This window comes from Vigna unguiculata, chromosome 8, assembly GCF_037176805.1.
Source record: "Vigna unguiculata cultivar grain cowpea cultivar isolate G323 ecotype 2 chromosome 8, ASM3717680v1, whole genome shotgun sequence".
Classification (NCBI taxonomy): Eukaryota; Viridiplantae; Streptophyta; class Magnoliopsida; order Fabales; family Fabaceae; genus Vigna; species Vigna unguiculata.
This window is the reverse complement of record NC_140799.1, coordinates 13436736-13508824: the sequence shown is the minus strand read 5'-3', so window position 1 is coordinate 13508824 and position 72089 is coordinate 13436736. Positions and strand designations below refer to the sequence as shown.

At 33.6% G+C, this 72089-nt stretch overlaps 2 protein-coding genes across 3 annotated transcripts; one reads left to right on the top strand and one right to left on the bottom strand.

Annotated features, from left to right (window-relative positions):
- Positions 1–22478: 22478 nt before the first annotated feature.
- On the top strand, positions 22479–41088 carry ALDH3H1 (aldehyde dehydrogenase 3H1). 2 transcript variants are annotated; one of them, XM_085665653.1, is made up of 10 exons: positions 22479–22715; positions 37336–37404; positions 37486–37582; positions 37708–37914; positions 39250–39365; positions 39463–39567; positions 39646–39818; positions 39924–40018; positions 40174–40319; positions 40708–41088. In XM_085665653.1, the coding sequence occupies exons 1-10, from the start codon at positions 22494–22496 to the stop codon at positions 40939–40941; spliced, it is 1464 nt and encodes a 487-aa protein (XP_085521779.1). In that variant the 5' UTR covers positions 22479–22493; the 3' UTR covers positions 40942–41088. The 2 variants fall into 2 exon arrangements, with proteins under 2 accessions (XP_085521779.1, XP_085521778.1); XM_085665652.1 differs by lacking the exon at positions 22479–22715 and adding an exon at positions 35034–35353.
- Positions 41089–59581: 18493 nt separating this feature from the next.
- Positions 59582–61667, bottom strand: LOC146884173 (uncharacterized). Its single transcript, XM_085665881.1, has 5 exons — positions 61213–61667; positions 60832–61122; positions 60033–60243; positions 59817–59927; positions 59582–59734 (listed from the first exon to the last, which is right to left on the bottom strand). The coding sequence occupies exons 1-5, from the start codon at positions 61665–61667 to the stop codon at positions 59582–59584; spliced, it is 1221 nt and encodes a 406-aa protein (XP_085522007.1).
- Positions 61668–72089: the final 10422 nt, after the last annotated feature.

The window sequence follows — 72089 nt, the reverse complement described above, 5'->3', positions numbered from 1 at the left end:
ATACACCGTAACGCCAGGTGGAGTTCCCAAATACGAACATAGTTCGTAACGTCCCAAGACTACCAAACTCGTCAGCTATTTACTGAGGAGGGCAATCTATCTGGACCCCTCCGTACTGGCCACAACCAGCACACTCACACCGGCAACACTCGCCAACCCGAGCTCAACTCAAGGGTTCCTCATGTTCATCCGCCATCTCGAGCTCAACTTGAGGGATGCCATTCCGAGCTCAACTCAAGGAATGCTATATGCTTAATGTAATGTCCTAGCCGGAAATTACTTATTAAAATAAATAAGAAAATAAAACTAAAATAACCACCTCATTTATTAATCATCAATTTCCCAAAAACGTGGGAAAATTTAAATATTAAAGTCCAACGCGCCGATACAGATAAAATAAGTCGCATCAGTACGTGTTACAATTAAAATTGTCTGTAAAATTATTACATATAAAACCATAAATTATCATACTGACTAGTGATAAAATCCCTGAGATATCCCCACTCCGTCTCTAGGCATCTGTCTGCTCACCTGCATCAACATCTGCTCCCATGTAACAAGTTACATGATCATCGCCACACACCCACATATAGGGTGAGCTCATTTAAATAAAACCAAACAATATAATATTAAATACAACATCTACAAATTTAAACCCGGGTTAGTACATTTTCCCCTTTTCTTTTACTTTTTCACTTCTAACACTTGCCTTTAGACGTCTATCATCTTTATACCCTTTAGGTGAGATCAATGATCGATCTTTGCTGTACGAGTGTCTACTCGCCCCTCCGACTACAGGCCACCACCTGATAGTCCACACGTGGGAATAACTTTGCCATAGCATCTCACCGTGACACCAAGTGGAGTTCCCCAAAACAAACCTAAGTTTGTAGTTGTTTCCAGACTACCAAAACTCTATCAGAATCCACTGAAGAGGGCAATCATCTGAAACCTCGCCGTACGGGCCACAACCCACACACTCCACTGGACTTCCTAAACCACCAGGCTACAACCTGGAGTGGTCACGTCTTACCCCAATACAAGATGCACTCGTAACTGGGCCCCCAACCAAAGCATCGCATCATGAACATCCCCTAAAGTCGTGTATAAAACTTTCCTCGCGCACCATCACTGGACCAAAACTGCCTGGTACGCATCTCACGCCGCTAGGCAGAATTCGCTCCAGACCGCCTGGCAGGCATCACACACCGCCAAGCGCCACGCGCCTGCAGTATCCTCACTGTACTGCCACCGCCTGGCGGACACCACCGCGCTGCCAGGCGCCCTGCTCCATCGTCACCGCCTGGCGCAGCCATCACCCGCCGCCAGGCGCCCTGCTCACGCTGTGACCACTATCACTGATTTATTTCCCGTCTGCCTGGCGGCTTGCTCACGCCGCCAGGCACTATACCAGTAGCACAATGCTACTGGTTTTTGAGCCCTTAAACAGATCCCAAAGGATCTCCAAAACATACCAATCACCCAAGTACAGCGCAATTATGATTTTCCAGTCATATATCTATACAAAATTACATCACACTCATTCAGACATGCCAACAAATCAAGTATTGTCATGCATCCATGCTCACCTTCGTTTACTCCTTTTAAATATGCCTCATACGTTCCACATACACCCAGTCATATAATCATACATTCTGAAATTTATATAAATCATGACACCACACTTTGATCAATAATACATATGTACCATAACAACAGTTCACAACCACAAAACATGTCTAGGAAAGATTACACCAACCATACCATTTCATATACACCCATCTCGCTCTTACTATCAAATTAACATACTTCCTAAATCTGACTTACCACATACACCCACACGTTCAAAAATCAATATTATCTATATCATACCTCACATTTTCGTTTATTTCAATCTTCCTTAGTCTGATTTAAATCAAATTTTCCTTACCTGTTAAATTTTCTTTGAATCATACACGTATAATTTGCCTATTAAACCCCCAATGACATGAAGCCCAAATAGAACTGCACAACACCCACTGCACTGCCAGACCGCCTGGCGGCAATTCACACACCGCCAGGCGGTGCATACATATCTAGAAATCTCCAAAATTTTTCCTGCACCGTAACACACCCAAACCTTCCTATCCCAGTTTCCCACCCTTCATACTGACATAATTTTATATCAAGCATCATCCATAATTCATACATCATACATATTAATCTCAATTCTACAAAACCAACCCACCAAGCATTGACATGATTTATGTTGTTTATCACTGTTTTTATCATAATCCTACCCCCCCCCCCCTCCCCAATTTCATATCAAAAGTCATACCTTCCAATATAATCAACATATGCACAGTCTTATCAAAACATCAAAATTCACATTCGAGCATACAGACATCACAGCCACATCACAAATACCCCAAAAATACCAAAAATGGCCAAAAATAGTGTAAGCGTGTTCCTGTCGCCTGGCGGATCATCCTCTGCCGCCAGGCAATTCATATTAAAACCCAGAAAGTGGTTTTGTCACTTGTGTCGCCTGGCGGGTCATGCGTGACCGCCAGGCGGTTTCTGGAAAAATTCCAGAAACCTAATTTCAGCTCTAATTTTCAGATAAAATGCAATCCCAACCCCTCATACATCACGATTCAATCAATAAAAAATCAAGCAATCAATAGGAACTCCCCTAACCTGGATTTTCAGAGCTTTAACTTTGACCCTTACAAACTCTCCATTGATCACCAATGTCCTCCTTGGCCTTCCCTCCAACTCAACTCTTCAAAACCTCACTCAAAACTTATCCAGAACTCACTAATGTGTGCTCTCTTCTGTACCCACTCTGATAACCTCACCAAACCCTTTCTCTTACTCCTAATTAGCTTTTTATTGGGTTCTTAAAATGATTGAATTACACTAAAACAAATTTTTGCAATTAATCTATCATTAACATCACTTAATGGTCTATTACCTTCTGTTTTCCAGCCACCCTTGTTGCCATATACCCTAGGGTTTACGTGCCTCTTCATCTCCATGCTAGAGTAAATTTTAGCAAAAAGAAAGTACTTTGTTCAAACCAAGGTTTGAACCCATCACCACACAATTCAACTTCAAATGCACAACCCATCCAACCAATTTACATTTCATGCCAATAGTTATGCATCTAAAACTATCTAGTTACTCATCACAATCCATACATGTCCTCAAAATTAATAAAATAAATAAATAGCATACAATTGGCATACATAGAACTCGAACCCAAGTCCTCTCACATAACCAAAGTACTCTCAACCATTTGAGCTAGTACTTTTCCACATCATGAATGTCAGCATTTAATACCTTAAAGGCTTCTCTCACTCACATTAATTAAATAATTAATTATTTAATTATTTAAAATTAGCGGGTCTTACACTTAACCCCTATCCCGAGGTCAACTCAAGGGATACGTTCCGAGCTCAACTCAAGGAACCCAACAAGCTCACCTTTGAAGCATCACCAAAAGTCTTGTAGATCACGCCTGCACATCCAACAATTAGAACTTACAGCGGCCAGATCGCCTAGCGGGGGACACGTACCGCTAGGCACTAGCAGCCTCCAAACCGCTTGGCGGGGGACACGTACCGCCAGGCACCAAGCGCCTATGAACCATCAATTTCTGCGACCACTGCCTGGCGGGACTGTCCACACCGCCAGGCAAACGTGCTCCCGGAGGCTACTGTTTCCGTCGCTATCGCCTGGCGGGACCTTCCCCTCCGCCAGGCGCCACCTGCATCAGAACCTCACTATTTTGGCATCTACTGCCTGGCGGAAAGCTCCCTATCGCCAGGTGCCACGAGTGAAGGTTGTCCTCTGTAGCCTAGCTATCGCTTGGCGGCTCACAGACTACTGCCAGGCGCCATACCAGAACTGTACAGTATTGGTTCTAGTTTGAATTCAGGCACCAGTTGTTAACTTCTTTGCTCACTAGTCTCTCCACCAGGTCCATTATTCCTTTTTCGAATTCTATAACAGTGCCCACTATGCTTAGAGTCCATGATATTTAAATTATCACTTTACCTTACTCTATATCATATTATTGTTAATACGCTTACTGCACTACGCCTTAATTTTACCAATCCATTAGCTCTCATGCTAACTGGTCTCAGATCATGTGACAGCAATTTCAACACACACTCAATCAACCCCCTTTCCTACATTCTACAATGGCCACCTGTGACACATCAATTCCCTACCAACTATCACAATTCAATTCATCACAACTAAGCTCATAACCTTTTCTAGCTACCCGCTAATCAACACAATGGAAACAGTTCCCTTTTCAATTAATCTCAAATGTCCCTAACATCCAAAAATACCAAAACAATCACGCATATCCCTCATTAGTTCCCATCTCTTATCCTTCATAATTTATCAACCAACTCTAGAGATCTAGGAGTAGCATTTCCACTTAATTATTCAATATCATTTCATGTCCAGGTTATCAAAGTTTCCAACCGAACCCAGCGCCCCCAAAATTCACAAAACTCTTCTGGGTGTCTCGCTATCGCTTGGCAGTACGCTATAACCCGTCAGGCGGTGTATCATTCCTGGAAAATTCTAGGTTCCTTCACACCAGTTAACAACTTCCTTCATCCTATTTTCGCGTTCCCTACCTAATATCCCCTAGTTCATGCTTTAATTCATTCGTGTGCAGTCCAATGTGCAACCCACACTCAACCCTTACCATTTCCCTTTACAATTTCAGTACCAATTGGTCTAATAGCAAAATCCACATTCTTTCCAACCTTAACATTGTTCCATTCAAATTATTCACCCACTTCATGAAATTCAAAGTTAATTCAACCTCAAATCATCCTTCTACAATTACCATTAGTTTCTCATCCAATTTACGTAATCCCAAAAACCCCAAAATCATCAAAATCGAGTCAACTCGACCCGCGTCGCCTGGCGGGTGTTCATCACCGCCAAGCAGTTCATCTAGAAGCCAGAATTTAAGTTGCACACACACATCGCCTGGCGGTACAGGGCATCACCGCCAGGCGGTTCATCCAATGAACCCAGAAACATTAACACGAGGATGCGTCACCTGGCGGCTACGAATAGCCCGCCAGGCGGTTTCTGGAATTTTCCAGAAACACGAAAAATGATCAAAGCAGAAGGGGATCATACATTCATTTAACACAAAATTTATGCATTTAATCAAAACACATAAAATAATCGTTGTACAGCTCCCCTAACCTGGTTTCCTTTGCTAAACTTGAAAATTCTCACCTCCTCCTTTGATCAAAGTATGGCTTTTCATCCCTCACTCAATTAAGCTCCTGGATGACACTCAATCTCACGTTTTCTCTCCCAAATGTGCAGTACAAGTCTAGGCCAAGAAAACCTTATTTCTCCCTTCAAATTGCCTTTTAATTACGTCTTAATGAAGGTTAATTAGCCAAAAACGAAAATTGGGTTTAATGCTTGTGATAAGTGTCATTCAAGACCATTTTGGGGTTGTTTTTCAACCTCTTGGGCTACCTTCACGCAGCTGCTAGGGTTTCTACCCCTTCCCATCATTGCCAAAACAAAATTTAGCAAAAATAAAGTTTAATTTAGGTTCCCCAAGGCTTGAACCCCTGACCATGCCAATACTAAGACAATGCCAAACCATCATGCTAATTCATGTTTCTTACTAACTAATACAATTCAAACACTATCTCATAATAAACATAATCAATCGTATTATTAAAACAATAATAATTAAATAACACATAAATGGAATACATAAGACTTGAACCCAAGTCCTCTCACATAATTAAAGTACTCACAACCACTTGAGCTAGTACTTATCCACGTCATACTAATCAGAATTTAATGCCATAAAGGCTTCCACTTGAACAATAAGCTTGACAAACTTCTTTTGCTCCACTTGAACCACATCAACTAAAGATCAAAAGGACTTTTCATAAGCTTCTAATGCGGGCAGGGTAAAAAGTAGGATAAAAGAAGGGTTATAAATCCATAAATAAAATAGAAAAGAGGAGCAACGATTAATGAGTTAAAATAAGTAGAAGGCTACCAATTGTGAAGTTAAAATATGATATTCGCTCTTTATTTATCATTTTTTTTCATATTTTCCCTTTTTCATCAATTTTTATTTGTTTTTTCATCAAAACACACATGTTTTCATTTTTTTTCTCTCATTTTGTTTGTGCTGTTTATTTTTCAAAACACTTTTAAGCTCACAATTCATCAAAACCTCTTTGTTAATCTAATCGTAAAAAAGTTGAAGGTAACTTTTCCACACTTATTTTTAACCTATTATTATAACAACTCTAAAGCTCTTCTAATCCCAAAAGGTTGGGCATATCATGGTTTTTTACTTTTAAGGATTTTAATGAGCAAAAAATAAAAACTAACAAAAGAAAATATGCGCACTAAAAGTGTCAAGTTAGTATTTTCATTGGATCCTAAAAGGAGAATGTTCTAAGTAAAAGAGAAAATGAATCATACAGTCAAAGTGTTCAAGAATAAAGACAATTAAAAATTTATTTCAAAACATAAATGTTAACAAAAATTACAATCAAATTAAATACATCATCAAGAATGATAAAATCCTAACAAGTATGTGCATAACTCTCTCTCCTTCTCAAATTTTTAAGAGTGTGTTTACACTTAAAGGTACATAATGAAAGTAAGCATTACCATAAGCTTGACAAACTTCTTTTGCTCCACTTGAACCACGTCAACTAAAGATCAAAAGGATTTTTCATAAGCTCTTAATGCGAGCAGGGTAAAAAGTAGGATAAAAGAAGGGTTACAAATCCATAAATAAAATAGAAAAGAAGAGCAACGAGGAATGAGTTAAAATAAGTAGAAGGCTACCAATTGTGAAGTTAAAATATGATATTCGCTCTTTATTTCTCATTTTTTTTCATATTTTCCCTTTTTCACCCATTTTTATTTTTTTTCATCAAAACACACATGTTTTCATTTTTTTCTCATTTTGTTTGTGCTGTTTATTTTTCAAAACACTTTTAAGCTCACAAATCATCAAAACCTCTTTGTTAATCTAATCATAAAAAAGTTGAAGGTAACTTTTCCACACTTATTTTTAACCTATTATTATAATAACTCTAAAGCTCTTCTAATCCCAAAGGTTGGGCATATCATGGATTTTCACTTTCAAGGATTTTAATGAGCAAAAAATATCAAGAAAAGGTTAATAAGGCTCAAACGGGTATACAAGTGGAATTAATGCAAAGTAGGTCAATTTGGCTATGAAGTTAAAAATCAAAGAAAGGCCTAAATCTTATCAATAGTGCATGTGAACAAGTAGTAAAGAATAGAGTCAAATCAAATTATAAACTAAATATGAAATCTAAGTGAATTATGGTAGAAATAAAGAAAATAGGTTCAAATCTCACCAAGTTATACTCTACCAAAAATGACCCACAACCTAATTATTATGCAAAATTTATTACATTAAAGAAACAAATTTATCATGCTTGAAACTTCTATATAAAAATTATGAAACTAAGATTACTCATGAAAGTTTTAAAAACATAGGAATTCAATGAAAAGTATGATAAAAGCAATAACATAAACCTAGACTAGCAATAATAGTACATTCCCCAAAACTTGATTCAAACATCGTCTTAAAAGTGAGAATGTACCAAGTAAAACGAAACATCACAAATCAAATTAAAAAACCAATAAAAAAAACAAATAAAAGGAAGAAAAGTAAAATATAGAAAACTCAATCATCATCAACTAGGAGATGATCCATCAAAGATATTTCCATCAACTATTCGTAGACCTATCAAATTGGCCCTTGTAATAGAACTTAGCCCTGACCCACATGGGTTGGGGCTAAAAAAGCCCACAGGGCCAAAAAAAGCCTTTTTAAAAAATCCCACATGGCTAAAATATTCACAAAGTCCTACGAGTCAAGGCTAGCCCATGGGCCTTCCTTTTTTAGAAGAAAAAAACATAACAAACTACAAACCTGAAAATAAAGCATTTATACTCTAAACTGGAAATTTAAGATCTTTTTTATGATGACACACATGACAAAATTACAAAATATTGAAGACAGAAAAATGAAACAATAGGAAATTAATGTTTAGAAATGGTTGAAATGCCAAGAAGGGGGGTTGAATTGGCTAGTTAAAACATAGGATGACTTTTAAAAGCCTAAAACAATTTTTAATTGAATCAATTCGATCACCAAGTATGGATGCAAACACTCCTGGATTGGATAGTTTCAACCGATCAAAAAAAAAGTTAGTCGATTGATTTTACTAAATAGATGTAGTACTGATATAATCAATCGATTGAATCACAAAAATAGTCGACTAAAATACTGGAAAAAATGCAGAATGCAAATTTGTAATTTAAACCAAGAGCAATGTGAAAGATCAATCAAGATAGGTTCCAATGAGTTAGAAAAATATGATCAATGCTGCAGATAACACTAGATCTCCCAAGAATGTCAAAAAGATGGTTTAGATCACAATTCTTTAAACGTTAAATTGGAATGTAAGAGAGAAGGGTTAGAGAAAATAACAATGCACAAAATTTTTATACTGGTTCACTCAAACCTAAGCTACATCCAGTTTGTCAAGGCAACTCGAGCCTGACTTTGCACTATTTCAAAAGATTTATAAAGTTTACACCCTCACACTTTCAAAATATGCAAAAACACACAAAAAGACTTTTTAATCACATAAGAATTAAACCAGCACAGCAAGACACCTCTTGCAGACCTGGAAAACCACCAGGCACAACCAAAAAGCTAGAGAAACATCAAATCTTAGTGCTAGCACAACACTGCCTACCACAACCACCTTCTCCAAGCCTCAAACACCTAGCAAAATGCTCTAAGAATGATTCAAGATCAATCTTCACTAGCTGCAATCTGTATGATCACGAAAGAGAGAGAATTCCATAGTTTCCAAAATGATTTCGCACTCAAAAATGATCTTGGTACCTCTCTTTCACAAAATACAACTCTTATAGTCAAACTGTTATGAAATTCAATACGTTGATTTTCAAATCAATCGGTTGATTTTTAAATCAATCGGTTGATTTCACTTAACTTAAGTGAAATCAGTCTATTAAAAAATAAATCAACTAATTGAATAAGTCAGTTAAGACTAACGCAGTTAACCTTTTAATATGTTAAAAATCCATTCAACAGATTAATAGACATCATTCAACCTATTAAAAAATATTTCAACATATTAAAAGACACAACTAAGACCATATACATCTAACTAATGCTAAATGGTCTACAATATGAATTACAATCTTCAAGCTTGTTTTCCCCATGATTGATCTAGATAGAGAGCACGCATACAAGGCTTGATCAACACGTGAAAGATCAAATTTCCATATCTTCATCAATGTAAGCATGGTTCCAAGGCAATGGTTTCAACATCAAAGCTTCATCAAATCTTCAAGTACCAAATAATACAGGATACTTATGTCAACAATTAACACAATGTTTTACATTGCAAAATATAATTAACACAAAAATAAATCTCGCAGCCTTCCAACTCTTCTACATAGCTCCATAGGAAAAAATAGCCTAAAATAGTTTATCCACTACTTCCAATTTAGCCTCACTGTTTTTGTATACTTGTCTAAGAATTAAATTGTGATAATATGAAAACAGTGCAATTTTATGTCGACACTGGACACATTTCACACAGTACAAATAAGTTTATCTCAAAGAATTAAACACCAAGGATTTAAAAAGTAAAAGTTTATCTCAAAGAATTAAACACCAAGAATTTGTCTTTTTAAGACAATTAAACACCAAATATATTGAGATAATGGACTAAGCATATAAGAGAACCTGAAGAAGTGTCATTGTTGGTGACTTTCAACATCTTCAAGAAGTTTAGACTCATCAATGATTCCCTCATGGTCAAAAAATATCTTCAACAACTTCATCTATCACATAACCAATTGATACAATCAAATCCCTAGTCTAGAGTTAATTATTTAATGTAAAGTGATTTTAAAACTAACAACATATAGACTTACCACTAGGAATTTAAGAAAATCCATGTAATCAATTTTGAGTACAAATCAACATTTTCACATGATCAAGAAGAATGAAGCTTCTATATTTAGACAATAGACGCCTACATTTACTAAAAGTTGACTTTAATGCCACTATAGTAATGGGAATACTAAGCACATCTCTATCCATTATACACAATATAGGAAAATGTTTCTCATTAGTCTTCCAATATTTGAGCAAATCAAAATCTTCACCGTCTTCATCATCATCTATTACTGGTTCATCTAAATAACCATCTATCTCGTTCTTGCCAACGATAGATTTTGATTCATTCTGATACATTTTAAAATCCTACAATGCATTATATATTGATTATCAAAACGAAACTAAAAAAAATGAAAACAATGAACACTAGGTATAAAAAGCTTACAAAAATGATCTTTCTACCTTCGGTATTGGATTGAGACGTTGAGATGGATTTAGTAGGTGATTGGGAAAGAGAAACACCAGGAATATACAAGTTGTTTACACTTTCTTTGATTTCTCTCCTAGGTTAAAGGATCCAATTTTTTTATAACAATACGTTATAAAATCAACCTTTAGTTGTGGGTCAAGAATAGCTCCAAAAGTTAACCCTATACTATACTCCTTCCAATACTTTTGAAACTTACCTTTCATATTGAAAATTAAGGTGATATCTTCATTCAACAAATTCTCTTCAATGACTAACTGAATTTTCAAAATTTGTATAAAATACAAGTTTGAAGTGGGACAAGATGAACTGGACATCATGTTTGTGATCTCATAAAATGGTTTTAAGAATTAACACATTTTCTCTCCCATATCCCATTCCTAAAAAGATGAACAATTTTTATAATTTCTATCAACCACTTTGAGAATTTCAAAAGCTTTCTTGTACTTGATTGCACTTTCAGGCATCAAATAAATTGAATTCCATCTTGTAGTTACATCTAATCTCAAACCAATGCTCATATTTATGCCAACATCACTAATACATTCTTTAAATTTGAGAGTTCTTCCATTCGATGATTTAACATAGTTAACACTCTCTCTAATACTATGAAGTGCTTTGTCAACAACCTTTAAACCATCTTGAACTATCAAAAATTAAGGGTGTGAGCATAACATCATATATGGAAAAACTCACCATTACATAATAAATTTCTACAAACACAAAGATGGCCTTTCAAAATGTCTTGCAAGATATAATTAGTAGAAGCATTGTCCAAGGTAATTGAGAAAATTTTATTTTCAATACCCCATTACTTTAGGCAATTAAACACAACACTTTCTAGTTCAACACCCATGTGTGGTGGTTTCAATCGATAAAAGTTAAGAATCTTACTTGTCAATTTCCACTTTTCATAGATAAAGTGTGCAGTTAGGCAAATATAGCTCTCAAAAGTATCTGCAGTCCAAACATTAAAAGTTAAACAAATTTTATTAGGAATTCTAGACATGCTTTGCTTAACCTTATCCATTTCTTCCATGTATTCCTTTTCAACATCTAAAATAGTAGTCTTCCTACATTTTATGTCAACATTAGGTTTAATGTATTTTATCCATTCTCTAATTCCTTCATATTCAATAAAATTATAAGGAAGACTATGTTTAATTATGGCTCTCGCAAGCAACTTACAATGAATCATTTGATTGATTCTTCGTGTCCCAAACTTTCCTTCTTGATAAAGATTCATATCCATATCTAAGTTTGGAATACTTCTACACATAGTGACATGCCAACTTAGATGTGAAGTCCCATAATTGTTTTTAGTAATAGGGTTTTTTTCCAACTTTATAGTTATTGCCACAATAATTACAACCAACATTTTCAATGCCATCCTTATTTTTTCCTACTTTTGTGAAAAAATTCCAAACATTTGAGACTTCCTTTCTATTTGTGGTTGCACTTTTAGATGGTTCGGGAGTTCCAGATGCAAGATCATCAACCAAAACTAAAGGGTTACTCTTAAGGTGGTCTATATTTAAAACTCTTCAACCCACTGTTTAAAACTCAAATAAAAATTGAAACGTGAGATCACACAGGAAATGTAACATGTAGCTTAGCATCTGAAAGAATAAAAAAAATTATCATTATCTTTTGTAATGTTTCTTCAACAATACACCTAAAAGATCAATAACATTTAGTAATGTTTCAATTGATCATGCAGACCGAATGGAAATCATTTTAAGAGTAAGTAGGGAAACAAGACAAAGTAGATAATTGTACATTATCAAATATCAATAATAACAACTTAATACAGCCTGGTTAGATTTGAAATGCATACATGAAGACAAATTAAAAGAATACAATATGCTAGAAGTGTCATTAACTACCACTGCAAAATAAATTGATTTTTGAGCAGAGAAAGTCTAGCTATAGTCTTAAATAAACAAAAGAACAATAGAAGAGCTAGCATGGTTAAAAATAGTTGGGAAAAATATTGCTTCAAGATTACAACAATAAATTAGTCTTAAATGCGATTGGGCAGATAATAAAGATTTGGGATGCTTCGTTCAACATTTTTATCACTTCACAATGGAAATATGTATGCCGTATTTTATTTCTGTCGCACTCACCCCTCACAATGGAAATTCAGCTAATAAATTGTGACCATGAACTTAATATAAAATTTTAAAAATATGAAATGTCTAATGATCACATAATTATTTAGAAGAAATTACTTGGCTATATCAGTGTCTTCAATCACAAGCTACAAAGCACGTTTTATGTGACCCAATTGCTTTTTTACTTCTAAAAGAATCATAAGCACAATAAGAGTTAATTATTAAATGACAAATACATAACCCATCTAAATTTGCAACTAAACACCTAGCATATTGTACCTAGAGAATTTGCAAATGGGAATAACATTATAGGTTAGGGATTCCCATTAATCTACAAATGTAACAAACTGAAGAAAAAAAATAGGACAAGGTATCAATGAAGCATGAAAGTTTGCCTAAAGTAGTCAAAGTACTTCTTTGGCAACCCATAATTAGGAATATAAAATAGGATTAGAAGGCGTAAAACTGTTGTCAAAGGCTCCTGCTTATGGATCAGTTCTTCAATATAATCAAAGCATCTACATGGGTGATGACAAAAGTTTCATATTATAAAAAACATTTAGTTATGTGCATGCATTTGTAAACTGTAATGCCTCAATAGTAATCAATTGCAGGCACTAAACAAGTTGAATTGCTCCTTGACAAAGGAGGTGAATAACAAAGGAGGTGAATAACCTAGCCACTTTCATCTCACCCTGTTTAATACCAACTCCTTTCCAAAATGAAGATAAGAAAAGGCCTTATCCTCATCTTTTTCTTTTCTAGAAAAGAAAATTTAAAAGAGGAAAAGAAAAATCATTGTCTCATTTCTCCAATCTTTTCACAACAACCCCCATTAATTGATTTTCCCAATCAAAGTATATATGACTTTCCCAATCATTTTCAAAAGTTATAAAAATTAATGAGGAACATAACAAAAAAAATATTTCTTAAACTGCATAATAGGATAAATTAATGCAATTCCAACTAGAGTAACAAACGGCCACTAGTATAGGATAAGCAAACAACTAAAAAGTATTTATTGTAGTGGGCATTTACACCAAATACTAAGGTTAGAAATTACTAATTAGATGTATACAATTTTGAAGGAGGTTGAGGATGTGATGTTTAGAGCCATTGACCAACTGTCGGAAAAAAGTAATGAATTGCAGCTTGTTCAATCCCACACCATCCCTCTCTGCCATGATTGTGAATCATATCTAGATAAGTTATCTGAAAATTACTGCTAACTTAACATGTGTACATAGGGGTGTCAAGCCAACACTGTCAGATGATTCCAATCATTTTCAAAAGTTCTAAAAATTAATCAGGAACAAAATTAACAAAATATTTCTTAAACTATAACCAAACATTGCCATGTTTGCAAGTACCAAAAATATATCCAAGCCAATTAAAAGTTATGATTTCTCTCAGCCAACACCCCTAGAAGAAAATTCATCGAAAAAAATTGCCTACTATAATAATAAAAGTTTAAATCTGATAAGATAACATAAGAAGAGATTTTGCATGTTGATAAAAAGAAACAAGCTGGGGTAGAATTCGACGAACCCAAATAGGCAAGAATTAGATGAATTGGGGCAATAGGTTAAGGAGAAAATGTCGTTAAGGTCAACCTTGCACTCTCTGGAAGCACATGTCACAACTTGAAGATGATGGACAAAAGAAGAAAAGGGAGTATGCAACACTCGAAGATGGTAGAGGAGGTGAGCCCCTTCGCCCCATCGTGGAGAGAGAACGATGAAACTTAGACGAGTGAGTTCTGATTCAAGAAGAATTGAGTTTAGATTGAAAGAAGTGGAAGAGAGAACAAATTAATTTAGTGATAATTATTCCACTATAATTGTATGTGTTCATTATTTCTTAATTACTCCAGATGATTATTGAGTGAGAAATACTATTAGGTTACTGAAATGGTCGAGGAGTTAGGGAACCAAATTATCACAGTAGAGGGGAATGAAAATATACCCAAGTCACGCACTTTTTTTATTTCTACAAGTGATGGTGAAGGAATAGTAGAAAGCGAAACAGATAAAGTCGTTCAAGACAGCAGTAGTAACACAAAAGCAAACCAACATCAAATCGTAGGAGGAGAACACAACCATATGAAACTCATCAAAAGAATGACAATCAACCTAGAATCATTGATTCAGAGAACTAATCTGACGAAGGGGGAGACAAGCTATAGAATGACAACTAATCAAAATATTTCAATGGCCAATAGCTTGGAATCTAATCCTCGATAGAGGAGTGAGTAATTATTTATCTAATATAGACATTTATAATTGCAATAAATTGTTTTGGATGAGGAATAACTCTGTAGAAGCTCTTAATCTATGGAAATTAGGGAAAGATATAGGTTTCACACATGTAGGGGAGTAAGATAACATAATAAAGCGAATTAAAGAGATGGAAGTGAGGGACAATAGTATTAAAAAAAACAGAGGAAGGGGATAAAGTTAAGACCCAATGAGGATCATAAGTTTTAATACTAGAGGCTTAGGAGGGGTTGAGAAAAGTAGATACTTAAGAGACATTATTAGAAAGGAGGAGGTAGATGTGGCATGTATCCAAGAGACTAAAATGACTATTATAACCAGAGAGAACTGTTAGCCAATTTGAGGAGATATTAATATAGATTGGTTGCACAATGGTGAAGAAAATGGAACTTATCAAGAGTAGGGGGATGATGAAAATCAAGTATGGTGCATGATTGGAAACTTTAATGCAGTTAGGAACCCGAATGAAAGAAAAGGAATATCTCAAGTAGGTACTAGTAGAAAAGAAATAGAGGAGTTTAATAATTTCATTGAATATATGGATCTTTTGGAAATACCTATGGCAGGGAGATCTTTTACATGTTATAAAACAAACGGGACTACAAAAAGAAAATTGGATAGAGCTTTAGTTTCACAAGATTTGTTGGACTTGTGGCCTAAAAGTAAGTAGTATGTTATGGACATATTTGTCTCTGATCATTGTGCCTTAGTAGTAAAACTTTCTAGTACTGATTGGGGTCCCAAAACTTTTCGATATATAGATGCTTGCCATACAGATAGGGGTTTCTCAGATTTTGTTAAAAAATCATGGGATAAGCATAACGTAGAAGGAAATGAAATTTGGAGTTTAAAGGAAAAACTCAAATCATTAAAACGGGAGTTAAGAATGTGGAACAAGGAGATTTTTGGACATGTTGGTAGTACTAAGGAAACGATCATGTTAACCATAAGTGAGCTTGACAAAAAGGATGAAGAGTTGGTCTTAGACGAAAAAGAACGAATAAAAAGAAAACATCTTTTTTCCCAATTGAAGTTGATGAATTTTAGACAAGAGATGATAGAAAAACAAAAATCAAGGTCAAAGTGGGCTGCAAGAAGTGGATCTAAATACAAAGATTTTCAAAGGTTAATCAATTGGAGGAGAATGCAAAATATGATCAAAGGCACTAAGATAGGAGGTGTATGGAATGAGGTTCTAGTTAAAGTTAAGAAAGAAGTAAAAAATTTCTACAAAAATAGGTTTATAGAAAAAAGGGATATCAAAGTTAGGATGGTCAATATTGACTTCTCATCGATTAGCAGGGAGGATAATGTTCTACTAATAAAGAGATTTTCAGAGGATGAGATCAAGGCAGCAATTTGGGATTGTGAAAGTAGTAAAAGCCCATGGCCAGATGATTTTAATTTTAACTTTGTTAGACAATTTTGGGATACCATTAAAGTAGACATAATAAAGGCAACTAATCATTTTCATAGTTGTGGGAGGTGACCAAAAGGATGTAATGCATCTTTCATCACTTTAATACCTAAAGTACAAAATCCACAAGGGTTGGAAGAATACATGCCTATATCTTTAGTGGGGTTGGTGTATAAGATAATATCAAAAATTCTAACTAAGAGACTGTTGCAAGTTTTACACAAAGTAATTCATAATAAACAAGTTGCTTTTAAAGGGGAGGGGTTTATTAGATAGTGTGGTGGTAGCAAATGAAGTTGTTGAAGAGGTGAGGAGGAAAAAAGGAAGATGCATTATAGTAAAAGCAGACTTTGAGAAAGTATATGATTTAGTCAACTGGGACTTCCATTATATACATGCTAGAAAGATTAGGTTTTTGTTCCGTATGGAATAAATGAATTAGGGCATGCTTAGAATCGTCTTCTATCTCAATTTTAGTTAATGGTAGCCCAACATACCAGTTTGTACCTAGCAAAGGATTAAGGTAAGGGGATCCCCTAACTCCTTTTTTGTTTCTCATAGTAGAAGAAGGATTAGCAAGGGCAATTAGACAAGCTGAAAGTAAAGGTATATTAGAAGGTATTAGCGTGGTAAACAAAATTATTGTGGTGAGTATGATCCAGTTTGCTGATGACACTATTTTTGTTTGCAACGATGAAACTAGAAAAATAGTGGCTATCAAGAGTGTTCTCAGGTGTTTTGAACTAGCATCTAGACTTAAAGTGAATTTTTACAAAAGTAAGCTAGGGAGTATAGGAGTTTCTCTTGTCATGGTTAAAAGATTTTTTTGTAGTTCTTAAATGTAGAACTATGAACATAGCATTTACATACTTGGGCTTACCAGTAGGTGCAAATCATAGGAAGAAAGAGTTTTGGATGGGCATGATCATAAGAATTAGGAAGAGACTGGCAAGAAGGAAAGGAAGATATATATTGTTTGCAAGGAGGGTTACATTAATAAAATCGGTGATATCTTCTATTTTGTTGTATTATATGTCTTTATTCAAGATGCCAATGAGTGTGAACAATATTATTACAAGAATACAAAGAGAGTTTTTATCGGGTTAGGGCCACGAAGGAAGGAGGATTGCATGGGTTAAGTGGGAAAATATATGTAAAACCAAGGAAGAAGGTGGGTTAGGTACAAAAGATTTAAGAATGTTTAACATGGCTTTATTGGGAAAATGGAAGTGGAGGTTAGGAAGAGATGAACCAGGATTATGGAAAGAAGTATTATTATCAAAATATGGTTCATGGAGAGCACTAGATAGAGGAATAGATGGAAACTATGATTCATGGTGGTGGAGAGATATTGGAAAAATATGTGGGGGAAGACAAATAACAAGTTGGTTTGATAGGAACATAATATGGAAAACGAGAATAGGAAATAAAATAAAGTTTTGGGAAGATAGGTGGGCTGATGAAACCCCTCTTAGAGATAGTTTTCCTAGGATGTACACAAATTCTATTCTAAAGGAAGCTACTATGGAGGAAATGGGTGTTTGGAATGGTGATTAATGGATTTGGAAACTTCTACGAAGAAGAGAGTGGTTTGAATGGGAAAAACCTATGGTCACTACCTTGTTGCATAATATACAAAGGAATAGTCCGTGTAAAGAGAGGGAGGATGAGTGGTTTTGGAAAGGAGAAGATAAGCAAATGTATAGTGTGAAGTTAGCATATAAGACTTTGCAAAATGGAGATATAAGGCAGGAGAATGCAATGTTTGGTCTTTTCTGGAAAGTTAAAGCCTTGCTTATAGCCCAATTCTTTGCATGGCGAGTTATCTCTAATAGAGTGGCAACATATGACAATTTACAAAGAAAGGGTGTACTTTTGAGTAACAATACCTGTGTGATGTGTGGAATTAATGTAGAATATGTTAGCCATTTGTTCTTTAGTGGTAAGGTGGTTGCACATGTTTGGAAGATGTGTGACTTATGGGTGGGACTGTCATCTGTACATCATAATATAGTAGTTTCACACTTCATTCGATTTGAACTCCAAGGTATGAATAAAAATTGCAACAAATTATGGCGGTGTATATGGGTGGCCATTATATGGTGCATTTGGAATCAAAGAAACAATATCATTTTTAGAAATGCTAGGGTTGATGTTGATGAAGTGTTCACTCTAGCCTAACTTAAATCATGGTCTTGGATAGTGTACAAAAATCCTAAAGCATTATTTTCATACTCTGATTGGTGTTTGTGCCCAACCATGTGTTTAATCTTTGTGCCTTTAGTAGATATTAGGATCTTCTGTTTAGGTTGGTGGTGGACTCATTTCTTATCCCTGTATTAGTAGATTTTTATATTATCTGATGGGGTGGAGACGTGAAGGTAATGTTCTAATGGAGCTTGGTGGAGACATGAAGCTCCAAGTGCAGTGAAAATGATGGAGGAAGCATGGAAGAGTGGAAGGCAAGTTTGTAGGCTCTTGCTTGCAATGGATAGGTGAAAGGATGAATGATTTAGAGGTGGTTCTAGCCTAGGAAGGGGATTAGAGGTAAAGAGAGTAAGCTCTCTAAAAGATGACTCTCAAGTGACAATAGTGAGGAGTGTTCTCAACTCAAAGTGTTTATTGCACAAAAATTCAAGAGTGATACAAATGAGTGAATTTTTGGCTTTTATATGAAGCCATTTGCACATGAGAAAGGAGAGCCATTGGATGGAGTGGGCCTTGATCTTGGACGTTGATGAAGGCTTGGAGAAGGAGGTAATGTCACGCCCCTTGGATCTTGGCTTGAAGAACAAGAAGGGTTCTTGGCCTTTGGATGTGATGACCAACCTTAGTCAAACCATGAAGCAAAGGAGCCTCCTTGTATTGCCTTGATAGTCTCAGCCATGCATGAAGAGGAATGGGCCGAGCCCAATTTGCACCCCATCCTATGTTCCTTTCATGTCTTATGTATTATTGGAAAGCAAAGCCTAAACATTGTCCCAAAATAAATTCTATTCTACTGCAATTACATGTAATCCTTCATATCTTGGTGATTTCCTTAACCCATGTGAATAATGTGTGGAACTTTGGTCTTGATGGTCATTTAGAGGAATACCCATTTGAATCTTTCTCATCATAGACCTTGTTGTTGGGCCTCTCAATGGGCTTCCACTGGATGTTGGGCTTGAAGGATCATGTATGCTTGGTGGGATCACATCATGTTCTTTGTTTACAATAGGTTAAGAATGAAATTCTATGTGTACGATGTTCTGTTGCTTAAGTCTTGTTTGGTTTTTGCATAGTAAGAACCTACCAGGATAGCAAGAATAATTATATTGACATGACTTGTTTTTTTCTAGTATTGGAATCTATACTGGTGTGTGTTGTTATGCTTATGATTCTATGCAGGATCCATACTAGCATTAATAGTGGTAGATCAAATTCATGTTCTAGTCTCCTTTTTTATTATACTTTTTTCTTGTAATTTGGTAGGTAACAATTATGGGAGAGAAAGATATATGGTTTAGATTTGTTCTTGTTATTTTTGTTTCTTCCTTCTTTGTTTTTTGTATTTGGGTTGGGACAACCCTACTACCCCTATTAATATATTTGTTATTGCTTATTAAAAGAAAACAACTTAAATAAGCTAACTTTTAATTATGAAAGATCTGCATTTAATCATCAATGTGAATCTTTATCTTTATGTCATTTTTGCTTAAAGAAACAATTAAATAAATATTTGCTAACATCACAATTTATTGAAGTTAAACATAACCACATAAGTTCTTTTGTTTCTTTTATTGAAGTTAAACATAACCACATAAGTTCTTTTGTTTCTTGAAATAGATAAACATATGACCGTTTTTTCATAAAAACGATTTAAACATAAACAACATATCCATTGATAGAATCATTTAAAATATTCAACTTTATCTAGAAAATAATATTTAATTATTACCTTTATATTAAGAAAGTATAAGAACCATTAGACAAGGTTCAATATAACATCGATTTTTAGACTGTTTGTACCAAGATGAAAAAAACTATTGTATGGTACATAATTTACTTCAAATGTAATAAAAATATACATTAAAATGTTCAAGTACTACTAAGCACATTCAAACATAACTCTTAAAGTGTTTGTTATCACTAAAACTTTTGGATGCTCTACTAGAGCTGGATCGTCTACCGAGTTTCTAAAGATTAGATTATTTATGGTTTCAACATTCTCTATAGCTATAGCATGGTGAATTAGAATAAATGTTTGCTAATACCATCTAGGTGAAGCTTCTCCTCATATGCAAGGCCATTGTGTTAGCCCTAACATCATAATATAATATAATATAATATAATATAATATAATATAATATAATATAATATAATATAATATAATATAATATAATATATATATATATATATATATATATATATGCAAAAGTAAAAGTACAAATAGATATAATACTTCTAAGATAATATGATTAGCTTGTAATAAATATTGTAATAAATATTGCAATGATCTTGATTTAAATAAAATTGGACAAGCTAGTCAAAGTAAAATGAATTAATCTATGTGAGAACGAGGTCCCAAAGCGCATTAATTTTTTTTCTTTCCTTTCTTATTTTTCTCTTTCAATTTTTATTTTTTCTTTTTCTTTTTCATGCTTTTTAATTTTATGTTTTCTTTTTATTTCACACTACACTATCCTCTAACTTCTGTCTTCAATTATGATTTTATTTCTCATATATTTTTCAAGTAAGAGATCCTACCAACTATAAGGTTAATTAAGTATAGAGGATTCTTATCCAATCATAATTCAATTTAAAGTTCTATTTCTTCTCTAAAATCTCCTTACTCTTAATTATTTAGCTCTACATGTTAGTATTTTAAGGTTTTCGTGGTCTTATCTATTAAAAAATATTATTCTTTCAACTCGTTTATCCTTTAATTTGTATTCTGATTATTTTGACGATATTTCACTAGGTCTTTAATTTTTTGTGTTTTTTAACTCTTTATTCTCGGGACTCAAGCGATTGGTTGGTAAGGAAACTATTTTGTAATGACATCGTCGTCGTCTTGTATGTAACTTTTTTCATATAATTTTAATGGATATGTAAACAATCAATAGTACAAGTTTAAGAGGTAGTTTTAGATACATTTATACATCTTATTTATAAATTCTTAGAATATTTACTTAATATCTTTTTTATTGAAATTAATTTTTAAGAAATTTTTCAATTTCAGAAATATCTTTCATATAAAGATAAAAATATATTTAATGATTATTTAGATTTAAGAAATCAAAATTAAAATATTATAAATATTTGCATTTTGATTTATAAAATAAAATAAAATAGCAAGATAATTCATATAATATATCTTTTATATTTTCAAAACTCTTAATAATCTCAACGTATCTTTTAGAAAAGTTTTAGTTATGTAAACCTTTTTTATTTTCATTTATTATTTTAAATAGTAGAATTCTATTATTGGGTTGTAGTTTATTATTCGAGTGTTACAAAGACAAATAAGCTTACTCCCAAGAAAAATAATACAGAACATATTTTTGAATAAGAAAATTATAAATGTGAAAATATTAAAATTGAAACAGTTGACAAAGATTAACGAAAAAAATAACACATAAAATTAAACAATAATCCATATTTGTTAACCTTTCGTTTAAATAACTTAACTAATAAATTTGTGTCTTGTCCTACACTTATGTTGGTTTCCATAAATGATTTTGTTTACACATATCTCAACCAATAATGAATGTGTTTGTTAAATTTCTATTACACAAATATTATTTTAACATTACATGAATTTGTGTCTATGTGTGCCTAAAAAAATTTGTTAACATAATATTTTTAAGTTAAATTACGATTAAGAAGCTACATCATGAATATATTTTTACGATATTGTTAATTATAAATCGTGCATTCCACTTAAAAATAAAAATAAAAAATATAATATATTGAACAAATATAATTCCAGTAATTAAGAAAATCTGGAGTAAAGAAGACAATAGAAACCCGTGGCTTCCTCCGTCGGACCACACTATAATATATAATGTGAATAATGACAATACTACAATTATAAGAACAAGACACTAATAAGGACAAACTATATGAGTATAAGACGCTAATAAACATTGCCATGACATATATGTTAGTGATTTGTGAAACCTAGAAAACATTTGTGTATGTTTCAAATTCATCATCGTACAACATGGCGTCGAACACCAAGAACAAAGTGTTTGGTTCAGAAGAAGCTTCAGCGATGGTTGAGGAACTGAGAGCAGCGTTTGATTGTGGCAAGACACGTGGCTGCGAATGGAGAAGTTCCCAGTTGAAGGCTCTCATCAAGTTGAGTGAAGAACATGAGAAAGAGATTGTTCAAGCTCTTCACTCAGATCTCTCTAAGTCTGAAACTGAAGCCTTTGTGCAAGAGGTACTAATCTTCTTTCTCCAAACTATAATTTATTTTATTGCTTCTAGAAATTTATGTGCCTTTAGGTTTTCGGTTTCTATTATTTTGTGCTCTAGAATTTTAGATTGAAAATATAATAGTTTTATATTTTTTATTATAATCACTAGTGCATACCTTAATGATTTATGTACAAAATTATCGTTTATATCTTTTCATAGACGATATTTTTTCTAAAACCTATCGTCTATTAAATATTCATAATTAATAGTTCTTGCTAAAAATCATCGTTTATAAAAATATATAGATGACTGTTTTTGTTAACCATTACAATAGTCTTAAAATGAAATTTTCTTACAATAGCTTGATAGACAACATTTTTTAACTATCAATGGTGTCCTAATATAATCATCGTGTATAGTCTTTGTTTCACCGATGAATGTTCCCCAATTTCAAGTTTGTTATGATAATATGTTTATAATCAATTGTCACATATTAGGTATTGTTCGCTTAAAACTTAAAGCTTTTGATTCTTAAAATATGTCTTAAGGAGTTAAAAAAATGAGGTGTATTTAAATTATATTTAACTTTAAATTTTAAATGATGTAATTTTATTTGGCAAAATAATTTTTAAGAATATCTTAAGCATATTAAATATCTTTATGATATTTTAAACAAATATGATTATGATTCATGTAAATCAAGGTCAAGAAAACATATATTGATGCATATAGAATTTATAAATTGAATTGGTATGGTAAATTTGTACAACATTTTTAAAAATTAAAAGGGGTGTAAATTAAAATAGGTGATGTGATGAAAGGACAAACAATACTATAAAAGCATTACAAGAACAATATTATAACCCTTTTTTCTAATTCAAATATTTATTATCTGCATCCTGCGATATATTCCTAGGAAGGAAGATGACATTGAAAAAAGACCAAATTCATTATAGAAATGAAAGAGAAAAAAAATGAACTGATTGACATTAATTAACAAATATTTTAACATTGATGGAGAGAAGAGATTGTGATTTTCTTTCAACAACATCATAGTATCGAATATTATATTTTATTAGTGTTATTGTTTCTGACGATTATAATTTTAATATTAAAAAGAAATATTAAATTTTTATTAACACATCTAATATTAAATATTTTAGGAGACACAATTAATACTTTTTAAGAGAGAGAAATGTATTTATTGTTATTATTTCTTTTTTAGGTACTTTTATATTCTTGTTGGTATCCTAAGTACCGACAAAATGTCAAGTGATGAATGGTTTTAGGGACCATTCCTTTGTTATCCTCTAGGGCCTTACACTTGAATTTTATTTTATTTTTTTTTGGTGGAAATTCGATTATATCAAGAAAACTTACTACTACTTAACTTTCTGGAAATTAAATATTTTTTTCTTAAACAACAAGAAAAATAAAGAAATTTGCCAATATAATGGCTCCATATATTTTCTCCTAAATGACTACAATTACTAATGCGAGTAAAATATTTACTAGTTTTCCTACACCTGTGAGTCTCAATTGATACTCATGGATATTTCTAAAATATACATATATTTTACTCTTTTTAAAATAAAATTATCTAAAAATACTCTAAAAGTATAAACTTGAGTACACTATAATCTAAAAATACAAATCTAAAAAAAATTACATTATAAAATATAAGTTTAAATAAAAATAATATCTCTAAATAAATTTTAACGGGAAAGCCTAAATAAAAATGCACAATTTAATAAAATCATAATGTTTTTCGTAACAATTTCGCTTTGGGTAAGGATGCCAACAGAGCGAGTAGGGTGCGAGTATGTGTAGTAGTTCTTTCGTACCCTACCTATTGGATAAATATCCGTCACGTACCCGTACTTATGCTTGTGTGGGTATCCGTTATGCGAGTACTCGTATATTTTCTTATTTATAGTACACGAGTACCTGCAAGTATTTACAAAAAGAAAAATTAAAATTTAATAAAACAATTTAACTATAAATTCAAAAAAAAAATTACAATGCATAACCTTTAAAAATCTCAAACAAAGTGGAAATAACTCATTTAAATAGTGTTGAATGACAATTTACAAATAAAGGAAGATTTTCTAAAACCAATTGATAAAAAATAACTCATTCAACAATGTTTTAATAATTTTTTTTAATTTAAATTAGAGTATAGCGGTACGGATATCCATAGATACAAATACTATTATACTTGTACATGTCCCGTTAACATGCGAGTATCCATACCCGATATCCGCAGATATCCATTTTCAATATTCATTTCTACCAATTGCAGGTTTTATATGCATATATATATATATATATATATATATATATATATATATATATATGTGTGTGTGCGCGCGCGTGCGGTTACGGATTTTTTTCAGCTTTAAGTAACTAATCCTTGAATAAATAATATATAAGCAAAACTTGTAAACAACTTATATAGAAATTAATGATAAAATAATAAGAATGAAATAAGTTACTAACATTATCATTCATTATTTCTTTTAATATTATATATTAAGTCTACTTCAAATTTTGATGAGTCTGAAAATAAAAATTAATCCATGAAATGTAAGAATTAATTTATACTAATACGAATATTTAATTTATAGTGTTATATTACTATTTTTCTTTTATTTAGCTCATGTTCGATTTTGGACATACATAAAAGTTTTTAAAGTATTTGGACGTAGAATTGGATATTGATCTCAAGAGACATAAATTGTAAAAATATTTAGATTTGAATTTTTCATTTGATATTGTCAAAAAAATCCGTACCCGTGAATATTCGCGGATAAAATCTATAACGAGTAGGAAATGGATACCCGTGAATAACGGGTATCGGTATTTTTTATATATGCATGTTAACGGAGCGGGTACGGGTATTATAGTATTTGTACCTATGGATACTCGCACCCGCTATACTCTAATTTAAATTTAAAAAAAAAACATGATTAAAACATTAACACGTCAATTTTAAATGAGTTATTTTTTATCAATTAGTTTTAAAAAATCTCTATTTCTTTTGTAAATGGTCATTCAACACTGTTTAAATGGGTTATTCAAACTTTGTTTGAAATTTATGAATATTATGCATTGTATTTTTATTTGAATTTATGGTTAAAATATGTTGTTAAATATTACATTTTTTCTTTATAAATACCCACGGGTACCCGTGAATATTAAAAGAAAATGTGGATACCCGTTTAACGGATACCTACATGAATATGGGTACGAGTACGAGATGAATATTTATCCAACGGGTAGGGTACGGGAGAACTACTACTCGTACCCTACCCACCCCGTTTACATCGCTAATCTTACCCTTCATTTCATTTCATACTCTCTTACTAAGTGTCAATAAATAATATTCACCCACCCCTTTAAATTTTACAATTATTTATCTCCATATATTTTAAGGAGAGAAAATAATACCTACAACCTTCACTTTATTATTCACACCCCAAATACTTTTCAGAATTTTATATCATAGATGTAGTCATTTGATTATTGACAAAAGTGCAATATTCGAGTCACTCCATTAAAGCCAACGTAGTTTCACATACTTTTAAAAACATAAAAAGTTCAGTAAAAATTCAACAAACCCATTAATTTAATATTGATTATATGATTAATAACAAAGTATAAAAAATAATTTTATAAATATTGGTCTCATCGAACACAATGTCCATTTTGTCGAACAAATGCAAGCTTATAGATTCGTTGAACTGAACAACATAAGCTTATATATGCAAACAAACACAAGCAGTTTGGAATATATGCTTCATTTGAGTTTTTGCTCGGACAGATGACAAGTATACTTCATTTGATAAGATTTTTATACTTGGATATATGCAAGTGTGCTCACTTTGTTTAATAAGTTTTTGCTTGGACAAACAAAGTTGATATGTATTCTAGTCAGAGCATTCATAGTACACATTGAAAATGTATACATTCTTATTCTATATGTGCGAGGATTGCTCGTTTCTTTGTTCCTTTCAAGAGAATCTCACAATAAAGTATCCACATCAAGATCTCTTGACATTTTTAAAGTTTCTCCACACAAATTTTTTTTTTTGAAAATATGTTTTACACATAAAAGGAAAAAATTTACTCATCCTTGCCTTGATAAGTCATGCTATGTATCAAAAGAGTTGCATAAAGAAACTACACACATTTGATGCACACATGGAGAACATATAATATGTCTACACACTTGAACTTCGTTAGACTAAAAACAAAGAAGATGAATTTATACAATTCTATCCAGGAAAGAGTACGATCGTTTATGAATTTGAATCTTCCAACGACACAACAAAAATAAATCAGAGAAGAGCACGTAATAAGACAAGGATGGAAGACGTCACAATCTAGTAGATCGATAAGTCAAGTGACGATTCACCACCAAGATGTTAATCTTTGATAAGAACCTGAAGCCTAAGCCAAGAACAAAGAGAACCATCTCTTTAATGAAATAAAATTCAATATATGACTAAAAGTGTCCACATTATTTTTTGGTACTTCTATATATAGGTACACAAGTTTAAGAAAACCTAAAACTCTAAAAGAAAGCAAAAAGCCCAAAAACATAGAAACATAAATTAACTTTTCTAAAAAATATTTTTCAAATGTGCTCATGATCTTCATGTTCTTTAAGTTTCCTTCTTCATGGCAATTATAAGCTTCAAGGAGACATGTTTTGATCTTCAACTTTGTCATAGATCTTTGAATAACAAATGTTCTTCCTCAAGTTCTTCTTATAGATGTTTATGAGATAATCCTTTATCATACCCTCCTTCTTGAAGATAATTTGTCCTCAAATTTGTACCACTTGAAGTTTAAGAGATAGTTCTTTATCATGAATGATGCACAATCGTACAACAGATCCAAAAGGATTTGCAATGAATCTTATTTTCTCATCTCTCTCTCTCTCTATATATATATATATATGTATGTATGTATGTATGTATATGTATATATGTATATATACATATATACATATACATATACATACATACATACATATATATATATATATATACATATACATACATATATATATATATATACATAGAAGAAAGGTTTTCAATGATGCTTACAAAAAATATCTTAACATTCTCGTGTTTCCAAGCTATCATTAGCTCCAATTTGTGAGAAAGAACATTATTTATGTCCATAACTTTCTAGAAAAGTTTTCTTAAACTTTTATTCATATTAGGATGATAACTCTTTCTTTATGAGCAAAATATGTGATCATTTAATCACAACATTTTTTTTATCAAGTTGTTCTTGCTAGGAGTAATTAGGTCCAAAGAATATTCATGCTTAGCCAAAAATGGTTGTTTTCAAGCAATGACATTTAACTTTTGAAAAAATTCAATAAACATCTTAGGTCCCATGCAAATAGTATCATGTAAAAAAAAGATGTCAATAAAAAAGGAATACATGATGCCTTTTAAAGTACTTTAACTTTGGTTAATTGAACTTTAAAAGGCTTAGACACAAAAAGTCTTTATGAATATGTTTTCCTTTATTGTAAACATTCACCGTAAAAATAGGTAAATTATATGGAAAGTATTTTCAATGATGTAGAATAACGTTATAAATACACAAAATATGAGTCATCAAAAGGTTTTGCTTTAAAAGGTGGATACATAAATTAGGTCTTGTAGAGACAGAATGGAAAGCTTGCAAATAGGTATAGATGGATCCCTTGTACAGAAAAGTGTCTACCTAACTTAAAGGTGATATACCCTAAATGGGGGCTTCTCTTATGGTTCCAATTCACTATAGATGGGCTTAGACCAAGCATTTCTTTAGAGAACTTTATGATCCTATAAAATACATTCATTTTCATGATCCTCCCATATGGCATTGACCTTTACTTTGAAGGGTTTAGAGGAGCATGCATGAATGAAAGTTGTGGGGGTATCATCATCTTCCATCATGATCTCCTTACCTTATAAGAAGGAGAGAAAGGTAGGAAACTAGCTTGTCCAAATTAAAAAACAAAAAAGGTAGTGCTAGGAGTAAGACTCTTAGACTGATGACCTACATACATAAACATATATACATATTACGAAAATCTTTTAATTTTTCTCAACATCTAACTATACATACTAATATGCTATTACTACATAATCATTCTCAAGGTGTTATGGTTAATCTCAACCTTGTAAAGTTGATGGTTGAAGATTTGTTGTTCACCTAAGGAAGGAGAAGTTATAGATGGTTTGATAGCCTAACAAACTCTCTCAAACTAAGAGGAGTAATATGAATTAGACACTTACCTTAGGAGTGTCTAAAAAACATTTTCCTTATTGTAAAAATAAACATTTATCTCTCTTTTTCTGTCCATGATCTTAGGAGTAATTAGAGTTGTCAATTTCGCTCACTCCACAAGGTTTGACCCTAACTCACATGGGTTGTGATAAAAAAAACTCATATGGTCAAATCTCAACCTTCAACTTAGGCTGGTCCATCTCGATATTCAGCCTAGGTAGGCCTGATTTGACCTTCAGCATGAGTGGGGCCGACCAGTCTCGACCTTTGCCTTGGGTCACACCAGTCTTGACCTTCAGCACTAGCTAACCGTCTTCACCTTTAGCCGGGCCGACCTTCTCAACCATCGACCTGATTTGGCCCAAACCTCTGATTAACAATGACATCGAATTTGGGTTAAGGCTGACTTGGTCAAATTTGGCCAAATTTTTGTTGTGGCCAACTCACCCGAATTCGACGAGATTTTGGCATGGCTAACTCGGTTGAATTTAACCAAATTTCTGTCAGGGCTGACTTAGCCAAAATTTGGTTCGGTTCGACTCGGTCTAATACGGTCGAGGTAAACTTAGTCGAATTTGACCAAATTTTGATTAGGGTAAACTCGACCGAATTTCAATTGAGGCTCTTCCATCGAATTCGATCAAATTTCGGTTGGGTCCCTTTCGTCGAATTCAACTAAATTTTGATGAGGACAGATTCAGCCAAATTCGATCAAGTTTTAGTTAGGATTGACTTGGTCAAATTTAACGAAATTTCGATCAGAATCAACTCGACCAAATTTGATTAAATTTTTGTCATGATCAACTCGTCTTAATTATGTCAAATTTCATCCTAGAGAACTAAACCAAGTTCGATCGAATTTTCGTCAGAATCGACTAGAAACCAAAATTTAGTTGGGACAATTTCGATCAAATTTAACCGTTGAACAAAGCTAAATCAAATTTAATCCTGATATAAGAGTTTATATAATTTAATATATTAAAGCTGCCTGTATAATAACTACGGTCTAAAATAAAGACATCCAACATTAGTGTGAGATGATGATTCATAGCCATATTTGACCATCAAATAGTGTTTATATATTTCTAGTTTTAAATATTTACTTTTATATTTTTTTCTGAATAAAAAATATTTATAAAAAAATAAAAATAAAAGAACTATATCTACAGTAAACAGATCTAATTCAGGAACTAAAATGTATGTAAATCTAGTGCTAGTAATAAAGATGAAGCAGGAAAAAAAAATTCTTAATATATTATTAAATGATGTAACATCCCACCAAATATTGGTGCGAAATTTGGGCTTTTCAAATCTAAAAAGGACACAAGTAGTTTAACCAGAAAAGAAAGAGAAAGGTTGTAATCATAGTTTTTTCTTATAATTAGGAATGACTTCTGTACATGGCTTCTCATCCAAGCTTGCTTATTGACTTTCAGAGCTCAGTGTTTTCTTTACTTTTTGATATATATATTTATATATACAAAGATTATAAAATACGTTACGATAACTAATAAATTAGAGTTGCCAGACACGTAAGTATAGATGATATCGAAATAAGAAAATTTAATATGAAGTTTATGTAACACATTTACGATAACTAATACATTTTTTAAAATGAAAATAAATATTAAATAGTGTAAAATCACGGATGGAAATTAATATACAAAGAAAATCTTACTATCAATAACAGAAAATCTGATTTATATAGTTTGTTACATTTTAAACGTAAAACGTAATATGAGTTGAAATTGTAATTCCAAAAAAGCCATCGATAGTAAAAAAGAAGTCTTAGTGAAAAATTGTAATTCCAAAATTATATTTTGAATATATCTTATATTATTGAGGGGTCTTTCTAGGAGACGTAATATAGAGATTGAATGACGATCAGATCCGAATTAAAGAGATTAACATTACTTTTAATCTCATTATTTTAAGAAAATGTGTTACCGTCTTTTTCCGTTATATATATATATATATATATATATATATATATATATATATATATATATATATATATATATATTTTTTTTTTTTTTTTGTTTAGAGATGTAAAAATGGGTTTCAACCCGTGAGCCAATCCGGCTCACCACGGGTTTGAGTTAGGTTGGGTTGAGAAAAATTCAACTTTTGTAAAGTGGGTTGAACTCAACCCGGTTCACTTAACCTACGGGTTAAACGGGTTCGAGCCGGGTTGAAGGTGGGTTGACCCACTTAACCCACCAACATTTTTTTATAATTTTTTATAATTTTTTTAAAATATTTTTTTAATTTTTTTTAATTTTTTTAATAATTATTTACTACTCCTATTATATTTGTTCACAATTTCATATTTTTAAATGCTAGAATTTAATTATATTTGAATAGTTTGAATGTTTAATTAATTTGATTGTCAAATTATATATGTTGATACTTTAATCTTTAACTATAATATGTACAGTAAATTACTGAAGTAACTGCCTTATAAACATTTTTTTCTAAATTAGTATGAAAAAAAATGTATAATTTTTTTATTTATATTTTGTTGAATAGCATGACAGAAAATTTGTAATATTAACCATGCTTTCTTAGACTATATGGATACTTCATTAATGACCTTTATTATTATATTGTCACTTATGAAGATTATGTTTGCCTAGAAGTCTATTAAAAATAGAGAAAAATATGTTTTTGGAGTTTGATCCAAATTTGAAAACAGTCCCTGGTCGAAACTTAGTCACTGATTGATCTCTGTATTTTTAAAATCATTATTTTTAGTCTCTATTTTTGGACGATATTAAAAATAGCAAAAGGAGTGCCACATATTATTAAAAATACCGTTGAATATATAGATCATACTGTATTGGTTTATTATAAACCGATGAGTACATGCTTGAACTGTTAACCACGGTTAACAAAAACAAATGTTACTTAAAATAAATAAAAAAAATATAAAAGAGACCTATTATTTAGAAAAAATATATTCAAACAGCTATAGTATTAATTAAGTTTTAATTAATGAGTGAATTAAAATTAAATAATTGAAATATTTAAAAATTCAATTGATGAAATTAAAATGTTACATCTAAAATTATCGATCGAACCAATTAAACTATAAAAAAAATGAAGTCTTACTATTTCAATATAAATTGATAAAAAAATTCCATTTAAACCTAAAGTAATAGAAAACTAAGGAATTCCTAATCGATAACCAAACTTTTGTAAGATTCAACTCCCCCAAATGATCGAAACCAAACAAAACGTATGCAATGAACATTGCAGAAACAACTTCTAAAGGGACCACCAACTTCTTTGTCCTTTGCGCGCTTCCATCATGGTGTGGCCATACTCTTATCAAATAATTTTTATGAATTTTATTAAATAAATAGTAGAAACACGTGAGTTTGTCTAATTTTTTACTATCATAACAAAGAATTTATTATTATAATAAATATTAAAATAAAAAATGTTATTAAACTATAAAATCATTTTAAAAGTAAATAATTTCCAATAGTAAAATTATTTACTTTTAAAATTATTTTATTGTGTAGATGATCTTTTTATCAAAAGTAGTTTTCTGAATTTAAAATAATAATTAATAAATAAAATTAAAAAATTATATAAATCAAACGACAGATTTTTTTTAATAGTATAGATAATTATAGAAATAAAAATATTATTAATTTATAAAATAATTTTATTACAAGTAATTGTTTTATTGTATTGATTTTTTTTTATTATGATAATCATTTAAATTTTAAAAAATTGATAATAAAATTAAAAAAAATTGTGTGAGAGAATTCACCTTATTAATAATATAGATAAATAATCATTTTAAAGTAATTAAAATATAAATAAAATAAGTTTTTTTTTTTACATGTATAAGTTTATGTTATGATTAAAATTAAAGCATATTTATTCTGTTTTAATTAAATTTTGCAATTATAAATTTTATGAATAATTTATGATGTGATGTAAAATTATTTTAAACTCTAAAAACAATATTTAAAGAAATAAATAAAAGAAGATTGATTAAAGTTAATGAATATTTAAGAAGATAAGTGAAGATAAGGTATGATTGATTGCTTGATAATACTTTTAGAAAATAATACTATGTGAAATCACGTCTTAGGATGAAATGTTGAATGTGAGAGCAAGTAATAATTTTACTCTTTTAGTTTTTCTTATTTAAAAATTGTTGTAAAATAAAGTTGTTTAGATTTATTTAAAATTTATATTTAATTTCAATTTAGAAGTATATAGTTACCAATTATTCACTGTTACAATTTTTAATTGTAATTAATTGTCCTAAAAATATGTTAAAACCTATTCATATCATTAATTAAAATTAATAAATGTTAAATGAATTAAATACAATTTAATAACGTCTATAGAAAACATTAAATATATTTAAAATCAACATGTCTAGTGAACATAATTAAAAGGTTAAATTACTCTTTTGGTCCCTTTATTTGTCATGAAATCTCATTTTGGTTCTTAAGTTTTTCGTTGTCTCAATTTGGTATTCATTTTCTTAAAAATGACTCAATTTGGTCCTTACCGTTAACTTTGACTAAACGGTGTTAAAGTCAACGCCATATGTCAATTTATGTTTTTTTTTTTTTAATTTTTTTTAATTTTTTTTTAAATTTTTGACACGTCACTTCGCAGTTGTGCCACGTGTCAAAGTGACTCAATTTGATCTCTATATTTGTTTTTAGTTTCAATTTAGTCCCAATTTTTATAAAAATGAAGCAATATTTTCCTTCCTTGACACTAAATTTACTTTTTTATAAATTTTATGGTGATATTCTTACTAAAATTAATGTTTTTATTAAATATTTTTATAAATATTTTAAATTAACTTTAAATTCTACATAAAACATTAGACTTTGATTTTGTTTTGAACTTGAAATTTAGTTCCTAAACTTATGTGTGACAAGTTATTTGATTTTTAATTTTTACTAAGTTTGTATAATATGATACACTTGATGCCTTTATATATAATGAAAAAATTGTTAACTTTTGAAATTAAGTTTGGGGTTTAACTTTGTTTAATAATAAAACTAAAAAAAAAACTTATTTAAAAATATTTCTACAAATATTTAATAAAAACGTCAATTTTATTAAGAATATCATCATAAGTTGTATACAAAGATTAGATTGAGTCTCAATCTAAGGAGGATAATATTGCATCATTTTTACAAAAATTGGGACTAAATTGAAACTAAAAACAAATATAAGGACCAAATTGAGTCACTTTGAGACGTGACACAACTGTGAAGTGACACGTGTCAAAAATAAAAAAATTCAAAAAAAAAAAAACAGAAATTGACACGTGGCGTTAACTTAACACCGTCTGGTCAAAGTTAACGGTGAAGACTAAATTGAGTCATTTTTAAGAAAATGAGGATCAAATTGAGACAACAAAAAAACTTGAGGACCAAAATAAAATTTTATAATAAATAGAGGAAAAAAAAATTTAACCTAATTAAAATTAAAAGAAAAAGTGCGGTCTACGCTCGAATACTTCTAAATAAACCTAACCAATGTGATTAATATTGTAAAATATTTAAAAACTGAAATAAAGTATGCTATTGATTTACAGTTATTATTCGCCTGAATTCTTCAAATCTGTCTTAATTAACATATCAAATAGTCATTATGTTTTAAGAATATGGGTAAAGCATAAACTGTAGTCTTATCATTATTTTATATTAATCAATAAAAAAGGCATATCAACAAAATAAGAAAGCATACAATAATAGTATCCTTGTTAACCATGATAAGTTGACAACATAGCATATAGCATATCATAGTAAATTAGTAAAGAAAGATATTTCCGCTTTAAGAAACATATATCACATATTTTATGATTAATTAATGCTAAGATAAATATAAATATAAAAATTCAAATTTTCATTTTATTAATATATTAATGTTTTATTAATCATAGTGATATTACCTTTTTGTGAAAAGCTTGGAAACCAAATAAGTTAAAAAATCTTGAAGGTAGTAAACCAGTTCTTTGTTTGTATTGTGTAAGCTATAAAATTGGATATCCTAACTCAACACTCCTCCACATCGTGTTTTTTTTTCTTCTTCCTTTTTTGTGGCGTCGTTTTGTCCGCAACACGCACAGCAGCAATGTCGTTTCAGGACTCAGACGAAACGACGTCCAAGGAGAGTGCGTTCGACGCGCCGGCGGCGTGGCGGCTCGTGATGGAGTTGCGTGGAGCCTTTGCTTCGGGCAAAACTCGCAGTTACGACTGGCGAGTGACGCAGCTCAAAGCGCTCGAGAAACTCGTCACCAATCACGAGCCGGAGATCGTCGACGCGCTCCGAAAAGACCTCGCGAAGCCGCCGCTGGAAACCGTCGCTTACGAGGTGCTGTTGGTTATTCCACTCTCGTTGTTACTCTCTGCGTTTTACTTTCTCTGTATTTCTGGTGCGTGTCACCTCGGTAGTGGAAGAGGAATGTTTCGAAAATTGTTCTTCACAGGTGGATTTCGTGATAGAGATTTTGTGCGGTTCATTTATTACGGTGACTGAGTGATGCCGTGTGTCACGACCTCCGATTCTTTTTTTTTTCTTTTTTCTGAGCAATGCTTTTTGTGTGCAGTGTTGACGTGTTGCATAGAGTTTTTTTGGGGATATTTCTATTTATTTATTTTAGTTTTTTTGGAAGGGGTATAATTGAATTTATCGGTTGGTTACTTGTCTTTGTGATTGCGGTTCGCCTTTCTTTGTGGTGGTGGAAACGTTGCCGTTTGGGACTGGGTGGTTTGGTGTGAGCATTAATGGTGCACTCTTTTGCATTCCACTTTTAGGACGAGTCAATATGTGGGCCTCGGAGTTTTTTTGTGAGTCTAATACAGGTCGTTTTGGCTGTTTTAATTCATGGATTTTGTTAATGCCAGTACTTGTGGCTTAATCTAGACAACTAGAAACTGTGAATTGATCAAAAATAACTTTTTCTTATGCTTTTTTTTTTCAATTTGTTATAATAAAAAAATCAACCCATATACATATAGCGGTATGTGATTGGATGAGGAGATATTTATTCACAAGGGTAAATGAACCTTTATCATTTTTAGTTGGTTAAATGACTGAATTTGTTGCCACTACCGTTTAATGTAGAGCAGTCAAAGTGTTTACTTAAACTACTGTCACTGGATACGTTGTTGCAGGCCACTCTGTCCTTGGTCTATTCTGGTTTCTGATTTTATTTTTTTTTAATTAAATTGCGCGTTTGTGGTTTGTTGCTTCAAAACTGTTTACATACACAGTATTTTTGGGGTATGTGGATGAAGGGAAAAAGTTGGGAGAGAAGCTGATGATGTGATAATAATGTTAAGGGAAATGAAAAGGGTGATAGAGGATGAAAAGGGAGATAGGAAGAAAAATGATTGACAGCAAATTGTAAGAGAAGTTGAATGTATGAACACAATAACTTGTTCGGAAGCACTTTTATTCTTTCATGCGGTTGACAAAAGGGATTTCAGTTTAGTTGAGATACCTCTGGTTATAAAGTTACTAAATGGCGCATGCCCACATCATTTGATACTACTTTTTAAGTAAAAAACAATTCACACATGGTGTGCTTGTTGTGTGCTTGTTTAAGCAGGACAGTATGTGCCAATCAGGGTTAGCTAAACCGGTAGGATTGAGAAGTCATAAATGTAAACTGTTCAATGAAGTGCCTATATAAGCTTTCGTCTGAGACCTGTGGCTTGCCTGACATCCTTTATCTTAAAGTGGTGCATCCTCTCCTTTCACATTTGTTACCAAAAAATAGAAAATCTTTGCGTTTGGAGGAGATCCCGGGTGTGTTGGTGTATGACATCGTTATCTTTTTTAGTAACGGCAGACAATACTAATTACAGCTCTTGAAATTGCAATGATAATTTCATTGAGTATGGGCATATTAAATTGGCTCTTCCTATTTTTAAAATTTTGGACTTTGATATCTTAGGCTGCTCAATCCTTGCTATCATGTTTTTCAAACTTTCTCCACTTGATTTTGAATAAGGTTTTTAGGTTGATAATGTGTACGTTGATTTGAGATCTCCGATGATGTGCAATCAGGGTCCCGTGTATATCCAGTTATTAATACCCCTTAGATAGGAAAGAGACTAAATCTATTTTATCCAAGGAATACTGAATTTTTTTACAAATTAAGAAATAATATTTGCTAATTATTACTAACCAAACATTTTGGAGCCTTCAATAAGGACATGAATCTGAAAATGTAGAATGAAACCTAGTTTCCAGACTACTGCTTATTAAGTTGTTTCGATATTTTCTACAACGGTGTTAAGTATGATATTTTCCAACTTCTGGTGACTGGGGGTAGGTTTGTGTTGCAGATTGCTATGTTGAAAAACTCATGTAAAGTTGCGCTCAAAGAATTGAAATATTGGATATCTCCCGAAAAGGTATATTTATGTCAATTTCTTTGCTGATACTGTTCGACACAATTCTTTTTTATTTATCACATGAATTTCCCTTTATTGCAGGTCAAAACATCACTCGCAGCTTTTCCTTCTTCAGCTGAAATAGTATCTGAACCACTGGGGGTTGTGCTAGTCATCTCGGCATGGAACTACCCTTTTCGTATGTTAATATTTTGATGACCTTGTTTCATTTGCTTTTGAGCCGACTTCTCACATTTTTTCTTTCTTTTAAGCTCTTCAAAGTCTATAGTGGTGATAATATTACATTTCCATCTATCTTTCCAGTTTTGTCACTTGATCCAGTCATTGGAGCTATAGCAGCTGGTAATGCTGTGGTTTTAAAACCATCAGAAATTGCTCCAGCCACATCATCACTGATGGCAAAACTGCTGGGAGACTACATGGATAACTCATGTATTAGAGTTGTTGAGGGAGCAGTTGATGAAACATCCGCATTGCTAGAGCAAAAGTGGGACAAAATTTTCTATACAGGTTCTTGTTTGCAAGTCTTCTGTTTTCTTGACGGTTTATTAGAATCCTGAAATGACATTGTTTGTCTCATTGATAATTTAGCGACATACCGTAACTAACTTTTTTCAACTGTTTATTATTTGACGAAATCTGTGAGTCCCTCCAAATGACGTGGCCACGTAGATTTTACTCTATTATTATTATGAAAATGTTTTCGAATGAGGCATTTGCAAGCATTTTTCTTTTATTATACATAATACAAATTTTGATACTCCTTTTGGATAATTCAACAGGTGCATTCAGAAAAGAAAAAAAGAACATTATAATTTTTTTTTTTGGTTTTAGTTGCAAAAGATCAGTTTGAGCATAACATTTGTTCTTTAAGCTCCTAAAAATTCACATGCATGCTACGAAAACATCAATGTGGATTTTTTTTTTTCTTTAGCCGATGGATAGTTTGATGCATGCTATTATCAGCGATCATACATATCCAATATTGCTTGTTTCTATTACTTTAACAAGTCTGATAACAATGAAAGTTTATATTCCTTTAGTTTGGTGGATAACAACGGAAGTATTTCATTTCTTAATTGTGTTTTAGGCTTCATAGGAGAGGCATCTACTCTATAAACTTTTATATAGCTGTTCTTGAAATTCTTCTTTCATTTCTATCATTTAGAAAGGGAAAACATATCATTCTCAACAGTGATTGGCAATGTTGTTATGGTTTAACGATTGCTGTAAAGATTGGAATACATATAGATAGTACTGTTATTGGTCTTGGTGATAGTTCAGATAACAATTTTGAGCAGTATCCCTGCTTATTGAAATATGCTCTGAAGCATATAGCCATATACCTTGTTGAATCGCATGATTTACATCAATTCTCAAGTTTAGGTCATATATCCTTTGGAAAACAGGATGGGAATTTGTTGACCAACATATTGAAGGCGTCTCAGTGATGGATAAGATAAATTTAAGTACAAACTTTGAAAAGCTGTATCTAATTGATACGCAACAGGAAATTTGTGTAAAATAATAGCTTATAGGTAGTATGGCACTTGATATAGCTCTAAACAATATATGGATAATTGATGATAAAGATAGTTTAGTTTTGACGCTCTTTGCTCTTGAGCATTATTCTACTTTCAATGGTTGAGTTGTGACCAAGTCCCCTTGTACTTCTTTTAAAATTTCGGATGCATTGACTGTGTTTGTAACCTGTAACATATTGTTAGACTATTAGTGTCAGTCTATTCAAGAAATCCAGTTTTGATTGTTTTTCTAGGATCTGATCCTGGATTTTCTGTTTACAAGGTTATTACAATGTGTCACGTGTAATTGTTGGATTTTTAGGTAATGGACGAGTGGCACGTGTTGTGATGGCTGCTGCTGCAAAACACCTTACACCGGTCGTGCTGGAGCTCGGAGGAAAATCTCCAGTTGTAGTCGATTCAAACATCAATTTAAAGGTATACCTTGTCATGTTTTATTTTTATCTGTTACTTGCCATCATTCTGACCTCTTTGCATTTTTTGATCTAAATTAATTTTATTTTGAATTGTCCAGGTAGCAACAAGACGAATAATTGCCGGAAAGTGGGGTTGTAATAATGGACAAGCCTGTATTTCTCCAGATTATATTATAACAACAAAAGAATATGCTCCCAAGTTGGTAATAAGTTTTTCCTGATTGTAATTTGAGAATTTTTAGTTTTCTGTTTGTTTAGTGCTGGTTGTCTCCTATTTCTAGGTGGATGCGCTAAAGACTGAATTGGAGAAATTTTATGGGAAGAACCCATTGGAATCAGAAGATTTGTCTCGTATTGTGAACTCCAATCACTTCAATCGCTTGAAAAAGCTCTTGGATGATGATAAGGTTTCTGATAAGATTGTTCATGGAGGTGAAAAGGATGAAAGCAAATTGTAAGTTCTGCATATGCTTTTCGGGGTTCTTTATGGAAAAACTCTTGGTTTAGTGAAACAGAATTGATATTGACTCTAGCATTTCTTCTTTTCTCAACATTTCAGGAAGATTAGCCCCACTCTTCTCTTGGATGTCCCACGGGATTCTTTGATTATGAGTGAGGAGATATTTGGTCCTTTACTTCCCATACTCACGGTAGGTGTTAAGACACCATTACGCCACACTGATTGTTTTGTGACATTTTCGTAAAAATCTTTTTAGTTTCTTTGGTTTCTTGCTTTTACCGTAGTGAGTAGTCTAATGAAAACAAATATGCAGAGTTTTTCAAATGGCTCTTTTTCTTGAAACAGGTAGACAAACTGGAAGAAAGCTTTGTTGTGATCAATTCAGGACCAAAGCCTCTCGCTGCATATATATTTACAAATAACAAGAAGCTCAAGGAGCTATTTGTTAGGAATATTTCAGCTGGCGGCTTGGTTGTTAATGACACTACATTACATGTAATTGTTTTATTGTTTTTACATTCTACCCTTGATACTTCCGATTCTTATGTGCAATCAGAACAGCAGTATAAGTTATCTCTTAAATCTTCTTCAAGACTAAATAAAGACTGGAGGCAATGCGGTAAATTGTATTACTGTAGAAGATTAAAAGAAAATAACTTCAAAATATTATCATAAATTCTTTTCGGATTTCATTATATGCACTAGGAGGTTCTTTAAATAGAATTTGTTGTTTCCAACCCATGCATTTGCTTTTTTTGGTTCATCATGAAATGAGTTTCTTCATATTAAATGTGGTTTTTCCGTTTACAGATACTCACATTTTATTTATTGTTCTAAAATATTATTGATTCTGTTTTCCTTTTGGGTTTTTTACCTGATGCAGCTTGCGGTTCATACTTTGCCATTTGGAGGAGTTGGTGAGAGTGGAGTGGGGGCATACCACGGGAAATTCTCCTTTGATGCATTTAGCCACAAAAAGGCAGTTCTGTATCGCAGTTTTATTGGTGATGCATCAGTTAGGTATCCACCATACACAAGTACAAAGCAAAGATTGCTAAAAGCTCTCATTGGTGGTGGCATACTTGGTATTATTCGTGCCCTGTTTGGTTTGTCCTAGGCTTTAATTTTTAGTATATTGGTATCTCTATGCTATTAATACTGCTTTCATTATGTCTTCCTTGTATTTTAAACTCCAGTAGACTTTACTCATCAACCATGAGTTGTGGATTAAAAGTAAATTTTATGTATATATTGCAATTCTTCATATCATTTGTTTTAAGACGCCTTGTGGTTATCATGTTCTATCACCTTCCATAGTAATAAACACTGATATTGGTATCTCTGTAGCAAGTTCTATAACGTCTTTTAATAACAGTGTCCCGTAATTAAAACTAAGTATGCTATTTAATTACAGCATCTTATTATACCGAATTGTTAATCTGGGTTACGTGCAAAGGATTCATCGTGTAGTAAGATACGGAATTGCGTAAAGCTTGATACTTTTTGTATACAATCCTCTGAATTTTTATCATAAGCTGCCAGTGAAAAGTTGATTTCAAAATGTATTTTTCTTTCAATGCGTATATAGGAAATTTCTTACAGATTAGTTATATGATTTCAAATATAAAAATCCAAGTTGCTCTTACGGGAATTGTGATATTTATTGTGCCAAATTGTTAATGGTCCACGTAAGCTAAGTGGAAGGCTCATTAAGATTTTATTATTTATTAGAAGTGTTTTGGGCTTTTCTATTTTAATTATAATGAGTTGCTTGTTGGATTTTTTCTTATAAATCTTAGTTGGTCTTATTTTGTTACTACTATGATCATATCTAGGATAAATGTATCACTTTCCTGTAATCATAAAGACAATGAATAATTTTATCCTTTCTTTGTGCTGCGCTTTTCTAGATTAGTAGTAGTCGCTTATCATTTTTTGTGCTTTCATTTTTACCTACCATGCTTCCCAAACCCTTTTCAAAAGATGTTGATGAATTATTTGAGACCATTTATGATCTCCTCACCTCCATGCAAGCTCACATGCAATCCTAGCATACTAGTTGTCAACTTCTCTAGCAAACCATGGATACTAAATATGGCACTTTGAATGCATGTATTGAAGCTTTAATCTTTTAACCCTTTCTACTTCCACTATTGCTTCCCCTACTTCTAGGGCATTTCTTGCCCCCTTTTCGATCTCCATTCCTCATTCACAATTTCCCTTCCTTTAACCACCAACCCTCCTTATAGTATGTCGTATTCTTTCATGGTAACACCTCCCTACCACCACCTGTTATATCTCATCACGCCACCTCTACCACTATACCATTTCATCCTTCTTTTAATACCATCCTCACAACCACCCCTTAAAACACCACCTCGCTAACCTTCTCACAATTCCTTTCCCCCACCCTATGTCTTTTCTCCTTCACCCCTATATTACTCCCCACCTTCTCCACAATTTTGCCCATTTAAACCACACCTAGTCTCATTTGATGGATCTAAGCCCCTGAATTGACTTTTCCAAGTCGAACAATATTTTACATTATATTTTACATTATATCTATCTTCCTTTTACATGAAAGGAGATGCCCTATGTTGGTATAAGTGGATGTCTCAAAATGCTCAATTTACTAGTTGGGTTACAAAAGCTCTAAAGACATGTATATGGCCATTAACATACAAAAATCACTAGGCATAATTATTTAAGCTCCACCAATACAACTATATGGCTGATTACCAAGCCAACTTTGAAAAACTATGTAATAGGATTTTAGGCCTCTCACCTAAAATGATTCTCAATTACTTTATATCTGGTCTTAACCCTAACATTTGACATGAATTAGCCATCCAAAAACCTACCACAATCTCCCAAGCCATCGGTTTAGCAAACTCATTGAAGCCAACTTGACAAATACCAAACCTCATTTTTCTAAAAACCTATCCTTACCAATACACAACCCCCTTCACCTTCCTTCCTAACCTAACCCACCAAAGGCCAATACCTCACCTCACCTTACTAACCAACCCCCTTTGCCCATCAAACGCCTCACATAAGCCCAACTTCAAGAGTGTTGAGCCTTAGGATTATGTTACAACTATGATGTGAAATTTGTCTAGGGCCACAAATGTGCAACCTCGCATTTTCTTCTCTTATTAGTAGATCAAGATGCCAACAATATCATTGAAGAGGAAATTTCTAGTGGAGAGACCTATGTTGAACCACTCTATCATTTCCAACTACCTCCTTAAGCATTAACAGGACAACACTCACCACAAACCTTGAAATTTCAAGGTTCTATACATAATTTACCAGTGGCAATTCTAGTGGATTCGTGAAGCTCTAATAATATCATATAATGTTGCTTAGCCCACCACTTGCAACTACCCATCATCACTATATCTCCGTTCTCTTTCATGGTGGGCAATGGGTAAAGAATCCCTTGTGATGACCTCTTCTCCCAAATTGATATTTATCTTTGATCTATCTTGTTTCAAATTCCTTTTTACCTTCTTCCCATTGAAGGTGTTGATGTTGTTTTGGGAATAGAATGGTTATGCACATTGGGCTTACAACAAATTTTGCTATTCCGGGTATTTCCTTTATCCATTCGAATTCAGTCATTACACTCTTGGGAAACTCTTCCTTAAAACGTCAATCCACATCCTATAACCAACTTTGTCACTTATTCCACCCAAACTCCATAGCATCTTTCCCCCTTTTAACTTTTAGCTCAATCACTCCCAAACATTTGTTACCTTCAACAATAGAACAACCATTATACCAAACCGAAGAATAAACTTCTACCAACCTTTCCCCACCTATAAAAACACCCATTAACCAATACTCAAATGTTTTCTTCAAACTTCAGGTTTTGCTGCCTCCTTAAGCCCACGACCATCACATTACTTCCTTATACCTCACCCACCACTATTCAATCTTATCCCTATCAACATTTTCAAAAAGTTATTATATCCAAATTGATCCAGGACATACTTCAAAAGGGCATTATCTCCCTAAGTAAAAGCCTATTCTCCTCCCTTATTTATCTAATTAAAATAAAAGATGGCAATGGAGACTTGATAAGTGTCTAATATTAGTTAAATTTCAGGTCATTTAGACACTTGCATTTATTCAATGTAAAAATCATTAAAATAACCCTAATTGCATATAAATGAAGAATGATGAGAGTTTAAATCATAAAAAGTGAAATTTAATATGTTTATATTGTTTTTGCATGTAAAATGAAGGAAATTTAGAAGTTGGTGCTAAGCCCCAAAAGTTGCAGCTCTACCAAAAAGATGAACTGAGATAATTCAAATTACAAGCCTGCGACTGAACAACGATATTGGCGGGAATTTAAAACTTTATTACACTGAAAAAACCAAATCCAATCCAAATATTTATTAAACACAATACATTATCAACTCAGTCTCATTTTAAAGCCAAGTTCTGTAATTCAAATGATTACAGAAAAATCCTTAAAACTCATAAAAATGATAAAATGCTGCCATAAAGTTTCCCAACTAGCCCACGCTCCGGCTCTACACTCCACCAGTACCACTTGCAACATCATCTGCTCCCTATACCGCGTACATGATCATAGCCAAACACATACAGATAGGGTGAGCTAAAGGAATATAAACATATACAACAATTTATATAACAAAACACACACATTAAAGGAACTCCATCCTTTGGTCTCATCACACATGGCCACCACCATGTAATCCATGTTCTACGTCTTTGGTTGATAATCTCAAGCTATCATTGTTGTCCAACCTACAAGCCACCACTTGTAGAACACATACGGGAACACTCGCTATTCCGATCCACAACTCAAAGAATGCTCGTATTACCCTCCATCCTGAGCCATAACTCCAGGAATACTCCAGCATCTAACCCTTGAGATATCGCCCAAAGTCTCGTAGACCACGCACATCCAAAGCAAGCAAAACACAATGTCTACTTCATCAAAAATCGTTTGGCGCTCCACACGAGTCGCCAGGCGCAAAAGGCTTCTAGACCGCCTAGTGGGGGACATGTGCCGCCAGGCGCCAAGCGCCTCTGATGTAACTATTTCTACAAGGATCGCCTGGCGGGACAACCCTTATCGCCAAATGCTACATGCTTCAATTCTCTACTGGTTTTGTAGCCATCGCTTGACGGTCAAAACAAGTAAAAACAGTCCATTCACATTTCATATATATATATATATATATATATATATATATATATATATATATATATATATATATTCCCCCTTTTAAACCATGCTAGCATTCAATTCTAACTTATGAATAATGCATGCTCAAACAAATATAAGCAGCAACACTCTAACAATTTAAGCACATGATCCCATGCACCAATGCAAATTAATATTGACACAGATTCATTCACCAATAATCAATTCTCAACATGTGACTAACCCAAAGAGACATTCAAATTGATAGAGACTTACCACATAACTCAATCATGCTTCATTATAAGTTACTTGAAATTATCAATAACTTATTCATGTATTCTAAAGACTCAGAAATCAGCAATATTGAGTAACGTATATCTCTAGCTACTGACTTCCAAATCAAATCTCCACCGTTCAAAGTGAAGAACTACATGTTATGGACCACCTGTCAACGAACCGAGAAATGCATGTTTACGAAAACTGCGCAAACAAAAAAAAAATGGTGGCGCATGGCGCCTAGAAGTGAGGAAGGTGGTGCCTGGCAGGACTAAACTACCGCCCGACGGTTCCTATTGCGCAAAAAGTACAAAAAACAATGTTTTTTGTGAACAAATCACCACGCACCTCTGGTATGGCGCCTGGCGGCCAATTGGGTGCCGCTAGGCAGTTCCTGCTGTTCCAAGAACCCAAAAACTTCCTCCGCACTTGCAAACCTTATCCAATCCCTTACAATTCTTCTTCCACTCGATTTATGATCCAATAAGCTGCATTCACGTGTTTACATTCACTATTCCTTCATAAGACTCCTTCATATACGAAATTCCACTAACCTTACCACTTAAGTTAGTGTGACTAAGAAATCCCCAATTCATCAACCCAAAAATTTATATTCTTGCAATTTTCACCCAATCGAACCTTCAATTTTATATATTTCAGTGAGTTCGGGCTTCCAATCATTTCCAAACAGTTGGCACCATCTTTTCCCCCAAACATAATCAACCCAGAAACCCCAAAACACTAAAATCGAGCCAAATTGACTCGTGTCGCTTGACGGGTAATCATCACCACTAGGCAGTTCATCAAAAACCCAAAAACTGGGTTGGCGCACATGTGTCACGTAGCGGTCAGGCTCGTACCGCCAGGCGGTTCCTCATTTGGAACCCAGAAAACAAGCAAAATTGTATGTGCCGCCAGGCGGCTCTTTCAAAGCCGCCAGGCGATTTCTGGAATTTTCCAGAAATCCAGAATTCAAGATATTTGGCAACCAGAAACAATGCACAGTCATTTCATACATCCATTATTAACCAATTACAAATAAGTTACGAGTTCAGCACCCATAACCTGGTTTCTTTGCTTAAGTCTTGGAATTTATTCAAGTCTTTGTGCACCAAAAATCCAGCCCTTGACTCCTTCCAACTTGCTTATAATCTTCTGAAATTGTTCTCCAATTCACTCTCAATCTCCACTTTTTGGTGCAGTAGAGTTATGTCTCCTTAGAGTCCTCCTTTCTCACTAAATTTCCCTTTACCCCCCAGTTTCAAGCCTAGTTTTAATTGCCATAATGATTAAAACGAAATTTGCCATTAAGCTAGGCATAATTATCATTCAATGGTTGTTTTACACTTCTTTTCTCAGCCTCCTTAGTTTCTCTCACACAACTAGGGTTCTTTTGTTCCTTCAATTTCATGCCAAAAATAAATTTGGCAAAAAGAAAGTTTAATTTGATTCTACCAATAATTGAACCCCTAACCATGCCAATGCCAAATCCATGCATAACCATCAAACCGATTCATGTTTCTTGATAATTTATATAATTCTATGATTATATTATCATTCATCATGATCCAGTACATATTTAAAATAATAATAAATTAAATAGCACATAAATGGCATACATAAGATTTGTACCCAAGTCCTCTCACACAATCAAGTACTCTCACACAATCAAGTACTCTCAACCATTTGAGCAAGTACTTTTCCACATCATACATGTCAGAATTAACTACCATAAAGGCTCCACTACCCGTATTTATTAAATAATTATTTATTTATTTATTTAAATTTCACGGGTCTTACATTCCCCCCACCTTATAAAATTTTCGTCCTCGAAAATTGAGCTCACCCAGGAAAAATGCAGATAGGACTGCCTCAACTTCCTTTATCTAGAAATTCTCCCTTCTTGGTCCCTACCCTTTTATTTCAGCCTTCACCTCATATGTTTCCCCACTTTTCCTTACGACCTTAGCCCTATATTAAGTTGTAGTATCAATTTAACTCTTCCACTCTACGGCACACACCTGTGCTGACACATCTCCTTGTTCTAACTTTTAAATTTAATTCCTCTTACCAAACTTGTAGTGTTAGCCCCAAGAACTTATCCTTGAAAATCCCTCCTTCAAACGCGTTGATTCTGAGTTTTGACTTCACTTCTTAGTCTCAAACAACCAACTTATCTTTCCTTGCCCACATAGATATCCTTATGCGTACTCGCATCTTCGATCAAGAGATTTTCTCAAAGGTCCTACCCAACCCTTGCAAAACAACATATCAAGTTTGACATTGATTCTGTAGTCAGCCACTACAAAAACACACATATCACAAAACAAACGAAAACCTAACAAGAAAGGTATAGGAGACAAACTCAACCTATCACTTTTCTCTCTTTTACCAAAACTTTTTGAATTAAGAAAGGAAACTATCTCAGATATAGTCATGAGTGTGTACCCTCATCACTTTACCAAGACATTTTTTGTTCTTAATACTTCCAGATCACAAGTTCCTTTCCCTGCGCACCAACGCTTCTTGGAAAGAACCTCTCCCCTTGTGCACTAACACATCGGGAAAGACAAGTAATACCCCTTACCTGCTCGCCAAAACCCAATAAAACCATTACTTTTCTTATGTCTTATAAGAAACTATCCTTGCCTGCTCACCAAAACCCAACAAGAGTACCACCCTTACCTGCTCACCAAAACCCAATAAGAGCATTACTTCTACTAAGACCAGTAAGAAAAAACTCTTGCCTACTCATCAAAACCCAGCAAGAGTATCACCCTTACCTGCTCACCAAAACCCGGTAAGAGCGTTGCCTACCCTGAGACACACAAACAACAACCCTTGCCTGCTCACCAAAACCTGGTAAGAGCCAGCCCCTTACCTGCTCACCAAAACCCGGTAAGAGTGTTGTTTTCCCTGAGCCTCACAAACATAACTCTTGTCTGTTCAATAAAACCCGACAAGAATCCCACCCTTACCTGTTCACCAAAATCCGGTAAGAGCATTACTTCCCTGAGACTTACAAACAACAACTCTTGTATGCTCAACAAAACCTGACAAGAGCCCACCCCTTACCTATTCACCAAAACTCGGTAAGAGTGTTGCTTCTCCTAAGCCTCACAAACAGGACTCTTGTCTATTAAACAAAACCCAACAAGAGCCCAACCCTTACCTGTTCACCAAAACCTGGTAAAAGCACTACTTTTCCTTAGGTCTTACGTGCAACCACCCTTGCATGTTCACCAAAACCCAACAAAAGTACCACCCTTACCTGCTCACCAAAACCCGATAAGAGCGCTGCTTCCACTAAGACTCGTAAGCATAAACTCTTTCTTGCTCACCAAAACCTAGCAAGAGTATCACCCTTACCTGCTCACCAAAACCCGGTAAGGACGTTGCTTATCCTGAGACTCACAACAACCACCCTTGCCTACTCATCAAAACCCAACAAGAGCCCACCACTTACTTGTTCACTAAAACCCAGTAAGAGTGTTGCTTCCCCTGAGTTTTACAAACACAACTCTCGTCTGTTCAACAAAACCCGACAAGAGTCCCACCCTTACCTATTCACCAAAACCCTGTAAAAGCATAACTTTTCCTAAGCCTTCCAAGCAACATTCTTTTCTTGCTCAACAAAACCCAGCAAGGACATTGTTACTAAGCTTAGATCAAAGTCTTATAGTAACCCAAAATTCCATTTTACCCGACTCTCCAAAGTCCTAAGGTTAAAATAACAACTCCTTTTACTCGACTCTCCCTAGTCTTCTGAGTAAAAGTGCAACTTGGTTTTAAAGGGATGAACGAACTTTGAGCATACATCACACAACTAACATAACATGGTTCACTATCCCAAAAGAAAAAAAAATCAATTCAGACTTTACCTTGTGATGAGTCCATCTTCAATAGTAAGGAAGCCAAGGAAAAGCCATGCGGAATTGAGGAAGCTTCCATGGAGAAGAATGAAGGTGCAGAAGTTAGAAGATGAGAGGAGAAGTGGTGTGGCAATAGTGTTTGGAGAAGCTCTCAAGTGAGGTTGGGCCAACACTCAAGAAAGGGGGCTAGAGGAAACCAAGAAGGAGAACTCTAGCCTAAGTTGATTCACAAAAAGAGAGGAGTCTGGAGTCATCTTAACAGAGTTTCTCTACTATATTAATGAATGAAAATACAAGGGTCCTAAGCTCTCTATTTATAGTAGAAAAGGAGAGCCAAGTGGTCCAAAAAAATGGAGGGAAAAAGGATCTAGAATGTGGTATTTGGAGCCAAAAAGAGAGCATGAGGCAAAAAAAGAGAGCATGAGGCAAGTCACAAGGGATTTGCTTCTAGGCGCATAAGAGAAGCTTGGTGACCAAGCTTGGAGCAAGAAGGATCTAGATCCTCTCACAAATGCGCTCTCTCTCTTGTTGGGCCAATTTCAAGCCCAACTCTTCTTTGGTCCAATTCTCTTCAAAGCCCCAAAACCCTCCAAGGCCCAATACATGGCCCAAACAAAAACCCCATTCTACAAAGCCCAAAATACAAGGCCCAAAAATAATCCCTATTCTAATATTTACAAACAAAGAGTTTTAGGCTAGGTCTTCACATCTTCCTTGGCCCATGTAAAGTTCATCTTGGGCCTTGTATGTGCATTGGAGGCCCATTCCTCTTGTATCCTCCTGGCCATTGCTCTTGTTGTGGGTCCCTTAGTTAGAGGCATCTCATCATCCCCTCCCTCTTGAGAAGGATTTGTCCTCAAATCTGAAATTTCTGCCTCATCATCTGTACCACCTGCAAAAGGTATTAAGTCAACAACATTAAAGGTGGCATGTACATCATTTTCCCTAGGCAACTCTAGCCTATATGCATTATCATTGACTCTTTTCAACACTTTAAAGGGACCATTACCTCGAGGGCTAAGTTTAGACTTTCTTTTCTTAGGAAATCTATCTTTTCTAAGGTGTAGCCACACCCAATCCCCTTCTTCAAAAATTATTTCCCTCTTACCCTTATTGTTGTACTTAGCATACCTCTCAGTTTGTTGTTGAATTTGTCTTTTAATCCTCTCATGCATTTTCTTAACAAAATCAGATTTTGCCACCCCTTCTTTATGAATGAAATCAAAAGATGTAGGAAGTGGTAACAAATCCATAGGAGTGAGAGGATTAAAGCCATAAATAACTTCAAATGGAGAGATTTTAGTAGTCCTATGAACTACTCTATTGTAGGCAAACTCAATATGGGGAAGGTATTCATCCCAAGATTTGTGGTTTCCTTTCAAAATTGCCCTTAGCATAGTAGACAAAGATCTATTAACAACTTCAGTTTGCCCATCAATTTGTGGGTGAAATGAAGTAGAGAAATTAAGTTTAGTTCCTAGCCTTGACCAAATACTTTTCCAAAAATGGCTAAGGAACTTAATATCTTTATCAAAAACTATGGTGCGGGGTATACCATGAAGCTTGACCACATTTCTAAAGAAAAGCCGAGCAATGTTGCTAGCATCATCCACTTTGTGGCAGGGTATAAAGTGTGTCATTTTGCTAAAATGATCTACCACCACAAAAATGGAATCAAAACCCCTTTGTGTTCTTGGAAGTCCTAAGACAAAATCCATACTTATATCTTCCCAAGGGGCTGAAGCAACAGGCAAGGGGGTGTATAATCCATGAGACATTGTTTTAGACTTAGATTGTAAGCATGAGATACATCTATTACAATGCCTTTGGACATCCTTCCTCATATGGGGCCAAAAGAATTTCTCTTTTAAAAGACCTAGGGTTTTTTCTACCCCAAAATGACCCATTAATCCCCCTTCATGTGTTTCTTGAATAAGGAGTTTTCTTTGTGAACCTTGGGGAATACAAATTTTTCCTTCTTTAAACAAATACCCCTCATTCACATAGAAACCTCCTTGAGGTCTTTCCATACACTCAGCATAAGTAGAGGAAAACTCAGAATCTTGATTATACATTTTTGAAATGTGATCAAATCCAAGAATTTGGGCTCCCAATTTTGAAAACAAAGTGTGCCTTCTAGACAAGGCATCAGCCACCACATTACTTTTGCCCTTCTTGTATTTTATCACATAAGGAAATTGTTTCAAGAATTCCATCCACTTAGCATGTCTTTTATTCAGCTTGTGTTGGCCCTTCAAATATTTTAGCGACTCATGATCACTATGAATGACAAACTCTTTGGACACAAGGTAGTGTTCCCAAGTTTGTAGGGCCCTAACTAAGGCATATAATTCCTTATCATAGGTGGGATAGTTGAGGGAGGCACCATGAAGTTTTTTACTGAAATAGGCAATTGGATGCCTTCCTTGCAACAACACAACACCTGTTCCTACACCGGATGCATCACACTCTAGCTCAAAGGTTTTTGAAAAGTTTGGTAAAGCTAGAATGGGTGCATTGGTGAGCTTTTCCTTGAGTTGCTGAAAAACAGACTCTTGTTTTTCACCCCAATTAAAAGATACATATTTCTTGACAAGTTCATAATGGGTGAAGCCAAAGTAGAGAAGTTAGGAACAAACCTTCTATAAAAGCTTGCCAAACCATGGAAGCTCTTAACCTCTCCAACATTTTTAGGAGTGGGCCATTCTTGGATGGCCTTTATTTTTGTAGGGTCAACATGGACCCCATTTTTATTTAGTACAAAACCTAAGAAAATAACACTATCTACACAAAAAGTGCATTTCTCTTTATTTGCAGACAAACTATTTACCCTAAGGATGGTAAGGACAGACCTCAGATGGTCTATGTGCTCATGTAAGCTCTTGCTATAGATCAAAATGTCATTAAAGTAGACAACCACAAACTTTCCTATGCACTCTCTAAGAACGTGATTCATTAGCCTCATTAATGTGCTAGGTGCATTAGTAAGCCCAAAGGGCATCACCAACCACTCATATAATCCAAATTTGGTCTTAAAAGCGGTTTTCCACTCATCACCTTCTTTGATTCTTATTTGGTGATAAACACTCTTTAGATCAATTTTAGAAAACATGATGGACCCATGCAATTCATCAAGCATGTCATCAAGCCTAGGAATGGGATGCCTATATTTAATGGTGATGTTATTTATGGCTCTACAATCACAACACATTCTCCATTTCCCATCCTTTTTAGGTACTAACAAAACAGGCACAACACAAGGGCTAAGGCTCTTTTGAACCCAACCCTTCTCCAACAACTCTTGGACTTGAGACTCTATCTCCTTTGTTTCTTGAGGATTTGTCTTATAGGCTGGTCTATTTGGTAGACTAGCCCCAGACACTAAATCTATTTGATGTTCAATTCCTCTAAAGGGAGGAAGCCCAATAGGCCCTTCCTTAGGGAATATATCCTCAAACTCTTTCAAAAGATTTTCAATTTTAGGAGGTAGATTCTTAAGCTCAAGAACTGTGGCAGTACATGTGAGTGTTCCTTTACATAGCAGGAGGCATGAAGGTTGTTCAACATTGAGAACTTGATTTAAAGATTTCATAGTTAAAATGTTCTCATTTTGAATGACCTTGGGAGAAGGAACACCAATCTCTCCTGCCTCAGATTCATCTTTATTCAAGTCTTTGTGCACCAAAAATCCAGCCCTTGACTCCTTCCAACTTGCTTCTAATCTTCTGAAATTGTTCTCCAATTCACTCTCAATCTCCACTTTTCGGTGCAGCAGAGTTATGGCTCCTTAGAGTCCTCATTTCTCACTAAATTTGCCTTTACCCCCAGTTTCAAGCCTAGTTTTATTTGCCATAATGACTAAAACGAAATTTGCCATTAAGCTAGGCATAATTATCATTCAATGGTTGTTTTACACTTCTTTTCTCAGCCTCCTTAGTTTCTCTCACACAGCTAGGGTTCTTTTGTCCCTTCAATTTCATGCCAAAAATAAATTTGGCAAAGGGAAAGTTTAATTTGGTTCTACCAAGGATCGGACCCCTAACCATGCCATTGCCAAATCCGATTCATGTTTCTTGATAATTTATATAATTCTATGATTATATTATCACTCATCATGATCCAGTACATATTTAAAATAATAATAAATTAAATAGCACATAAATGGCATACATAGGATTTGAACCAAAGTCCTCTCACACAATCAAGTACTCTCAACCATTTGAGCTAGTACTTTTCCACATCATACATGTCAGAATAAATTGCCATAAAAGCTCCACTACCCGTATTTATTAAATAATTAATTATTTATTTATTTAAATTTCACGGGTCTTACAACTTTTGTACATCTTTGTAAAGCTATGGAAGGAGGTAGGCTACTCTATGCTCTTATTGTATAATCATCATGAGCAGCTAAGTTCTTCTCTAGTTGGGATTGAATGTAACCTTTAAACTCTCTCTACACTACACTTGATTATATATTTATTGTGTTCTTGTTCTATGTGTTAGTTTCTTGATTTGTATTGATTGCTTTGGTGGCTTGGCCAATCATCCTACCTCATCAGCACTTGATGTAGAGACATCTGGTCTAATGTTTAGATCCAAATAGATATCCTAATGCTTGGCATATACCAGACATGGATATGCGACTTTAGTTGGTTTAAAGAGTCGTGTTCTTAATGCAAGGGTTCCTCCACCTAAATGGGGACATCATGTGTCTGACACCCTTAGATTCTAATGCTCAAACATGAGGTTAGATCTACACGTAAGCGTGCTTCCAAGACCACTAAAATAAAGAACATAATTTATTGATAATCAAGAGTAGTACAGTTGAGTTAAGAAGTCAAGTTCAATTCCAACACCTTAATCAACATCACTTCTCTCAAATTTAGTTTTAATATATTTGCAACAATACCAAACCAATACTTTGATTACTATTTCATTGTCAAAGTTAAAGTAGATTATAGATTATTGATTTCTCTACCAAATCTATGTGGATATGACCTTGTTGTGCTACAATTGACTTAGTGCACTTGCTGGACTAATTCACAAACCCTCATCTTGGTTTGAACAAGATTATGTGTTGATTACTGAGCCTAAATTGCTATCACTATTAAAGATTGTTTCCCTATCCCCACTATTGATGAACTCCTTGATGAATTAAGCGTTGTTATTATTTTTTCTAAGATTGATTTGCACTTAGGGTATCAATAGATTTATGTCCATCCAATAGATACTCACAAAATTTCTTTTAGAACCCATGATGCCCCTATGAGTTCTTAGTTATGCCTTTTGGGCTAAGTAATACACCATCTACATTTCAATCAATGAACAACTTACTTAGACCTCATTTAAGACAATTCGTTCTAGTTTCTCTTATGACATTCTCATTTATAGTCTCAACTTTGATTCTCATATCAATCATTTAAAATTGTTTTATAACTCCTATCCTTTAACCAACTTTATGTTAAATTTTCCAAGTGAATTTTTGTTGTCAGCTCTATTACGTAGTTGGGTCACATTATTTCACATGTAGGTGTCTTGCCAGACCATGACAAGGTACAAGCTATTTTTGAATGGCTTGTATCACAATCTCTCATAACTTTTCAGATTCCTCGGTCTCACTAGTTTCTATAAATGCTTTGTCAAAAAATACGCCTCTATTACTACTCCTCTCACTTATTTACTTCGTTCCACTAAGTTTACTTGGAATACAAAGGCCACTAGGGAATTTACAGCATTGAAGCTACACATGGCTAAGCTTCCTACACTAGTTTTACCAAATTTTACAAATTCGTTTGACATTGAAAAAGATGCTTCTAGTATGGCTATTGGCGCTATCCTAAGCCAAGAAGGTCACCCCCTTGAAAATATGTCCATGAATTCATAATTATTTAGTATATGTACGAGAGATGTTTGTCATCATGAAAGCTATTAGAAAATGGAGACAATATTTGTTAGGTCAACCCTTCAAAATTTTTATAGATCAGATAAGTTTAAATGCTTTGATGACGCAAACAATACAAACTTCACAACAACAAAAATGGACTGCAAAGTTTCAAGGATTCCAATTTGAAATTTTTTACAAACTTGGCCGAGTGAACATGGTTGTTGATGCTTGTCAAAATGGATCCATAAACCTTTGTTTGCATCCTTTCCTCTTCGATTCTTTTTCAAAAACTCATGAAAATTTTACAAGGACCATCAAAAAGGGCAAGAGTTAATTTTCAAGACTCAAAATCCAAACTTTCATTTCAATAGAAAGTTATTATATTATCAAGACCCTATTTCCATACCTGATTTTGAAAATTTCCGCAAGCTTTTGTTAACACAGTTCCACTCTAGCCCTTTAGGAGGTCATTTCGACGCCAAACCAATTGTAGCTAGGATTTTACCTTCCATCTTTTAGCTAAGACTCCACCGTGACACCAAGTGGTATGTCCTACAATGTCTCATATGCCAGCAAAATAAATATGTGTCCAAAGACCAAATACATCAAATTAATGCAACAAGGTCTACAATATGAATTACAAACTTCAAATCCACTTTCTTAATGATGTAACCATGTGGAGTGCATACGTTCCAGCCTTGATCAACATGAATACCATCAAATCTCCTTATCTTTATCAATTTAGTCTTCATTCCAATGGTAATGGCTTCAAGGTAGTTCAAAAGGGCTTCATCAAATCTTCATCAAATCTTCAAGAGACATACCACCTTAGCTTCACATGTCAACATTCTCCCTCTAATTTGATGAAGCCAACCTCTATCTTCTTCTATCTTCCAATTGCAAATTGCTTCTATTGGTATGTCTCTTGAAGATTTGATGAAGCCCTTTTAAACTACCTTGAAGCCATTACCATTGGAATGAAGCCTACATTGATAAACATAAGGAGATTTAATGGTGATCATGTTGATCAAGGCTGGAACGTATGCTCTCCAAATGGTTACATCATTAAGAAAGTGTATTTGAAGTTTGTAATTCATATTGTAGACCTTGTAGCATTAGTTTGATGTATTTGGTCTTATGTGTGTCTTTTAATCTGTTGAATGGTTTTCCAACAAGTTAAAGTGTCTCTTTTAATCCGTTGAATGGTTTTTCAACAGGTTAAGAGGTGGCTGCAATAGTCTTAAACTGCAAGTAATTCAATCAGTTGATTTATTTTTTAATTGACTGATTTCACTGAAGTCAAGTGAAATGAACCGATTGATTTAGAAATCAACTTACTGTAAATGTTTTTCAGGTTCACAATTTTTAAGCTTATATGTCACTTCATCAACTTAATGTTATCCAGCCAATGGAAGCAATTTGCAATGGAAGATAGAAGAAGATAAAGGTTGGCTACGTCAAATCAGGGGGAGAATGTTGACATGTGAAGCCAAGGTGGTATGTCTCTTGAAGATTTGATGAAACTTTTTGAACTACTTAGAAGCCATTACCATTTGAATGAAGCCTACATTGATGAAGATAAGGAGATTTGATGGTATTCATGTTAATCAAGGCTGGAACGTGTGCTCTCCACATGGTTACACCTTTAAGAAAGTGTATTTGAAGTTTGTAATTCATATTGGAGACCTTGTAGCATTAATTTGATGTATTTGGTCTTTGGTGTGTCTTTTAATCTGTTGAATGGTTTTTCAACAGGTTAAAATGTATCTTTTAATCTGTTGAATGATTTTTCAACAGGTTAAAAGGTTGGTTGCAGTAGTCTTAAACTGCAACTAATTCAATCAGTTGATTTATTTTTTAATCGACTTATTTCACTTAAGTCAAGTGAAATCAACCGATTGATTTTCATGACATCTACAACATTGAGCATGTTTGCATAATCAATTAGAACCTGTCTTGCTCATTCTTGTGCACTATTCCTAGTTTAAAACTCGAATCTGCATTTCTGCATTTTTCCCAGTATTTCAGTTGACAATTTTTTTGTTTCAATTGGTTGATTATACCATAACAGAGTCTGTTTAGTAAAATCAATCAATTAACTATGTTTTTGACCGACTGAAAGTATACTGTCCAGTAGCTTTTGCATACTAACTTGGTGATCAAATTGATTCAATTAAAGGTGGGTTTGAGCTTTCAAAGATAGCCTAAATTTTTAACTAGCCAATTCAACTCCCCCTTCTTGGCATTTCAACCATTTCAAAACTAACAATTGGTATCAGAGCGTGTGAGCTGCATGCACATTGGAATTGTACACAACAACATGCTTTTTGGTCAAACAAATCAGTAAAAGCAACACATGGCTGATGAAATAATTGTTAGGAGCAGATAGTACTTGACAAAAAGATGCTTTCTTTGACTGGGTCAACTTTGCAATTTAAATCGTTAGTAAATGCATAATTTAAGTAAAATCAACACATTGAAAAGCGGAATCAGTCGATTAAAACAACATCAGAGCATCAGAGATTAAAACCAGAATCTGGTTAAGTGAAATCAGCTAACTGATTTTAAAAATCAATCGATTGAAAATCGTAAAATTGAACTTTATTTTTCCAGATTCAATTTTAATGAAATCAACATACTGAATTGTGAAATCAACAGATTAAAAACCATAACAGATCAAATTTTCATCATTCAGTAGCAATTTAAGTAAAATAAACACATTGAAAAGCAGAATCAACAGACTAAAAGATATGACAAATCATGATTTTTGCAAACAGAGGCAGATTTAAGTGAAATCAACACGTTGAAATTAAAAATCAACAGGTTAAATATGACAATTTTCAATTTTTGCATACAACACCTAATTTTTATGAAACCAATGCATGAATACATAAGATTAACATGCTAAAAATACATCAGACCACATTCTTCATGTCTAATATGCCTAGTTCAGTTCTTTGCTTGTTAAACCTATCTCTAGGCAATGGTTTTGTAAACAAATTAGCCAATTGATTTTCAGTTTTAGCAAATTGAATTTCACAATCTCCCTTTTGAACATGATCATGAATGAAAGATGCCTAATCTCTATATGCTTGGTTTTAGAATGATGTATTGGATTCTTGGTTAAGTTGATGGCACTAGTATTATCACAATAAAGAGGTACCTTTTCTAGCTTTATACCATAATCCATAAGTTGATGCTTCAACCATATGCTTTAAGCACATGGATGTCCAGTTGCTATGTATTTAGCCTCAACTGTTGAAAGTGCTACACATGCTTGATTCTTGCTATTCCATGAGATTAGGCTTGATCCAAGTATATGGCATGTACCACTTATGCTTTTTCTATCCAATTTGTACCCTGCATAGTCAGAATCTGAAAAACCACTAAGAACAATGTTAGATTCATTAAGATACCATAATCTAACATTAGTTGTCCATTTCAGATACTTGAGAATCCTTTTTGCAGCTTTGAAGTGTGATTCCTTTGGATTGGATTGAAACCTTGCACACAAAAAACACCAAATTGGATATCCGGTCTATTATCAGTTAGATATAGCAAGGAACCAATTAACCGTCTATATTTGGTTGAATCAACTTCGTTTCTAGCTTCATCTCCATCCATAAGGCAGTTTGTAGCAATTGGAGTGGCATCCTCTTTATAATCCTCCATTTTAAACTTTTTTAGTAGGTCAAAATAGTATTTTGACTGGCTTAAAAATGTCCCATGCTTGAGTTGCTTCACTTGCAACCCTAGGAAGTAGGTTAGCTCACCCATCATAGACATCTCAAATTCTGCATGCATAACTGCAACAAACTCTTCACACATGGAGTTATTATTTGATCCAAAGATTATATCATCTACATCACTTGCATGCTTTCTAATGAAAAGTGTTTTATCAAGAACACCTCTAGCATATCCTTTAGATAAAAGAAAGTTGCTTAATCTTTCATACCATTATTGTGGTGCTTGTTTCAAACCATATAAAGCCTTTTCAATTTGAAAACATGATTAGGATAGAGGTCATCTTCAAAGCCACGGGGTTGTGATACATACACTTCTTCATTTAAAAACCATTCAAGAATGCACTTTTCACATCCATTTGAGAAAGTTTGAAATTACACATGCATGCATATGCTAACAATAACCTCACAGCTTCTAGCCTAGCTACAGGTGCATATGTTTCATCGAAATAAATGCCTTCCCCTTCATTATAACCTTTAGCAACTAGCCTAGCCTTATTCCTAACAATGCTACCATTTTCATCCATTTTATTCCTAAACACCTATTTTGTACCAATCACATTCATTGCATCAGTTTTAGAAACAAGAGACCACATATCATTCCTAGTGAATTGATTAAGTTCATCTTGCATAGCAACAACCTAATTACTATCACATAATGCATCATTCACATTCTTAGGTTCAATTTGAGAAACAAATGCAACATGTTCAAAGAATACAAGCTTGCGTCTAGTGGATACTTACTATTTTATGTCACCAATTATGTTGTCCTTTGATAATCCCCCAGGTTCAATCTACTCCTTGGGTAAGTTGTTGTTTGTAGCTTTTTCAACCAACTGAATTTCCTTTTTAGTTGGTTGATTTCTTGTAGCAGATTCCAGTTCTGCAACAGTTTGCTTTCCCTGCAATATATTTTCTTCATCTGCAATCTTAGGCCTTTGATCTTGCTGCACAAGGTTAGTTTCATCAAATACAATATACACTGATTCTTCAACAATCATTAGCCTCTTGTTATAAACTCTAAGTCACATATGCTTCATCCTTTAACTCCAACTTTGCAATCTTGAACTTGTCATTTGCCATATGCCTCGAGCAGCCACTATCTAGGTACCACAGGCCTTTCTTTTCATGTTTTATGACCTGAAAACAAATTAATATTGCATGGTACCCTTTGATAGGTTGGGTCAAACATGGTTATGCCTTTCTAGTTCCTTTTGGGATCCATTTCATAAATCCCTTAGGTACCTCATACTTTCTAGCATAGCAATTCTTAAGAACATAATGTTTCTTCATATAATAGTTGCAAGAAATGAATGGCATAACATTTGGCTCACTCTTGGAAAAGAAACTAGAGAACTTCTTGGCTTTCTTTTCATGGATAGGTGTATAACCAAGTCCAGCCTTCCCCAAAACACAATTTTGAGAGCCAATAACAGCTTCCAGGTTTGTTTTTCCTCTTGTGAACTTTGCACAAGTTTTCAAAAGATGTTTCACTTAATCTTTTAAAGTAGTGGAGTTTTCATAAGGTTTTATAACTAGCTATTTTTCAGAACAATCGACTGAATTACTATAAATCATTTCCAAATGTTCAAAATCAGTTTTTAGGTCAATTGTTTCTAATTGTAGTTGGCTAAATATGTTTTCTAGCCAGCTATTTAATCCTTTTAGCCGATTGTTCATGACAGCAATTTTGTTTGTCAAACTATGCAACTCTTCAAAGTCATGCAACAATTGGTAATAATCATTTTTATCTTTAGAGGACAAGGAACTTATTTGGCTTGATGAGGATGATTCATATCTGGCCATGAGGCATAGATTTGCTTCCTCACTTTCTTCTTTAGATGAAGTGCTTATTGAATCATCATTGTCCTCCCAAGCTATGTAGGCACGTCTTTCCTTGGCCTTTTTCTCCTTTTTCCTGTCATCAACCTTCTCCTTCTCTTTGTTAACATTAGGACATTCAATCTTGATATGTCCTTGCTATCCACAATTATAACATGAGAATTTAGAAGAATTACTTGAAACATTTTGTTTAGAAATGTACCTCCTTTGATTACCTTTGTTATCTTTCCTCTTAAGATACTTCCCAAACCTCTTGACTAGTAGATTCAAGTTCTTATTATCACTTGATTCAACAACCTCTTCCTCGGTTTCATCACTCTTCTTGGAGCTAGTCTTCAAGGCTATGGTTTTTACCTTTTTCTCACTTGATTCAAGCTCTCTTAGCCTTCGTATTTCAATCTCATGCTCTCTTAGTTTGCCAAACAGTGCAACTATTATGCTAATGGATAAATCCTTGGATTCAGATATGGCAGCCACCTTTGGTTGCCAATTTCTATCAAGACACTTAAGCACTTTGATGTTTAACTCCTCTTTGTCAAATTCTTTGCCTAGACCCATGAGATGGTTGACTATGTGAGTGAACCTCTTTTGCACTTCAGCTATGGACTCTCCTTTTTCCATCTTGAAAAGCTCATACTCTTGAATCAAAGCATGATTCCTTGCTCTCTTCACTTCATTCGTTCCCTCATGTGTAACCTCTAGGACATCCCACATTTCCTTTGCATTCTTACATTGGGAGACCCTACAAAATTCATCCATACTCAAAGATGAAATGATGATATGCTTGGCATTGCAATCATATTGAGCTCTTCTCCTTTCTTCATCAGTCCATTCACTCCAAGGCTTGTCCACCTGCTTATTTTCAACAACACATTTAGGAGTATATGGTCCATTAACTATTGCATCCCAAATCCTTTTGTCTATACATTCAATGAAAATTTGCATCCTTATTTTCCAAAACTGATAGTTTAGGCCACAAAACATAGGTGGTCTATGAATATAGGTACCTTCAGCAAAAGGGAGTTTACTTTCAGCCATTTCAAAAGATTTTTTATCAAACTTGAATACCTTTCAAGAACATTTCTCTAGATACCAATTGTTATTTTTGAAATGGTTGAAATGCCAACAGGGGGGTTTGAATTGGCTTTATAAAACTTTTTCGAAAGCTTAAACCTCTTTTCAATTGAATCAAATAGACTAGAAAGTTTTGATGTAAATGCAACAAACCAATACACTTTCAGTCGATTAAAATATAAAATAGCAAACTAATTTGTTCTTGAAGCTATGAAATAGTTGATTAAAAAGAGAAATTAGTCGGCTAAAATACTGTAGATTTATGCAGAATGCAGAATTCGCAAATTCAACTCAATCAACAATCTTTTACATACAAGACTTGTTCCAATCAATATTTTTATCAAGTATACAACCTCAAATTACACAAGAACACATTAAATCACACCAAAGATCAAATTGCTTGGTTTTCTTGAGTTTTTAAAGAGATTCAAAGTGAGTGAGATGAGGGAAAGAGAATTGCACAATTGTTTTTATACTGGTTCACTCAATCACAGAGCTACATCCTGTTTACCAGGACAACCTGAGTCTAGTTTCCACTATATTCAAAAATTTTACAAATCACACACAAAGATTAAACTTTTGAACACCAAAACTCACAAAATTTTTGATTCACAAAAATCTAGCACACACCATGCAAGAATCACACTTACAGACCTGAAATCACATCAGGCAAACCAACCAAAGGCACAAGAACATCCAAACCTGATGGTGGTTGTCCCTAGCCAACCATACATGTGTTCTTCAACCTACTCACAAGCTAAAATGCGTCCAAGATCAACCAGGATCAACCAAGATCTTCAAAACACGAGTTACAGTTGTGTATTGCAGAGAGAGAGAGCTTTCTAGAGAAGAATGACAAAGTTTTGTGCACAAAAACTCAGATTCACACCTCTGCTCGCGAAAACATAACTTATATAGTCTAGTTTAACTGAAAACAGTCGATTGAATTTTTTGTAAGTCAACTGATTTTACTTGATTTAAGTGAAATCAGTAGATTGAAAATAATTCAATTGACTGAATGCATTCATACTAGAAGCTATATATAACAAGCCTCTTAACCTGTTAAAACCCATTTTAACAGATTAAAAGAGACACACTAAGGCACACAAGACATCTAACCTATGTCATATAGCCTACCAACAAGATATAACACTAACACATTACATTTAACATGTTATTTTCATATTTAACACACTAAAACACAATCTTCAAATGGATCTTCATCAATCTTCATCAAACACCTATGATCTTCATGCACATGGCTTGATCAATTCTTTGCTTCAAGCTTGCTTGTGCCAAAAATCTCCCCCTGAATTGATGAAGCCAACATCCTCAAGTTGAATTGATGAGCTAAGATCCAAAGACAAACCTGAAAAAGATTTTGCATACAAGATACCAATATTCTAAACACACAACCAAGCAAAAGCACACAAGCATACATACATATCACATATGCATATGCTCCTTCTATCACTAATAATATGATTTAACTTCAGATTTTAGATTAAGTTTGCAGTATTATATGATTCTAGCAGATTTATTTCAGGTTTTCCAAATCTAACACACTTTTACTCATTTTAACTCATTTTTCTCCCCCTTTGGATTCTTCAAATGAAAGTAAATGCATAGATCATTTTGGAAATATGAAAATTTTCATTAAAATAGTAAAATAGGGGTGTATCAGGGCAGTTGATACTAATACAAGCACACCATAATAGAAGCAGAAATAATAGATACATCATGCAGCTGAAAAGTGATATAATCAGTCAATTGAAATGAGAAAATAGCCAATTAAAAAAATGGAACAGATAGACAGACACACAAAAATGCAATGCATGACCTGTGAGCCATCCCCTTCGATCATTCCTAGGGTTGTCTCTATTGTAGACATTGGAGAGAAGGTCATGAACATTATGCAGCTGGTCATCCAAGTCTTGGAACCTTGTTGTGCAATAAGCATGGTGTGCAATTTGTACCATGTTGAGATCTTGAAGCTGGTTGAGAACCATTCTCTAAAACTGGGAGTATGCAGATCCAATATTCTTAGGAGGGTTATAAATCTCAATTGCCATGGGTTGTGGTTCATCTTCCCTTTGGTTTCCTCCACTAGTTCCCGTTACATGGTCATTGGCTCCAACTTCAATATTAGCACCATGATCTCCTTCAACCAGCCAAGTGTTGCCTATCTTGGTGAATCCCATCTTGTGCATATTCCGTGTTGAAACATGATTTAGAAGATCAGTAGACTCCTTAAGCTCTCCTTCCATATCCACACCAAAGTGCTCAATGAACTTGGAGATGAGCACCACATATGGAAGCTTGAAATCCGTGAGCCTCTATGCCTTCATCATGTGGTCACGAATTGTGTATGTCCAGTCCACCATCACACCATTTTGAATGCAGTACATCACGATAAGATCACCTTCATTCATGGTTGCACGTTACTCCCCCTAGGCATGATGATCTTGGTCACCACCATAGCTGGTAACCTTTCGTCCACATGAAGCCTTCCCACATGGAAATTTCTAGTTTGCTCACCTTGATTACGCACACATTGGTTGAAGTATTGCACTTTGTTGAATTCATCCACTCCACTAGTTTCACCCTTGTGGATTTGCACACCTCTTTGCCTTAGCCAGCCACATCCTTCCATGTTTGCCTAGTGATTTCCATCTCCACACCTTTGACTCTTGTTTTGAGAATGCCATTGTTGAACTTGAGGTTGGCATAGAACACCTTCACCAAGTCTGGATACACCTTCACCTTCATTCAAGGTTGCATGATTACTCCCCCTAGGCATGATACCATAGCTTGCAACATTTCCTCCACATGAAGCCTTCCTACATGGAAATTTCTAGTTTGCTCACCTTGATTTCACACACATTGGTTGAAGTATTGTACTTTGTTGAATTCATCCACTACACTAGTTTCACCTTTGCAAACTTGCATACCTCTTTGCCTTAGGCCAGCCACATCCTTCCATGTTTGCTTAGTGATTTTCATCTCAAGACCTTTGACACTTGTTTTGAGAATGCCATTGCTGAACTTGAGGTTGGCATAAAACACCTTCACCAAATTTGGATACACCTTGCCTAAAAGTTCAAGGAATGTCTTCAATTTTTGACCTTTGAGATGTTGCTCAAGGTTGCCAAAGTTTTATGCTCTCATCCATGACATACGAATCACCTTAGGAAGAATGATTTGCTTCCTATTGATCTCAATCAAGAAGGTATAAATTATGTCTTCATGGCCTTCAAACCATACCTCATGCCTTCCTTGATTCATGGCATTGGGAGAGGATGGAGTAGGCGGGGTGGAGCTTTCATCATTTGAGGGGGTTGTTCGTGATCTTCTAGGCATGGTGAATTGTAGGTTTGGCTCTTACTAGCAAATGAGAATGCCAATGCATGATGCTTATGTAAGTATTTATAGAATCGACATGTTAATTTTTAAAATTAGTCAATTAAATTGTGCAGATATTCTATTTTCAATGCAGTACAAGAAATCACAGCCAATTAATTGTGAGGGAATCCGTATAAGTGATGCAGTGATGTGTTTCCCATGCATTTTATGAACAATCCACTCACAAACAGTTCACATCTAATGCATGCTCATTGGAAATCATGTAATTAAAGCACTTTATGATCAATGCAATCTGAAAAGTTGATTTTAGCTTATGTAATAGTGTTTCATGCTGCTACTACAGTCCAAAAATAGTCATGTGATGCATACTTTGACTAGGTCAATCAATTAAAATCAATTCAAGCAAATCCACATCAACATAAGTGATTTTAAGACATAGAAATATAGAGTCAGTTGACTAAAACTGTACTAGAAAACTGATTTTTGGTGTAGTGGCCTTTTAAGTGAAATCTATGTGTTAAATTTGCAGTTTTAACTGACTAAAAATATCAGATTACACGAAATTCACACCAGACCAATTTAAATCAAATATATGTGTTGTTTTGTGAGATTTAACAGATTGAAATAGTTCCAAAACACAAATTATGCAGATTTTTACATTTTAAGTGAAATCTATGTGTTGAATTTACAAATTTTGTTGACTAAAATTCTGGCAGTTTTCAAATTATGCAGATTTTACCACTTTAAATGCAGCACACACATGATCTAATAAGATTTACAAGCCAAACAAATATCAACATATATTCTTCATGTCAAAAATACCTAATTCAGTACTAAGCTTATTAAATCTATCACGAGCAAGTGGTTTAGTGAATAAATCTGCCAATTGATTTTCAATTTTCACAAACATGATTTCAATATCACCTTTTTGAATATGATCTCTTATGAAATGATGCCTGATTTCAATGTGTTTAGTTTTAGAATGTTGAATTGGATTCTTAGTTAGGTTGATTGCACTTGTATTATCACAATAAAGAGGTACCTTTTCTAGCTTTACACCATAATCCAAAATTTTATACTTCAACCATATGCTTTGAGCACATACATGTCCAGTTGCTATATACTTAGCCTCAGCTGTTATATACTTAGCCTCAGTTGTAGATAGTGCTACACATGCTTGCTTCTTACTATTCCATGAGATTAGGCTTGATCCAAGTAGATGGCATGTACCACTTGTGCTTTTCCTATCCAGTTTGCACCCTGCATAGTCATAATCTGAAAAACCACTAAGAACAATGTTAGATTCATTAGGATACCATAATCCAACATTAGTTGTTATTGGTATCGAACAACGGAATGTTTAGAGTTTGGACAAAAACTAAGAGGAGGGTGAATTGGGTTCTTAATAAAAATAGTGGTTTTAAATTTCCCCCCCTTTTTAATATCAAAGTTCAATTAAAATATTTCCTTTATTTTAATAAACACAATAAAATAAAGAGAGTAGGGAAGAGAAAATTGCACAAAGTATTTATACTAGTTCGGATCAAAAGACCCTACGTCCAATTGTTAATCTCTCAAAAACGAGATTAACTCAATCACTAAAATTAACAAAGTACAAACAAGATTATAAAAGAGTAAAGGATTAGAAAACACCTCTCTTGAATCACACAAGAGATGAAGACACCTTCCTTGAAAACCACAAGGGATGAAAACACCTTCCTTGAATCACACAAGGAATGAACACCTCCTTTGAATCACACAAAGGATGTCTGGCTTCTCCTAGCAATAACAACAACACTCAATCACTCAAGATCCCACTTGATGAAAGTTATCGCTCTACCCATACTAGGTTTTTCAAAGCCTTCCCACAGAGAGTTCTCAAGTACTGAGACTTCTCTAACTTCTATGTTTGATAATGAAAGCCTACCACTCTATTTATAGAAGCCTATTTAGAAATTAGGTTAAGAATATTAAAAGTTAAGTCACAACTGCCATAGATAATCAATTATCATAAGTGATAATCAATTATTCCAGAGCAATTTCTGAAAAACATTGTTTCGCGTTATCCTCTAAAATAATCAATTATTCCAGAGCAGTTTCTAAAAAATTTAAAAGAAAACTTTTAATAATCGATTATCATAAGTGATAATCGATTATCACAGTGCGTTATGTAAAAATAAGACTTTCTCTCAATGCCTTGCCTTTTGACTCTTGACCTACTAATTTAACTATCTTAAATAATGTACACATATTACAAGACTTTAAATAACTAAACTCTTAAGTCTTCAATTAATCTCTTAAATCGAAACATTCTTTTAAGTCTTCAACATTTTTCCATGCATAATCATCAAGTCTTCCATACTTCTTCAAAAGTCATCATCATCATCATCAAAACTCCTTATTGGAGGAAGATGTTCATCTTCTTCTTTTTGTCAACAGTTGTTCCTTTCAGATACTTGAGAATCCTTTTTGTAGCTTTGAAGTACGATTCCTTTGGATTGGAGTGGCAACTTCTTTGCAATCCTCCATTTTGAACTTTTTCAGTAGATCAAAACAGTATTTTGATTGGCTTAAAAATATCCCATGCTTGAGTTGCTTCACTTGCAACCCTAGGAAGTAGGTTAGCTCACCCATCATAAACATCTTAAATTCTCCTCGCATAGTTGCAACAAACTCTTCACATATGGAGTTATTATTTGATACAAAGATTATATCATGACCTTCTCTCAAATGTCTACAATAGAGACAACCCTAGGAATGAGTGAAGGGGATGGCTTATAGGTCATGCATTGCATTTTCATGTTGCATTTTGTGTGTTTGTCTATCTGTTCTAGTATTTTAATCGGCTATTGTTTCATTTCAGTCGACTGATTATATCTGTCTCAACTTCATGATGTATCATGTTTGTTTCTGTTCTGGTGTGTTTGTATTCGTATCAGCTACCTTGATACACCCCTATGTTAATGCTTTAATAAAAATTTTCATATTTCCAAAATGATCTATGCATTTACTTTCATTTGATGAATCCAAAAAGGGAGAAAATGTGAAAAATTGAGTAAAATTTGGAAAACCAGAAATAATATGCCAGAAATATAATACTGCAAACTTAATATAAAATATGAAGTTAAATCACATTATTAGTGATAGGGGGAGCATATGCATATGTGATATGTGTGTATGCTTATGTGCTTTTGCTTGGTTGTATGTTTATAATATTGGTTTCTTGTATGCAAAAGCTTTTTCAGGTTTCTCTATGGATCTTGCTCATCAATTCAAATTGAGGATGTTGGCTTCAACAATTCAAGGGGAGATTGTTGGCACAAGCAAGCTTGAAGCACAAAATTGATAAAGCCATGTGCATGAAGATCATAGGTGTTTGATGAAGATTGATGAAGATCCAGTTGAAGATTAAGTTTTAGTATGTTAAATGTAATGTTTTAGTGTTATATCTTGTTGGTAGGTTATATGACATAGGTTAGATGTGTTGTGTGCCTTAGTGTGTCTCTTTTAATCTGTTAAAATGGGTTTAACAGGCTAAAAGGCTTGCTTTATATAGTTTTTGGTATGAATGCATTCAGTTAGTTGAATTATTTTTCAATCAACTGATTTGACTTAAGTCAAGTGAAATTAGCTGATTGTACGGAAAATTCAATCGACTATTTTCACTTAAACCAGACTATATAAGTTGTGTTTTCCCGAGTAGAGGTGCGAATCTGAGTTTTTATGTACGAAACTTTGTCATTATTCACTGGAAAGCTCTCTCTCTCTGCAATACCTAGTTGCAACTCGTGTTTTGAAGATCTTGGTTGATCTTGGAGGCATTTTGTCTTGTGAGTAGCTTGAAGAACACATGCATGATTGGTTAGGGACAACCACCATCAAGTTTGGATGTTCTTGTGCCTCTGGTTGGTTTGCCTGATGTGATTTCAGGTCTATAAGTGTGATTCTTGCAGGGTGTGTGTCTAGATTTTTGTGTGAGTCAAAAATCTTGTGAGTTTTGTTGTTCAAAAGTGTAATCTTGGTATGTGATTTGTAAAACTTTTGAATATAGTGGAAACCAGGCTCAGGTTGTCTTGGTAAACTACATGTAACTCTGTGATTGAGTGAACTAGTATAAAAAAAACTATGCAATTCTCTTTCCCTCATCTCACTCACTTTGAATCTCTTTAAAAACTCAAGAAAACCAAGCAATTTGATCTTTGGAGTGATTTAATGCATTCTTGTGTAATCTGAGGTTGTATACTTGTTAAAAATATTGATTGGAACAAGTCTTGTATGTAAAAAATTGTTGTTTGAGTTGAATTTGCGAATTCTACATTCTGCATAAATCTCCAGTATTTTAGCCGACTGATTTCTCTTTTTAAGCGACTGTTTCATAGCTTCAAGAACAAATTAGTCTGCTATTTTATATTTTAATCGACTTAAAATGTATTGGTGTGCTGCATTTACATCCAAACTTTCCAGTCTATTTGATTCAATTGAAAAGAGGTTTAAGCTTTCAAAAAAGTTTTATAAAGCCAATTCAATCTTGTCTAGGGTATATGTATCACTCTCATGTACTTATAAAGACAATACAAAATTTTATCCTCTCTTTTCATGTTGCCCTTTTTTAGATTAGGGTCAATAGTAGTAGCTGCTTATCACAAATGCAGATAAACCTTAGATGAATAATTTATTATTTAAAGGGTTGTGAAGTGGGTATTTAAAAAAGAAAAAAAAGCAAGGTATGAAATGGTCATTTCCCTTTTATTAATTATTTACCCTTGAATTTTACTTAATATTTTGATTTTGGGCTATTCTCCTTTGAAGATATATAAATGAATAATGGGAATATATTTCATGAAATGCCTTTTTGGAACACAATTCTAACTAAATCACAATGTTTCATATGTTTTACATTTTATTTAATGAATCTATCGTGATTTGGTAACCTTTAATAGATTATAACCCTTTTTGTTAATTTTGATCTTAAAAATGGAAGTTTAAAAGATTGAATTTATTTGTTGGGAGGGTTAAAATTAGTTGATGTTAGTTTGTTTGCTCCTTGGTTGAAGCTTATTGTTTTTGTTTCTTGGTCATATGATGGACGTATGTACCTTGTCCATTAGTTTTGTGCTGGAAGGAACCTAGCCTTTTATATTCGAAGACATGGGAGAGTTCAACAACAAAAGGCCAGAAAATTTATGCACCAGCTTGGTAGCTTAGAGAATCTTGTAATAACACCATATGTATGTGAGACAGCAAAACAAAGGATGAAATAAGTAAATAGAGATCATGTGGTTACAATAATTAGGTTTAAAAGTTAGATAAGGGGATGGGGTCAGAGGATTGACATATAGCTTGGATTAAATGGGAAAAGTTATGTAGACCAAAGGTTAAGGGTAGGTTGGGAATTAAAGACATAGAAAAGTTTTCAATACAACTTTACTAGCAAAATTGAAATGGAGAATGAGTGTGGAAAATAAAGGGTTATGAATAATAGGATCATGGAGAAACTTAAATGAGTATAAGAGAGCAAAGCATGTATTATGGTCGTGGAAAAAGTTAAGTAAAGTGTGTGGGGAAGGGCGGTTAGATAGTTAGTTTGGTAACACCATACTATGAAAAGTGGGATCAGGAAATAAAACAAAATATTGGGAGGACAAATGGGCAAAAGAAATACCTTAGTCATAGGTTTCCTCGATTGTTTGCAATATCAAATAGTAAGGAAAAAATTATTGGACAACTGGTGAATGGAGAGAAATAAAGTAGGTCTGGAATCTATCTTGGAGGAGAGAGAGATTGGTATGGGAATCGAACCAAGAAGAAGAACTAATGCAAATAATAACAGACCAAATATTTGATAGTGAAAAGGAAGATACTTGGGCTTGGAAAGTAGATGAGGATGAAGTGTTTATAGTGAGGTGGTCTACATACAATATATTGCAAAATGCTTTAGTAGGGGAGAACACTCAATTGTTTAAAGTTTTCTGGATTTAGAAAGCTCTTTAGAATGCACAACATTTTGGATGGAGAAGGCCTATTAAATAAGGTACCAACAAAGGACAACTTAGTACACAAAGGTGTATGGCTAGGAAGTACTTCTAGTGAATTATGTAAACAAACTGAGGAGAGTGACACACTTATTTTATGGTTGCTCTATATCAAAGGCAGTTTGGGAACATTATGATAGGTGGGTGGGTATAAGCTTAGTGCATCATAACCTACCACAAACAAACTTCCAACAATTCTACCTATTGATTCTAAATGGAAAACAAAAAATGTTTGGAAGGTAGTATGATTATCAATTATTTGGGCAGTATGGAATCACATGAATGATGTATTATTTAGGCAAGGTAAGGTTGATATAGTGGAGATTTTTAGTATGACACAGCTAAATGCTTGGTTATGGATCAAACACAAAATCTTTTCTATTCCATTTTCATACGCCGACTGGTACCAATGTCCTATTCAATATCTAAAAACCTTGTGAAGCAAAATTGGTGAGATAAAAGACTAGTATTTGAGTTGCTTACAATATTTGACACGTTCTCGTTTCAATGTTTACTGGAAAACATATTTGACAAGTGAAAAAAATTTAACATAATTTGATTATAATGATTATATCTATTCACTTTTAAATTTTATGGTCAAAATGTATCAAAGTTTTAGACAGAGACGAATTCCAATTATGTGTCAAAGTTCAGATATCAAAATATCATAAAAGATTAGGTTATCTATCAAGATGCATAAGCAAAGTAGATTATTGGTTTAATTTTAACTATATTGTAAATCAAGATTAATAAAATGTCATTGAATTGAAACTTTCAAATGATAAAGTCAATCAAACTCAATATATGTTTAACAATGTGTTTACACTAAAATTATACCTTGAAACTGAACATGACCTTAGCCTCGACAAAATTCTAATTCTTGTATTGAACTTCTAGCAATGAAAATATTAGAAGGTTTATTGAGTTATAATAAAGGCATGCTATATACAAATGATGCATGGCTTAAGAAATCAACAAATTAAGAGAAAAA

Excerpts from the sequence above, each read along its gene's own strand:
- ALDH3H1 (XM_085665652.1), top strand. The coding sequence starts at position 35,114 with ATGTCGTTTCAGGACTCAGACGAAACGACGTCCAAGGAGAGTGCGTTC. Across the intron at positions 39,568-39,645 it reads AAGAATATGCTCCCAAGTTG|GTGGATGCGCTAAAGACTGA; the intron begins GTAATAAGTTTT and ends TCCTATTTCTAG. Across the intron at positions 40,320-40,707 it reads TTAATGACACTACATTACAT|CTTGCGGTTCATACTTTGCC; the intron begins GTAATTGTTTTA and ends TACCTGATGCAG.
- LOC146884173 (XM_085665881.1), bottom strand. The coding sequence starts at position 61,667 with ATGGCTGAAAGTAAACTCCCTTTTGCTGAAGGTACCTATATTCATAGA. Across the intron at positions 59,928-60,032 it reads GCTATGCTAGAAAGTATGAG|GTCATAAAACATGAAAAGAA; the intron begins GTACCTAAGGGA and ends ATTTGTTTTCAG. Across the intron at positions 59,735-59,816 it reads AGTTAAAGGATGAAGCATAT|CAAGATCAAAGGCCTAAGAT; the intron begins GTGACTTAGAGT and ends AACCTTGTGCAG.